The sequence below is a fragment of the Telopea speciosissima genome, chromosome 2 (assembly GCF_018873765.1).
Source record: "Telopea speciosissima isolate NSW1024214 ecotype Mountain lineage chromosome 2, Tspe_v1, whole genome shotgun sequence".
Taxonomy (NCBI): domain Eukaryota; kingdom Viridiplantae; phylum Streptophyta; class Magnoliopsida; order Proteales; family Proteaceae; genus Telopea; species Telopea speciosissima.
In genome coordinates this window covers 49,068,662-49,124,526 of record NC_057917.1, presented here as the reverse complement: position 1 = coordinate 49,124,526, position 55,865 = coordinate 49,068,662, and the positions used below count along the sequence as shown (strand labels likewise).

Sequence of the window (55,865 nt, the reverse complement as noted above, 5' to 3'; positions counted from 1 at the left end):
GGGTTTGGGTTTTAGGGATTAAACTTAGACCATTCTTGTACTGTTTTCTTTCTCTTAGTGAAGAACAAGATATCTGTCCGTGGATGTAGGCAGATTTTTGCCGAACCATGTAAATCTTGCGTGTTGTTTTTCCTTTATGTCATTTTTCTTTTCATTAGATTGTGGAGGTGTGCATCATTGTAATCGAATCAATATATCCATACGTTTCTGTTCGTGTGTTAACCCCAACAAGTGGTATCTGAGCTCGGGGTTCATGGTGGATATTATTTTTTTATTTGATTTATTTTTCCGCATCATGGCAAGTTCGACCATCTCTCAGTTCAAGGTGGAGCAATTTGATGGAAATGAAAGTTTCACTCGTTGACAGTGAAGGGTGAAGGACATCCTTATTCAACAAGACTTGGCTAAAGCATTGAAGGGAAAGGATGAGAAGCCAAAGAAGATGGAAGATGACCAGTAGGAAGAGTTAGAATCGAGGTGTGTGAGCACGATTCGACTCTGTATCTCTGATAACATTATTAACAATGTTATGGAGAAAGATTCGGTGCCTGAAATTTGGGAAAAATTGGAAAAGCCAAAAGCTTGACCAATAAATTGCATCTGAAGTGGTAACTCTATCAACTCAAGATGGAGGAAGGCGGAAATCTGATGGAACACATGAATGTGTTCAATGAGATCTTGGATCAACTACGCAAAGTTGATGTCAGAATTGAGGAAGAAGACAAAGCCCTGTTGCTTCTTACTTCGCTTCCTGATTCGTATGATAGTCTGGTAACTACTCTACTATATGGTAAGGATATAGTGAATATGGAGCAAGTGCAGGCAACCCTTTTGTCCCATGATACTCAGAAAAAGAAAACTTAAAATAATGGGCATGATTATGCTTTGTTTACTCAGGTTGAGAACCGAAAAGGAAGGTCGTCTGATCATGAATCAAAGAGAAGCAGATCAAAATCCAGGACAGGGAATCAGGGTGTCAAGTGATATAGTTGCAAGGAAATTGGCCATATCAAGCGGAGTTGTCCTAATCGAAAAAAGAAGAATCACACTGGTAGTTCTGATAAATCCATTGTTTTATTGGGTGATGGAGATGTTCCCACAGTTTCCAAAGGTATTGATATTTTTCACAATGATTGGATTTTAGATTCTGGTTCTGTTGTTCATGTTTGCTTTAAGAAATATTTTTTTGATACGTTTTATGAAAAGAAGGCTGGTATATTGTCTTTGGGTGACAAAACTACTTGTGAAGTCATGGGATTTGGAACGGCAAAAATCAAAATGTTTGATGGAGTGGTGCATACTTTGGGTGGTGTGGCATATGTCCCAAATATGCGCAGGAATCTAATATCTCTTAGCCAGTTAGACTCTGAGGGCTACAAATATTCTGCTGTAGGAGGAGTTTTGAAAATCACACGTGGTTGTATGATCCTGATGAAAAGTGAAAAGTAGGACTGCAATAGGGTCGGGTTGGGCCGGGCTTTATAGAACCCTAGCCCAACCCTAAGTCCCCTTAGCTGGGCCCAGACCCGACCAGACCCTTACTCAGGGCCAGAAAAATCCAACCCTGGCCCGCCCTCAGGGTCGAGCCAGGGTGACCCTGATTGGCCCTGATCCTGGGGAGGGAAAGGAAATGCATGGGCTGGAATGGGCTAGGGATAAAATATCAATTTTACGTAAAATAACATTGTAATAAAATATATTATATCATTTATTGTCTTCATATATAATATATTATATAACAAAATGTGAGTGACGTTTAAAGTTTATAATATATATATTATATCAATATATATTTTATAGTATAACTTAAAGCAGGGTCGGGCCCGGTCGGGCCCGGCCAGGCCAAGCTTAGCTCGAGGCCTCAACCCTAACCTGACCCGACCCTAACTTAGGGCCAAAAATTTCCAACCCTAACCCGCCCTCAGGGCCAAATATCTCAGCCCAAGCCTTGTTTGGGCTTAGGGCAGCCAGGGCGGATTCGAGCCGACAGGGCCAAACATGCACCCCTAGTGAAAAGCATCAAGGGTTGTATCGTTTGTTAGGAAACACTATTGTTAAGATCTCGATGAATGACTGACATGGCACGCGCGAAAGGATAGTTGTGTCTCATTTGTAATTAATGGGAAGACACAAGCTACAAATTTTCAGGTTGCAGATGAATATAAGAGAAAAGGTCCTGGTGAGGAGAAGATTGGATCGAGGTTCTTCTCCGGAGTCAAGTAACAAGATGACTCGGTCAGCTACACATGTTCATTGGCCATTGTTATCGAATCAGGTGATATCAGGAAAGTGCTAATTCGGGTTGGTTGTATAGCTGATTTTTTTTTTTTTTTTAAGGCCAAATGGTTTTTTCTGTTTGGGGTAATTACAAGTAGGTGGAGTTGCAACATTTTTCCAAAGTGGCAGAATGCTCGCCAGGTGGAGAATTGTTGGGTTTTGTCTCGCATTTATTGCATTGGGACTCACATGAGTTGTTAGTTTTTTTACTTGTATTGGAACTCTCTTTGTCACATGGGTAGCTTGAAGGTCAAGCTAGGAGGAGTGGAGTGCAAGAAAAGAAATCTTGTACTTCAAGTGCTCTTTGTTCTCTATACATCTTGAGGGGGCTCAAGTGGATAGAGAGAGTGACAAAAGTGACTTGTAAGTGGGTCAAGAACTGTACATGCAAGTGGGTGGAGTTGTGAGAAAGTTGATTGTTCTTGAGTTTTTTGAGAGAGGGTGTACAAGGGATTTGGGTTTGGATTTTGGGGATTAAACTTAGACCATTCTTGTATTGTTTTCTTTCTCTTAGTGAAGAACAAGATATCTCTCCATGAATGTAGGTAGGTTTTTACTGAACCACGTAAATCTTGCGTGTTATTTTTCCTTTATGTCATTTTTCTATCATTTTTTTTTTCATTAGATTGTGGAGGTGTGCGTCGTTGTAATCGAATCAATATATCCATACGCTTCTATTTGTGTGTTAACCCCAACATCCTTGTCATCTTCTTTTGGATTTAGCTTCACTGGATTTCTTCTCTGTGAATGTTTGGGATTTCTTAGCTTCACTGGATTTCTTCTCCAACTGCAACTTGTCTGGGCTTTGGATTTAGCCTCACTGGATTTCTTCTCTGTGAGCGTTTGGGATTTCTTGGTGACAATGAGTTGGGAAGTTTCGTTCTTGGGCATAGTGGGTTTGAGCAGATCTGAACCTTTCTTGTGGGAAGCTAAATTGGGTTTGGTGGAATTTTATCTGCCTGAGGTGGAATTGAGCTTCTTGCGTTGGGTCTTGGTGAGGGTAATGGCTTCTGTGCATGTTCTGCTGTCTTTTTTGTTGAATTCGTGGCAAGCTTGGGTTTGATGAGTTTGGTTTGGCTTTGGTGGATAGGTTGGCATTTATCATTGTTTGTAATTCTATATGTTTTCCATTGAGAAAAGAGAAACTCTGTCTCTATATATGTTAATAGGATTGATCTTCTTCTTAGGCTTGCTTGTCTTCTTCATCCTCCTCCACCATCTCTAACATTTGCCTCCTACCCAGAAACCTTTTGCTCTGGGAATCAGTTTCTTGTAAGGCACAAACTAGAACGCTGGAGAAGAGGAAGGAAACAAGGTAAAGAAGAAACAACTTTCTGAAGCTGAAGTATCGAAGTGAAGCCATTTGGGAAATTGGGTTTTTTGTCTTGTAGATCTAATGAGATTCCCAGAACTAATGCTACCTATGCAGATAGAATTGGATATGGGTTTTCAAGGGAGGGGGAGAGATAGTTGAACAAAGTAGAGCATACAGCATAGCAGGGAAGTAAGAATGCTAGAGAAGGTTTTATATATAAATCCGAAGTGAAGTCTGTAGGTGAGGGAGCGAGACAGGCTCTTACCATCGCTGTTGGAACACTCCGGCAGCTGAGAGAGAGAGAGAGAGGAGAGGAGAGGAGAGGAGAGGGTGCCTCTACTAGAGAGTCGGAGAGAGGCGTGAGAGACAATCGGGTTTGATCGGGTTGGATCGGGTTAAGGCTTGGGAGGGGTAAATTATTTTGAACCATTAGATTCTAATTAGTCCACATGTCATCGTCCCATATATGTAATGGAGTGCAATGGTGGATCGTGCAATGGAGACGATAAAAATCCCATTGGTATGGTTTCTCTCCTGAATCTACGGACCACATTCTCATTAACTGTCCGTTTGCAAGGGTGGTTTGGTTTGGATCCCAGCTAACTGTCAAATTCGAGAAGGACGGGATGAGTCTAGCTTCCTGGCTATCCCAATGGGTAGAGCTAAAGGTTAAAGATAAGAAAGAAGCTAGCCCTGTTATAAGTTTATGCTCCTTCATCTACTGGGCTATTTGGAAGGTCAGGAATGACTCATTGTTTAACCAGGAGAAGATGCATCCTATGGACGTGTATAGATCTACAGTTCTAGTGTTTGAGGAATTTTGGAGTGTTGCCATTAAAGTTTCTTCGACTTCTGGTACTGGTACTTCTTCCCCTTCTACCGATGCGTAGTGGTATCCCCCCCCTCCTGGTAACATAAAGATTAACTGTGATGCTTCTTTGAATGTCAAGGATCAACTATAGGGTGTTGGATTTATTATCAGGGGAGAACATGGTAATATTCTCCAGGCAGTTTCGGCTCCTATCAAGTTCTCCACTGTTCTTTAGGGAGAAGCCATTGCTGTTCGCAAAGGAATGATGCTTGCCATTGGAGAATGTTTTGACTATATTATAGTCGAGTCTGATAACGAGTACCTGGTGAAGCTCCTATTTGACCAGAAGAGGCCCCCACCAGTGGAAATTTTATCAGTCTACCACGATATCCAAGAACTCAAAACTGGATTTGTTGAATGCAGTTTTGCTTATGTCCCCCCATGGAATTAATCAGGTTGCTGATAACCTGGTCCTTAAGGCAGTGTCGCTTGGTTCTGTAGTGCACTGGCCTTGCTCTTCACCTTGGTTAGTCCAGGCATGTAATAGGGATTTTAAGCCTTTTGGGTCCTATTCAATAAATTACTTCCTACCAAAAAATAAATTTGTGAAGTTAGTAGTCTACGTGTCTAGTAGTTGTATGTGCGTGAGAATAGTAATAATTGATGGGATTGGTGAATGTTGTGTAATAGTTATCTAACTGTAATACTTCTTTTAAATATCATAATATGTAATAGAATCGGGACAAACCTCCTAATTTTGTCACGATGTCAATCTGTAAAGTCCCCATGTTGTCTCTCCTATTTCTTCTCTCTCCATCCTTAATTTCTCTTTTTCTTATTCTCTCTCTCTCTCTCTCTCTCTCTCTCTCTCTCTCTCTCTCTGTTATTTCTCTCTTTTTCTTATTTTATTTTTCAGATTATCTTTGCACGTAACAATAAACAAAGACGAAAGATTATTTTTACATTTTTAAAGGTAAATGCATCTGAGATACCTAATGTTTATAGAAACTATGCAATGATACTTTACGTTTGATATATTATGTTTGGGTTATTCTTTTTCATCAAATAGAAGCAAAGCAGCCTATCAGCCTATGGAATGAATTTCAATACCATCTCCTTATCGTTTGGTGAAGAGTCATATTTTCAACTTTGTCAATATAAATAAAAGTGATGCTAACTTGGTTTGTGATAAAAATAAAGGTGGCCTTGGTTTCATTATTTGCGATTATCATGGTCATCTCTTATTTGCACTATCATCCCCATCAACATATCAAGAATTGATCTTATAGTCAAAACATCAAGAATGGATCTTATAGTCAAAACATCATTATTTGTAGCTCTATAAAAAATAAAAATAAAAAAAACTATCATCAGTAAATAACAAATGTAAAATTTCAAGACCCCTTTATAGTCACTTTAATACCCCTTAAACATGTTAGGATCACTATAAATTTACAAGAATCGAGAAAGTACCTCCATAGCCATTATAAAAAAGTAAGGGCTCAATGGACGATGTCTAATATGTCAAGTAGGATTATTATTTTCAAAACAACTATCTTCAAGTTTAATGGAATAGATCACAAAAGATAAAAGATAACCAACCAAATGACACCACTTAGTGTCAAAACCCAAATAATAAAAAATTACCTTAATAAAACTCAATTCAAGCATGTCATAGGCCTGGGACATGTCCAAATTAATTAATATAAACCCCTTCTACCTCTTTTTATGGGCTAAATAATGAAATATTTCTTTGACAATAACAATATTAATAATTATCTGTCTACTCGAGAAAATTTTTTGAGAAAAAATTTTAGCTAATCTATTAAAAGTTCAACAATAATCTTATGAGACACATTACATAAACTAACGAGTCTATAATCTTCAATAGTCTTCGGATTAATATTTGTTGGATGTAGAGTAATAAGCGTATGGTTATTAAGAAAAAAAAGAGATTGATTAAGAAATAAATCCTTAATAAAACCACACAAGTCAGGCTCTTAATCAAATCTAAGCATTGTTGATAAAAGATAGCTTGAAAATCATCATAACCAGATGTTTTATATGCACTAAGATTGAAAAATAATAGATCTTATTTCTTCTTCATCACGAGAAGTAGTAAGTGAGAAATTATCATCAGCCAAAATTATTAGATTAAAAAAAGATTCAATAAAACTAGGATCTACTGGTTTGGATGTATTTTAAATTACCCTCAAATGCTTAACAAAGACATAAGCAATATCATTTGTAAAATCAAATATATTACCTTAGCATCATAAATATACAAAATCTTTTTTTTTTCTACTATTTTATCCAGTCGTGGCATGATAGAATCGAGTGTTTCTATATTTAAAAAGATAATTATTATTGCCATGAGTTATATATTGCATATGTTCTTTTTTTCTTTTTTTTTTTGTGAACATATATTGCATATGTTCACATGGTAGTACAATATAACATTAAAAATATATGATACTTATAATAGTGAGACAGCTCTAATACTATGTGAAAGTATGAATATATTTCTTATATTTTATAATAATTTAATAATTTTATTGAAAATACGTTTTCTTACGTATAATTATGTCATGTGGAAGGGTGATACAGTAATTCTGATTATTAGGTATCTCAGAAATTATCTAGATTGCAATGACTATATATATCTCTGATACCATGTGAAAATATAAATATTTTTTTCTATCTTAAAATAATTTGATAATTATTTATCATATTTTGATTATTAGATATTTACGAAGTGATTTAGATTGTCCATGTGTCAAATTTGCATTCTCTCATTCATATACCCTCCTCAATATTGGCATGCACCCCTCAATACTCTTGCACCTATCATAGCCCATGATTTTGTGAATGGTTTATTTTACAATTTGGCCAACTGCGCAAACTTGATATGTGAGTAGGAATGCGAACAAATTAGAAAACAAACTTGATATGTGAGTAGGGGATGCAAGCAAAGTAGAAAACACTTCCCCTGCTTTTATCATTAGCAATTGATGCTTTGCCCAGTGCAACTAAAAAAGGTTAATCCTATGAATAAATGGTTGTGACTCAATACGTTGAAAATAGTAAAATGTAACTTAAAACTTCGTCAAATAAAAGTTTTATCTCCTTTCTCCTCTGACAACTTCATGATTCCGTCCACTGTTTCCTCTCCTTTTATCTCTTCTTATTAAAGCTTTATCTCTTACTCTCATTTTTGCATTGTTACTTCTTGTCATTTTTTCCATTTTTTGAAGATATGGGAATCTTTTGTGTTGAGTGACTCCTCTGATGGCTTGCATATCACGGTTACCAAGGCTTACCCCTTCCTTCCTTTTCACTCTTTTATCTCTACACCATTTCTTTCCTTCGTCCCCACTTCTTTACCTCCTTCTACGAATTTATTATCATTGACGCTTCTATGACTCAACCCATCCATCAACCCCTACACAAGTACCCTGGAAGAAAACCCTCAATAAAGAAAACTCGTTAGCTTTAGTCCCAACCTCAACCTCTGGGGATCCTTTCCAGCTCTTCTTCAACTCGACAATCTTCTTTGCCACTGACACATGCAGATCAACCTTCTTCTTTTGGGTTTGGACGCTTCCAAAAATGACATTTGGGAGGTGTTTCTTCATCTTCTTCCAACCCTAATGCCCCTCGACCACTCCCTTTTTCTTCCTCTGGTGCTCATCTCGGTAAGTCAAATCCCAATTTGCACTTGTCTTCTGGTCCCTTCTTTGAGGGAGATGAAGATCTTCTACTTGCTGTTTCGTCTACCCTTTTTGGTATGGTACTTGGCTGGGCTAACCCACCAATTGTCTCCCTCAAAAATCATCTTGCTTTATCATGGAATACACTGGGAGCCAGATAGATTTTGGTATGTGATGGAGGTTTCTTTTTTGTTGAATTTTTCTCTCCTAATGAAAGAAAATTTATTCTCGATGAAGCACCTTGGTGGTTTTCAGAACACCCACTTCATCTGTTTTTGGGGTCTCCTTTTTAGCCCCACTGTAACTTTTTGGAATTTCATAAAATCCCTATTTGGTTCCAATTGCTTAATGTTCCAGAATGCTGTTTCAATGAAATTTCTATTTCTAAGGTTGTCTCCTCTTTTGGGAAACCTTTGGCCATTCATTTTAATTGGAACTTTTAGGGCTTACCCCCATGGACAATCAAGGTTAAAATTTTATTTAACTTTCATCAGCCATGATGTGCTTCTGTTAAATTTGAACTGGACACTGGTGCTAGTTTAATGGTTTTTCTCCATTTTGAATATTTCTTTGCTTGCTTTTCTTGTGGACTTCTTTCCTATCATACTGCTACTTGCCTGCTCCGTGATAAACCACTTAATAGGATTGATTTTTACCTTGCACCTCCACTTTTAGTTGGTCTTCTTAAGAATAAGACCAGCCCTGAAGATGTGATCATGATCAGTGTCAATAAAGTTAGTTCGGCAAAAGGTAACAACGATGGTGAAGGAGTAACAACAAAAGGGAATTCTGAGTCTCTAGTTCCCTCACAAGCTACTTCTTTGGTGGATACAATTTGTCTTCCTCCACCTATGCATTTTGGACAGCCAATACCCTTGAGCCATACTGATCCAGCGTTTCAGAATACTGTTACTGAGCATCTGGAACCTTCTTTTAATTTTACTAGTCAATTGGACACTGCAACGGATTTCCATTCTCAAGTTCAGCAGATTGAGGCACTAATTTTCTTGGCAAATGCAAATTTACAACCTGATTTTACTTTTCCCTCTGTAGACCATATCTCTAGGCATCTCCAAGCTGAATGCTCTATGGGTTTTTCTAAACTTCCTGTGAATTCAGACCATACACCTGTATCTCCAACTACTGCTCCTCTAAATGGGTCGTTTAACACACACTTTGAACCTTTGCGTGGCAAAGCTGATTCTGCTGGTGACAATATCTATACCTCTTATAACAGGACTCGTATGGATTCCCAATCTCATACCCCCACAAACATTATCATCCCTTCTCCTACTTTACCAAATCCTAATCCCATTATAGTCAACACATTTATCTTCCCACTTTCTGACCCAAACCATGTCCTTTCTTTTCAACATTATCAACCATTTACATTGATGGAGCCCAATCAACCCTCAAACTTTGTTTCTGTCCACCCATCTGGAACACTTTTTTAGGGCCAAGAATCCTTCGAATGTAGAAAATGTAAACTGGGGGAACACAGCTTTGATGTCTCTGAGGATTCTACTGATTGTGAACTACTCAGGAATTGTGCTTCCCACTTGGCCCGATCTAAATCCTGCTCCACTCTTGGGGCCCGCCTTCAAGCCTTAGTATGCGAGATTCTGTCAGAGGAGGAACTCAAACCTCCCCCCTAAGAAACAAGTCATTCATACAACTGGGGAGGACACTAGTTCATACGCAACACAGAGGATTCCCATCTCTTCTTCACTCCAGGTACTTCGTTCCTTAGCATTACCTTTATCTTTTATGTCTTCTGATACTTTCTTTATGGTTTTCTGGAGCATCTGCATTTGTATTTTTCATCTCTGCCGTCGTAATATCATCCTTTGCATCAGGTCTTTTTCCTTTTCCCTTGTTATTGCTTTACCTTTAGTCTTCTACTTATTTTTTCTGTGATCATTATTTTCGAGAATTGCATCATCCATCTTTATTTGCATACACTAGCCTTTTTCTTTTGCATCATGATAATTATTTGCAGGAATGTTAGAGGTTTTCACTCTCGGGGAACCATTTAGGCTCTAAGGAAACATATACCTACCCACAACCCTGACATCATCTTCCTTCTTGACACTAAAATAAAAAACCTTACTGATTTTAGGCTACCACGGTTCCTCCACCATTATGATGTTATTGGCTTTGTCCCTAGTAGTGGTTCTAAAGGTCTCTGTGGAGGCCTACTTTGCTTGGAAAAAAATTCCTTACACTTAGGACCCCTAACTTTGCATCCCCGATTTATTGCTATTTTTGTTCCTGCTATTACAAACTCTGAATCTTGGTGCCTTATTGGGCTTTATGCCCCCCACCAACTCCCAATGATCGTAATGGGTTCTGGTTAGAACTACAATCGTATCTTTCCAACATCTCATTGCCTTTTGTTTTATTGGTGATTTTAACCAAATTCTCAATCCGGATGGTAAGTTCGGTGGTAATGTGCCTTCTTTCAATTCTTCTTCCTTTCTAAATCTTCATAATATTATTTCCTCTTGATTTAATAAATATTTCTTTAAGAGAATCATGGTATACATGGTCAAACAAGAAGTGCATTCCCAATCTGATCAAAGAGAAAATTAATCATTGTCTTGCACATCCCAAATGGATTTCGTTGTGGCAGCACATTTCTCTTTCCACTCCCGCCTCTTCTGGATCTGATCATCATCCTCTCCTTCTCAATATTGGCTTCTCATCTCCTAATCACAAAAAATTGTTCCACTTCCAAGCAGCTTGGTTTTGCCACCCTGCTTTCCATGATTTTTGCATGACCAAGTGACATTCTCTTTGTGATGGGGATTTATCCACTAAACTTTGTTGTTTGAAGAATAGCTTAGTTTCTTGGAACCGGAACATCTTTGGCAATATCACTCAATTTCGGGACTCTCTTTTCTCTAAGCTACATGGCCTAAAAATGCAAGAACCTTAACCTAAAATTTTTAAAGAAATCCAAGAAGTGTCCACCACCATTCACTGGGTCCTCGAAGCGGAGGAAATTTTTTAGTTTCAAAAATTCAGACACAAGTATGTTACCTAGGGTGATAGAAACACCAGGTTCTACCACTCGATTTCCTCTTTCAACAATCATGTCCGTCGAATTGAATGTATAAAAAATTCTGATGGCCACCTTATCATTGACATCAAGTCCATTGCTGTCACTTTCTCCAATCTTTTCTCCTCTATTCTCACAACTTCCAACCCTCTTGATTCTTCATTCATTGAACTACTCTTGTCCTCTATCATCCACACTACTGATTCTAATACTCTCATTTCCCTTCCTATTGTTAATGAAGTTAAAGTGGCGGTTTTCAATATTGGACCCTATAAGGCTCCAGGACATGATGGTTTCCCTGCAATCTTTTGCCAAAAACATTGGGACATCTTGTAGCATGACTTTTAAGGACTCTGGTCAATAATTTTTTCACCAGAGGATCTCTCCCACCTAAATTAAATCATACTTTGCTCACCCTTATCCCCAAAAAAGACAATGCCTTGCACCCAATTGATTTTCGTCCAATTGGCTTGTGTACTGTGGCATATAAGATCCTTGCAAAGATTCTTGCACTAAGACTTCGTGGTTTTCTAGACAAATTCATTTCTCCCTTTCAATCGGCCTTTATGAAAGGAAGACAAATTTCTGATAATATCATCATTGCCCATGAAATCATCCACTATATGAAACATTGCAAAGGAAAACAGGGTTGGGTTGCGATCAAACTTGACATATCCAAAGCGTATGATCGTGTTGAATGGTCTTATATCGTAGCCCTTTTCTCTTTTCTTGGGTTTCCCCCACATTGGTGTAATTTATTATCCAACCTCATGGCATCTGTCTCATATTCCATTAAATTGAGAGGGGGTGCCTTTGATTTCTTTGAACCATCTCGTGGCATTAGACAAGGATGCCCGCTCAGCCCTTACCTTTTCATTATTGCCATGGAAGGCCTGCCTCAACTATTTGCTACATATCGAGACCTCAACCTTTTCAAAGGTATTCATATTGCAAGACAAGCACCGGAACTATCCCACCTCCTCTTTGTGGACGACACTATGATTTTTTGTAGGACTACCCTTGAGGATATTGACACTATTCAAGACATTCTACAACTCTTTGAGGACTTCTCTGGTCTTTCCATAAACTGGACCAAGAGCAAAGTCTTTTTAGCAAAAATACTTCGTTTGAACTGCGATCCCAAATCTGTTGTCGGCTCAAATTACAAGAAATGTCTTCTGCTTCCACCTATCTTGGTACTCCTCTTATAGCATCTAGGAAAAAAAACTACCCACTGTTACAAGCTCATGTCCAAGATCCAAAGAAAATTATCTTCATGGAAAGCTGGCATGCTCTCTCAAGCTAGTCGTTCTGTTCTTCTTAAATCTGTCATTTGCTCGATGCCCACCTTTCTAATGTCCTACCTTTTACTTCCTTAGTCCATTCACTCCACTCTTGACTCCACCAATACTCGGTTCTGGAGGGGATTGAATTCTGGTGGAAAAAACAACCAACCCTCATCTTCTGGAAATCAGCTTGTCAACATAAAAACTCTGGTGGGTTGGGTTTCCGTTCTTCCTCTGTCCACAATGAGGCTACTCATTAGGTTGGGCTGGCGTCTGCTAAAACAAAATAACTCACTTTGGAGCCAGATGCTTGAAGGGAAATATTTTTCAAGATCTTCCCCTCCTTCCCCTCTGAGTATCAACTTTAAACCTAAAAAGGGGTCTTGGGTTTGGAATAGTATTGACCATATTCTTCCTTCTTTAAGGAAAATGATACAACGGAAAGTAGGGAATGGCTCTCTCATTCCTATTTAGGACAACAATTAGATACCTGGATTCCCACCTCACCACTTAAATAATCCACATAATTTTCAGCACTCTCATACTAGGGTTACCGATCTCTTGGTGGGAGGTAATTGAAATCTACCCCTCCTTCAATATCTTTTTCCAGCCCCAATTGTAACCAGCATTACAAAAATTCCCTTGCCAAACTGTCCACATGAGGATTTCATTTTCTGCCCTTTTACCAAAACAGAGGAACTCACAACTAAAGTGGCAGCCCGTCTTTTGGCTAAGATATCCCCTGTGAATCACTGCAAATCAATCTGGAAACTAATTTGGACACTCAAGAACCATCCAAAATTTAAACTTTTCTTATGGAAAATTCTCTGAAACGGATTAGGAATGATCAACTTAACAAACAATTTGTATGTGTGCTCTGGTTTTGGTCATGCAGGTCAACTCAGGAAGCAAAAGCAAAAGGATTTCTAATCGGTCTTCAACAATTAGGAGCAGACAGTGGTATCGCTCTCAACGTCTGGACTGATTGAGTGGATTTGGTCCAATGGCTTACTCAAACTTCAAAGCAATGGCCGTGGGAGATCTTTACTATTTTGTGGGACATTAAAAACTTTTTGACTTCATTTACTGGTTTATGTATATCAAAACAACATAGAGATTTTATTAAGCTTGCTGATGATCTGGCTATCCAAGCCAGAACAACCAAGAAGACTATGTACTTGATAGACACTTCCCCTTAACTCTCTCTCTCTCTCTCTCTCTCTCTCTCTCTCTCTCTCTCTCTCAATACAATGACAATTGCATTTAAAAAATGGGGAATCCTCTAGTACTTCATGTGAAAAATATTTGATGAAAATCAAACAAAAAAAAAAAAAAAAAAAAAAACCAAAGATTAAAGACTCGTTGTCAAGAAAAAAAAAAGGGCGTAGTCAATGCACAAGACTCCCGTCACTGCGGGGTCTAGGGAGGGTCATAATGTACACAGCCTTACCCCTGCTTTCACAGAGAGGCTATTTCCATTCTCGAACTCGTAAACACTTAATCACGATGGATCAACCTTAACCGTTGCACCAAGGCCCGCCCTTACTCGTGGTCAAGAAAAAGAAAGAAAAATAGTCATTGTAGGCCTTAAATATCATACCTAGGGAGAATAACACATGATGTTTTTCATTGCCTTTTTGTTCCCTTTTATATAGGGGATCCATATGGTTTGAAATAAAGTGAAAGAATATAGAATTTAAAAAAAAATTTCAAACCATTACCAACAATACTTGTGTAACTAACTCTGCTTAGACACAAAAACACCTTGCCACAATAAAAAATACCGCCCTGCCCTATAGAAAAGGGGAAATACCATCCAGATCGATGCTTGCACATACACTCCCATTGACTATTGCACAAGGCCCACGCAGTGTTTTCTTGCCCTTAAATTTAACTTCACTTTTTAACCAAATACTTCGGAAATAAGTAGAAAAATATGACATGACTAAAGAATCCATTAGAAAATATGATTACCATGTTTGGTAACGTCACTTACATAATCATGATGGTAAAAGTTTACATTTTTCTAAGAGATTAATTTTACTTCCCTTCATTTCCCTTTACTTAAACTAGATAGAGCTCTAGAGGTAGCTTTATAAAAACTCTGCTTGTAGCTTATACCTAGTATACAAGCTAATTCTACAACTAACGCCTCCCTATGTCTTCTCTCTCTCCTCCCACAACAGTGGAGGTATATGACATTTCAGTATGTATGCATTATCAACCTACGATGCATTCCAAGAATACATACCAAACACAGCCTTAGTTTATTTCACCTTTGAACAAATGAAACCTTAGTTGCAGACGTCTCAACGAATCGAACTGGACAATGAAATCAGTTGATTTAACTATTATTATTATAGAGAGAAGTTATGGGAGAGTGCGCCATGCACCTAGACACGGGGGCATAATGACCACCCCACCCCCCCCCCCGCCCAACCCCCCATGAAAGGTGGTAATGACAGCCCTATTGATTCCGCCGTGCACTCTCCCACTGTCCCCTGCGTGCACACAAAGGCCACTCTTCCCCACAAAAAACTCTTGCTCTATTACTATTATTAGATGTAATGCTCTGATAAGAATCCAATCAACATGTGCATGCATGTGAGGCCCAAACCTACCAATACTGTGGCGCGCCATCATTGACAATACACAGGTGTCATTAACCAACTTTTTCAAGCCACGTGGATTGAGGTAGCGGCTAATCAAGATCATACAGTCAGCCAAACAGCAGATATCTCAACGCCTCGACCCACCCAAAAGACATGCAGTTCAGTAGTGTCTAGCTACTACTTCAGGCTGGCTTTGGGGTGGGTGGGTAGTGCAGAAAGATATCGTTGAATTGATCCTCATGAAGATGGTCTTTTGCCAAAGAACTCCTGGCTAGGCTTTTGTTGAACACAGTAAACGTTACATCCAAAATACCAAGCAAAAAATATTTATAGATCAATGGTTACAAGCTCAGCTGGTAACACTAGGAAAAAGGGGTGATAAAGCTTTAAAAAGGAAACTGCTTACTTACATCGGTTGGGTATGAACAATCCAAAATTTAGGAACGTCTGTGTTGAGCACACTGCACAATACAGAGAACATACCAGTCCGTCTGTCCGTCCTTTCATCTCTTCCTCTTTGCACTGGTTCCTGAACTTTGTCCCCTTTTCTGCTCTGTAGGTTTGGAGCCTCCTTTTGATTTGCTTGCCGGTGTCTTCTTTGCATCAGAACCTCCCTTGTTTCTCAAGTCCAGTTGTACTTGAATCCCTACCAAAAGTATTACATACAGATTACACCAGACCCTCCAACCACATGTGTGGATAAGATTCCAACAAGGGAGCAGGTCTAACTGCAACAGCAAGAATGTAAATAGTAGACTTGGAAACAGAAAGAATGTGAATGGTACAGACCTTTGCTATTGCTACTCTGGAGATCCAACTGTAGCTTCTTCTCGACATTAATAGTATCATCTGACACAATAAATAAAGCGACTGTGAAGTAAGGTTTCTGTGCAACTGGTTCACTCATCCATTTGTAATGTAGAAAACATGTTAATTAAACATCACACAAGTAGCCATTATAGCAAAAACAGGATATTGTAAGTTCTATTTGGGTAGCCCAAATGCAGTGTAATCATACAAGCCTTAGTTGTCATGGCGTTTGTGCGACCCAAGGTGTTGGAGAGGATCCAAAATCAAGGCGACACCAACTAGGCGACCAAGCTGACCAAGGCGCCTGGACGCCTAGGCGACGCCTTGAAAACTATTACAATCACAAAAAGATCTTGCCCACTGAATACAATAAGATGAATAAAGTCTTTTCTGCCTGAATGGAAGACTCCTAATTATGCAGAGACTAACAGTGGCAAATTTGAAATGCCTGATGAACAAATCATCCAGAGAAATGCTTACCCGCCTCTTCTGCATCTGAAGAATTCTCTTCTTCACTTTCTGCCAGTGCATCTCTAGTCTCTTCTGTTAAACCAACTTCCACTGGCTCTAAAATAGCTGCTATCCGTTTCTTTGGAGCCTTTTTTATTCCAGGAAGTGTGATTAAGTCTGCTGCACGTACCACACGTGAACTGCTGCCTCCTCTGTATGCCTTTGTCAGTGCAGCTTTCACAGCTGGTTGTATGCCCTCCAGAGGATTTGGATGTCCCTGAGTAGCACAGGACCCAGAATCATTTACAGGGTGAAATAACAGCTTCTGAGATTCATAATTTTAAGGAGATAACCATACCTGGAACTTTGACAATTCCACTATTGTATCAAAATCCTCCTGACTTAAAGAGTAAGTATCCATGAACTCAACAACCTTCTGCACTGCCTCATCCTGGAACCATTTAACATTAGAAATATGCATACCAATCATTGCCTCTGCTTACAAGTGGATGATTCAACTTTATATAATTATATGATGAGATCAGAGGCACTTTAAACCTTAGAAAGTATGCGAAGTGGGTCAGTTAATCGTTTCATCAGGAGGTTGAAGTAATCAAGTCGCAAAGTCTCCCTGTAACATTTAGTGCAAGAGGAAGTTTAACATCGTATAGAGAGAAAAAACACTGCCAGGTCATGGACAAACATCTGCCATGTTGCAGCTTAATCGACAACAACCATTTATGATGATAATGCTCCAATAGGCAATTGACCTAACTATGACCATGATTATGTTATGGGTTTTTGTTGACCATGTTTTCCTTGTCCGCACCACAGGACCTAAGCATCTACCAGGTGGTAGCTTATTGGCACTCAAATTTTGAGGACATGTTGTCCATGTCATCCTTGATTCATGGGATAACTTTCAGATACAAAAGCATTACACTATATGACAAAATAAAGAGGTCAATTTTGGTCAATATTTGGACAGCTAGGAAAGGTTCCATAAAAGGTCGGCCATATGATCAAATTCGACTTTGAAATTTGACAAATAACCAATCAACCAGATTCCTAATCTATCCAACGGTTAGAATTGCCACATTAACACACCACTGATGTGACGGCTGAATATTCATGGAAGAAAATCCACTATATGGCAAGCCATATGTTTGAGATCTGCCATGAAATTCAACATGTAGATAACTCCATGAGTGCTCTATGTATCCAACGGTCAGATTAATCATATTTGCTCTCAATGTGGCTCAAAGAAGGCTTGCCGGATTAGGAATGGCTCTATGCATATTTGATAGGTAACTCTTTCGTTTCTTCCTCAAGAGAGGGGGGGGGGGATTTTTGGACATGATGCATGGGCACAGCTAAAAAGCTTGAAAAGAGGTGCCTTCTTGCCACACAACCTGCATACCTATCTGAACTAGATTCACGAGAAGCAAGGAAATGAACATGCACATCCTCTAAAAGCCTCAAATTTTTCCCCATTGTTGAGTTCTTTCCCAGCCAGCCACCGAATCTATTGAAATTCCTCTCTCCCTGCATAAGTCAAGCCAGCTAAGGACATTAAGGATTCATCAAACTATACACAATCAATTCAGCAAACATCTATATCAAAATAGTAGACTTAATAAATTACCTGTTCAAGTATCTCCCTTTGCCCATGCAACAAAGCAGCACTGTCAAAAACAAGAGCAATGAGTTACATTCTATTGTACAGTGAGATGAAAACCGCATCAGAAAGCATGATTTTGGTGAGGTAAATCCAGAGAGCATACGGAATTATGCAAGATGCAACAGAACCAGTTTGGGAGAGTTGCCACTGTCGATATCTTCGAATCTGCACATTGATTATATCCCCATCTCCAATAGACTCAGCAGCACGGGCCAGCAAATTCATTCGTTTGACACCATTGTCATCCTTACCAACAGAACTTGGTCGGTAATTGAGATAATTTTCCTGCCATAAAATACAAAGAAAAATCTGCATTATAATAAACAAAATATAAACTTGCTAAAGGTCAAAATTTCTTTTCTTTGTTATATTCAGTGGAATGTTGTAATTTCTTTCTTTCCTTCTTGGTTTTTTTTGTGTGTGTGTGGGGGGGGGGGGGGGGTTAAGAGGTATCATAACTGCAAATTTGTCTGTGTAAATATCGGTCAAATAAAAAAAACACATTGATTTCTTGTTAATGTAGGTCTTTAGTGCTTTCTATAAGAAAAGATCTCAGGGCTTTCAACTTTTTTTTTTTTTTTGGTGAATAAAAAGCCTATTACCAAAGCGAAGGAAAAGAGGGGGGGGGGGGAAAAGATACAGACCCCAGACCAAACTAAGAGGGGGAATGGGGCCTTAAAAGAGCACTATCTAAACCCCAGGAATCAACAATATGACTGTTCCTTGGGGAGTCACAAAAGGGCTTTTGGGGGAGGAAACTCAACTTTGAGGACACATCTGATGAGATGGCTTTCCAAATCAAGTCGAAAGACCGAAAATTGGAGGTCCATCTTCTAAGGTTCCTCTCCATCCAAATGTGCTAAAAAGCGGCGCCAAACACAAGCTTGCTAACAGTGTCGCAAATAGAACAGCCAGGGAAAGTCATGACCAGCCAGAGCCACTCTCTAGCAAAGGGGAGGGGCCAACCGTTCCAACAAAAGATGCAAGAAGGAGAAACAGGGATTCTTCGGTGAAGAAGGAAGGCTTGGGTGCGAAGGCAAAGGTTGAGGGTTCTCCAGGCCAAGAAGCTATGGCGAGGGATGTGTCCTTTGAACCAGACTAGCTTGTGCCAAAGGACAGTAGGGGCATGAGTCCTAACAAAATTCCAGGCAGGTCTAAAGCTAAAAAGGCCGTTGGAGGAGGGAAGCCAAATAATCTTGTCCGCATGAGATGGGGGGGGAGGAGGGAAAGGAATGCCAGATCAGGGAGAGGGTGAGGGGAAGGGGGTGGGGGTACCAAGAACCTTGAGAGATAATGGAGGAGAGGGGGGCAGACTTGGGAATGCCTGAGGAGTAAATTGATCTAGCCCCAAAAAAATTATAGAGGACCCCATTAGGGTGACAGGGGTCAAGCCAAAGGGAGATGGAGGAACCATCAACAATAGAGGAAGTGGCTCTAAGCGCCAAAGGGTAGAGGTGGAGGATCTAAATTTTTCCAATGGGTTTTCAATTTTAGAGTGTGAAAACTTTCAACCAAGGATCTAAAGTTTTCCAATGGGGTTAATTCCCGAGGAGTTGAATATTAAGCCCAAATATGCAACATGAGTGGGAAGTCTGGTAAAAGAGTTGCACAAATGTTGGGAAATTTGTGGAGTAATCTTCATATTTTTCAATAGAACTTTAGGGGATGTTAGCTAAGCATAACTCTACAAGTATTAGTAATTAGATGCCCAAGACCATTTCAATTTCAAAGCAACAAAAATACTCCAATACCTGAGATGTCTATGTGAAGCACCACAAAAAACGACAGTTAAGGAAGATAGCACAAAGTTCCATAGGGAATCATATACCCCTCCAAAAGCGCCTTGTAATGGAGGAAACACAAAAGAGGGTCCACCTAATAGAGGCCCCTAAACTTGGGAAAGAGAACAAGCATTCAAAAGGATAGAGCAAGGAAGCATATTAACTAAACTTCATGCATTTTTATTTTTTTTTTCCATTTTCACTCTGTTCTTCACATTACAAAATCAAATTGGTTTGCATGGTGATAAACATTTCCAATGACTACTTTATAGACCAAACCAGTAACTTCACGTCTAATTTTAGAGTCAATGATCATTAATAATGTGGACCCCAGTAGTACCTCGACAACCCTTCATAAAACCATGAAAGTACGAAAAAAAAAATCATTTCTAAAGCTTCTTTCAACCTATATGCCAGGATCTTCGCAATAATTTTACATTAGCTACTCACCAAGCTTATGAGTCTATAATTCATATCTTCAAACCCTGCAAGAATTTTATATTAGCTACTTACCAAGCTTATGGGTCTATAGTTCAAACCTTCAAACCCCTCAATCTGAGGCAGGAAACCAAAAGTAAGGTTCCTACTGAATACAAATACTCATCCTGTCATCCCCATGAAATTCCTGAAAAGTGGCTAGTAAATTACCCAACATCATCTTCCAATGGTGTTGAAAACCCACCAGCCTTGGAAATCTGTCTCCACCTATTTCAAAGATCATTTTTCTTTTCTTCTTTCAGTTTCTCCTTCAGAAAGTATTTCTAACCAATCCCTCTTCTCGTCTGAGATTGTATCATTCAAACCAATCAGCATTTGCGAAGTTCTAGATGGAGTAGTATAAATAATTAAACAGATTTGGTAAATTCTTCTTTCTCCACCAGAATTCTCCTACCCTCAAATGTTGAATAGTTTAATTCGTGTGCAAAAGAAACTACTTGTGGACAGAAAAAGGGAAAAAAGGAGAGCAGGCCCACTGAAGCTGTAGAAAGCCAGACCCATTTGAATAAAAAGATCAAAAGTACAGGAACAACTAAAAAGCTGCATAAAGGATTCCACTGACTTCAATGAGATACAAAAATCCATACGGCAAATTTGAGACACAATTTTACTGTAACTCACTGAATTACTAGAAAACTAGATATGAAACTTTGAAAATAATTTGATTTTTTTGAGGGAACTGATATGGGAATTTTGAGAGACAAATATATACATATATATATATATATATATATATATATACTGTAGCAATATCAGATTAAATAAGCAAACAATAGAAGAAGAAAAGAAGTTGATGTGGAGGACAAGAGAATCATGGTCAGGTTAGAATTCGCCCTACTGTAGCAAGTTTATTTATATTAATGAGGTTACTACATGAGTACTAATATACCCCTTATTAGTATAAACCATGACAAGCATACCCTTATATAAGATAATAACCCCCAAACTACCCTACCGATAGGAGTAGATACAATACCCTACCAGTAGGAGTAAAAATACACAATAATCTCAACACTTTCCCTCAAGCTGGAGCATATACCTCACCCATGCTCAGCTTGAAACAACCATCAAGAAAGGATGGACAACACAAGGCTTTAGTGAACATATCACTAAGCTGATTTCCAGAAGTAACAAACTGAGTTGTGATTAGCTTTCTCATCACAGCATCCTGATCAAAATAACAGTCCACCTCAATGTGTTTTATCGGCTCATGAAAAACTGGGTTACTGCCTTACTGGCAATAGATGGCAGCCTGATTGTCACAAAACATATTTATAGGTTTAGTAGCAGGAAAATCAAACTCCTAAAGAAGTTATTTCAGCCACATCACCTCGGCTGCAGTATAAGACATAGCCCTATACTCAGCCTCAGCAATAAACTTTGTCACAAAAGTATACTTTTTGCTCTTCCACGTGGCATGGTTACAACCAACAAACGTGCAATACCCAATGGTAGACCTCCTATCACCTTCAGCACAAACCCAATTTGCATCTGAAAGCACCCTTAAGATACCTCAGAATCCAACAAGTGAACTTCGATGGATCTGTGTGCACTTAGAGAGGGATACAGGGAAGCCTCTCACTAAGGCAGGTGCCTTGGGACCCTGGGCGTCGCCTAGGGTGCCTTGGGAGACCTAAGCACATTGTGTAGATTTTTTTTTAACTTATATAAATTTGATGCTTTTTAAAAAAAAATTATTGGACAGTGTATAAAATTTCAATACACTGCAATGTATAGAATCGTTACTAACTTAATATGTGCATTAATAAAAATCAAATTGATACCCTTTTTAATATTTTGATTGGTTGTGTACACTATTAAGTTACACTGCATATCACTTTATCATACATAATTATTAACACACCATGGGCACTGAAGACTACACACAAAAAAAAAAGGCATCTAAGACGAAGTCAATGAGAAAGAACTTGAAGAGGAACTCAATGGATCTTGACGCCGACGCAGATGGCCAATACATGATACGGCCATACTTGATCCGTCTAATTATGTGATTATACTTTAACATACGTATCGTAAGTATCGGGCCGATACAATACGATACCAATCGAGACATACTATTTTTAAAAAAAAATTGTGTAATGGTATTTATCATATCGGTACCGACCGATACCGATACGTATCGGCCAATACAATACAATACAGACCGATACTTTAAACCACGCAATCAACATAATCACTCTGGAGTCCCAGTGATGAGAAAAACACTGCGTGAACCTACACCGAATAACAATGGGATGAATTTGTCAAATCAGGCTCTAGGTGACTGTTTCAACCCATAAATCACCATCTGAAGTCGGCAAATTTTACCAGCATTCTCCCCCTAAGCAACATACGTAGGAGGTTGCTCCATGTACAACTCCTCATGCAAATCACCATATAAAAAGGAATTTTTTATATCCAACTGATACAATGGCCATTCAAAATTGACAGACAAAGAGATAAGCACACAAACTGAATTGAGATGAGAAACAGGCAAAAAAGTCTCAAAATAGTCCCCACCATAGGTCTAAGTATCTTTTGGCAACCAAACGAGTTTTAAGCCGTTCAACCGAGTCATCAAAGTTATACTTAATAGTATATACCCAATGACACTTTACCAGGTCCTTACCTTAAGGTAAATCTACCAAGGTCCACTTGATAGATGCATAGAAATAGAAACTTAAAATTCCAAAGCTAGTAACTATTCATAATCCAGCAATCTACTCAACAGATCAGAACCAAACTTGGAGAAATAGGAGAACCTTGTCCATAGAAATAAAGCACAAAATATCTCAAGCACTTGATGGCTAGAGCGGAAGATATCCTTAATCGATAGTTGCAGAAATAAAAGAGAAAAAACCGGGCATCTGCAAGTTGTAGAAGACAGCATCAATGAAGAGGCTTCTTGCGCATGGAAGAGGCAACAGTGTAATAGTCTTCATCAGCATAAGAAATCCTAGTTGTCAGGTTTCATAAACTAGGGTTTCACATGAAACTAAAACAGCATAGGTTGCTGTGAAGCATAGGGAAGAAGGCCTTAATAAGACCCTGAAAACAAAGGTATGAATCGAAACTATTGATTGGTTATTGCTCCGATAAAAATGTAGCAATATCAGAGCAAATAAACAAACAATAGAAGAAGAAAGAAGAAAAAAAGAGAAGAGAAGTCGATATGGAGGAAGAAGAGACTCACAGTCTGGTTAGAATTCTCCCTACCATGCACAAGTTTATTTATATTAATGAGATTAATAAACAAGTACTAATATACCCCCATGTGGGTGAAAACAGGTCGCACCCAAGGAGGAGAATAAGAAAGAATAGAAGAAGAATATCCTGGAAATGGAAGGATTGATATCTGAGAGACAGAAACATTACATAAAACCAGAGAATTGCAAGAGACCATAGAACCAGCAACCACCAATTGTCAATATGATTCTAGGCAGCCATGCAAGTTAAACTGTATTACCATCAAAACTGAAGAATTGATAGAGGGTATACATGCATTTATGTACTTAAAAAAAAAAAGACTCAAACTAGGACTCTCAAAGCCGCTACTAAGCCTAAAATTGGAACATAAACTTTAAAGGCATTTGCCTTAACAACACTAGCAATGGACCCTACCTACTTATTCTCGTATAATAACATAAAACCCCAATTTTGGGCTTATAAATTAGGCCCATACAATGAATCCCATAAAAATGGCCCAATTTATATATTAATTAACCCTACACCTGTCATTAACAGCTGCACAGGTTTGACCCAGTTTGGCAACCTAAAAGCAAAAGAGGGTTTAGAAGGCTAAAAAAGGCCTTGGGATCACTAACATATGAGTTGGGTTTATTATTTTAAGGTATTTCATTGCAATGGGCCTAATCTATAAGTCTGAAATCGGAGATTAAAGTTAGCATACAGGATTAGTAGTGGGCTCCATGTTAGGAGTCGATTAGGTTAGTTTGGGTTCTAGAAGCAATGTTTTTCAGTTTTGGATTATTATTAGGATGAGTAGCAAAATTAGGAAGGATAAAGTAAGTTATGATCATATTAGAACTGATTTGGGAGTAGCTCCAATACATGATAAGCTGCAAGAAAATCGTTTGAGGCGGCATGCCCACATTCAACGGTGGCCTTTCGATGCTCCAGTACAGAGGAGTAATTTGATTCAGAATGAAGGAACTAAAAGAGCAAGGGGGAGACCTAAAATGACCTTAGAAGAAGTGGTGAGGATAGACATGCATAGCATAAGCCTTGTATCAAGCATGGCCTCAAATAGAGCTGATTGGAGGATAAGAATCCATGTAGCCGACCCCATTTAGTTGGGACAAGGCTTAGTTGTTGTTGTTGTATTGTTATTAGGAATGTTGAGTCCTAGTCTGAGTCAGCTTTACTTATTTTTAAGTCCACAAACAAGGTTGTAAGAACCTATCAATTTGCAGGTTTTGGAGATATTTAAGTTTCAGATTGCCTGGTCGTTAGCTTCATAATAAATAGTTGCTGGTTTTCTTCTCTCTTTCTAATATTGATTCCTGTTCCTCTCCAATTCAGAAACTCCAGGTTCAGGTCAGTATTTCTCCTCTTCTTTTCTTCCCTACACAATTATATGTTCTCCACAAGGTTCTAAATCTCGGGTTTCGACCTGGTTTCGATCAGCCAAAAACCGAGATATGGCAAAACTGGTCGAAACCTGGTACTTTTTCCCAACCAACTACAGACTGTGGTTTCAAACCCCAGAAATGGTTTATTAGGTCTTACTTTTTTAACACAGCCTATTTTTGACATTCTAAACACAAAGCATGAACTATTTTCACAAGAAAAAAAAAACACTCAAAATGATACTTGTGGTTATTGACCCAAGTTTACAAGTATACGTTAATACACTAAATCGGGTACTATAAATATTTAGTTCACATAAAGTTAAAGTACAAGAACACTAAATAATACATGTTATCCAAATAAAACATTAAAGTGCTCAACACTCGCTCAATTCCATGAGGAGTTTCTTGGTGGGTCCAATCCACGAGCTGCGTACCACTGAATATTTGGAAGTCGTTCCTCTGAATGTACCACATGTATCTCATGACATGCTTTGGGCCCAATTCTTCTGATAGTCCATAACTGTCCATCTATAAGCCCCATCATCAACTTGTATAAGATATCCAAACCTAGGGAAGGGCTCACCGTGACTGTAAGAAGTAGGAGCCGACACACATGGCTGGAATGGATACCAAAGATATTGTCGACAAAGGATGACCCAGCACCTGGCCCATCCCCATATCCATATGTAGCAACAGATGTATCATGACCACTCCTATATCCAAATGAACCGGTGCTCTCATAGATCAGGCCATTGGTGCTAACATATATAAATTTCAACAATTTCTATCATGTATTCATATGTGTTGTACAAAAAAATTGTTTTTTGGGAAGAAAACACTATTACCTTTGAGAAGAGAGGTTAAAACACTAGATGTAGCTTGTAGACGCACCAAACGAAGAAATCCACACTTTTGAGCCAAAACGTCACTCCCTGTGTCAAAACCACCAAGGCAGAATGAGTTTCGATCGAAACTTGCGAGAAATGGCAAGTTTTGATCGAAACTTATCACTTTATATAAGCCGGTTTGGGTTGGTTCAGCTGGTTTCGACCAATTTCGACCGAAACCGAGATATCTCGGTTGAAACTGGTTGAAACCAGGAACTTTTAAAACTCCCTACTTAACTCGTCTCGATTTCTTGCGAAACCGAGATCTCTTTCCATGGTTTTCCACACACTTTTTGACTCATGGATTCCTATTGTATCTAATGTTATACTTCAAATTTGAACTGATAATTTATACCAATCTTTGCTATTATTTTCTATCAGATCAGATGATGTAGTTTGGACAACTCGAACCAGCATGAAACAAGACCCTCAAGTGGAGCAGGTTCATGGAGATCGAGCAGTCCCTTTAGATGGACCAGTCAGCTCACAAGAGCCCAGCCCTTCTAGAGTTCTAGTTTTATTTTCTTTATTATAGACTTAGTTCCAGAAGCAGTGTATTTATTTAAGTTGTAATTAGTTGCCAATTAAGTAGTTAGATTAGGATTTATATTTCCTATTCAGAATAGGAATATATAATTTTGCTTTCTATTTAAGTCAGTGTAAAGCCAAGAGCTCAGCACGATTGTGAATTTGGAATGAAAATTGAGTTGCCTTAGCGCAAGAGCTGTGTGATTCAGTCATGGGGTGGGAAACCTTGGTGAGAAGCCATTAGCAGCGAGAAGCTGATCCGCAGGTGGGAAGCCTTAGTTCATCTACTCTTCTGATCCTTTATTCTATATTCTGTTTACAGTTCAAGTACTGGTTTCTACCTTCTGTCGATTCATCTCTGTTCCTCAATTTAATCACTGTTATAGACTTATAGTTGCTGTTATTAGTTATTTGTTCTGGTATATTTAATCCCTTCAATCTGTGTTTTAATAATACCAGCAGATCCCCTGTTCAGCCCTTATTTCAGTCCCATAGCCCTGGTCAGATCAGCCCCAAACTTCGGGGATTTCAAAGGCATCCCAGGGGGTCAACTCGACTTGGTTTGGGTTGTTTCTGTTGTTATTTGATAGCTATTTAAAATCTCCTGAATCTGCAGAATTGCTATTTCAGAATCTGAATTTTTTAAATTAGTTTTGATCCCACCATCTGATTTCTATAATTCCTTGAGGGTTTGGATTAGATTGCTGAAATAGAGAATCAACCCAAGATTCATTCAATTTTGATGGTTGGATTGGATTTAATTTCAGTTTCACTGTTTCTGGGGTCTCCGCCCATGGGATCACTGTTTCCTAAATTACTCCCAAACCTCCTCGGATCATTCCCATCTTTTTAAAGGTTCTTTCTTTCCTATTAACTATTGTTTGCTATAGTTTGGGGTTAATCTGAGGGGTTAGAGTTTTCAATCAATTTTCTGGTTTCTGAGTGGATTTTTGACTTGGGATCCTATTCGGGAGGGTTTAAGAGTTGTTCCTACCTAGCCCCCCCCCCCCCCCAACCATCAGACCATTAAATTCAAGTTTCTTCCCCTGCTATCATTTTCCCTCTCTCCTGCCCGGTCTTTCCTATTTCTGCATATTAGACCCTATCACCCCCTATTTTCTTCAAGAGAACATTGATATTTCTGTTTTATTTGATAGAATAGACCTAGAGGGGAACTTGCCTCAGATTTTAGGCTGATCTGACCCTTAATTTATGACATTGAATTTCTCCTCTACCCTAAATTTCTCCCTCTTCTGGTTTATCAATTTTACCAACAATCTCTATTTTTTCCCTATATTTTCTATTGGTTTCTTGTAAAAATTTCTTATCTCAATTCTGTTAATCTATGTTATCAGTTTCTGAATTGTTTTATTAAATCTCCATATCAGTTCCATATAGAGATGGCTATGTTTCTTTCAAAGTTTCACATCTGTCCCTATATTATTTCAGTAGACTCCAGCAGGCTTAGCTCCAATCTCTTAAACTTGGGTTTAGCATTTGATGCTGCATCGGACCTTCATACTTCTCTAAGAGTGCAAAAAAAGTATAAAAGTATAAAAAGCAGAAATGTTTCAGCAGCTTAAGAAATAGAAAGCAAACATTCGGAAGGACATGACCCCTTGAAATTAGATGAACACTGCTCTATTAGACTACTACTATCATCAAAGCTAGTCCACATAAAACACTGAACCTTGGTTGAGTAGTTTTTCTACTGTCGAAGGTCTAGACAGTATCTACAGACTTGTGCAAATATCTGTCACATGGCAGATTAGATAATGCTGAAATTTTGTGGACAAGACCCCAAGGTCCACTTTCACATGTCAAGCTTCATACAAAACAAAGTAGGTAATGGAGAGCAATCACAAGTGACAACCAGTCCACAAGAGGATCGCAAACTTCAGGTCTAGCAACAGTAAATACTTTGATAGGTTCTCAGATTTGCAGGAAATTTCAGAACAATAAAATGAAAAAATAAGAAATCGAAGGAGGGAAAAAGAAGATAGGGTAGTTTCTCTCAGGCTCAGGTCGCTCACCCATTGCCATTCACCGTATTTTGGTCTCTTACTAATGCCATTTCACCATACTCTCTCACAGAGCAAAGCACAAAGCTATGTTTCTTTTCTCAATCTCATTAATCAAATTAGTGTACAAGGCTGTACTGCTGTAGCCCCTTACAAACTTATATAGAAGACTGAAAAACTAACTCAAACGCTAAAAAGGAAAGGCCTAACCCAATCCTTAACTAATAAGGTAATATAAACTGACCAGGAAACTAAAATAATGAAAGAAACTGACTCAAAAAAGACTCTAACTAAACTAATGAAGTAAATCCCGTTTTCCTACTTTCTATCCATATTTTAGGCCCATTAAAGTGGCACATTACAAAGAAAACCCATGGGATCAAAGGCCCAACACCTACATAACCCAACCCAAAGCTTATTTTCATTAAAATAAACCCTTTAGGTGACTTATCTACATCAGTAGGTCAAGTGGAAAAATAATACTTTAAAACTCCAGTGAAAAATTAAACTTCTCTAAACAGAAATGAACGGCTAAAAATACAAGGGAATCCACCAATACATGGGAGGGTATATGGATAAATTTGTGTCTTAAATTTCACACTTGGCCAATCCAGACCATTTTCTAGATATCCATAGGGTCAAATTGCCACATCACCCTTCCATGTGGCAAAACATGTTGTCAGACTAGAAATATCCTTTAGTTTTGCCAGACTACAAAAACTTTTACCTCCCTAGTTATAGATTGAAGTTGAAATTTCAAAATGAAGGATCTAGATTCTTCTGTCTGTTTCAGCCCTATGCATTCAACAGTCTCAAGAAATCCCCCCAGGTACTGATTTACTTCCCAACCATTAATATTTTGTCTAAGCTCTGGGGCCAACAGGACAGTAATCGCCACCTTAGCCTGTGCTTCCAGCTCAAGGTGAGTTGGGGACACATCAAGAGCCTGATCACCACACCAATAGTCCTCTGAAAATTCAGTTCTATCACCATTACATACTTTGAACCTGATCATTTGCATGGAGTCTCTATGATTCCGACCACAAGCCACATCCATATGTGGATCTCACTGGACAGGCTTGCCATGGATTTGCGGCCCATATCCATTAAATAGCCTCTCCTTCCAAACCACCAAAGACATTTTGAGGGAAGTGATGTATACCTATATCAAGACTTGGAGCAGATCCACTGCCACTTTCTCCTTGGGCTTGCAAAGAAAATGTGTGAAGCTCCTGTGTCTTTCCAAAGAAATTAGTCTGAAGTTGCCATATTTTCTTGGAACTGAGAAAGGTATTGCAAAATATATAATATGCTGAAATGTGTGCTAAAGAAGATCAAAAAAGGTGACCTCTCATGGAAAATTAGCCTACTAAGGAAAATTTCCCTTCAAGTTCTTCAATAACTGGGTTCTACCAATTTCCTGCTTATAAGAACAGATGTATTTCTACGAACCTCTGCCTTTTATTTCAAATGTTCAATTCCAACAACTATTTGCCAGAGTACATCTTTCCTGGACATTCTTCTACCCTTTTCCCTCAAAGAGATAATCTTCCACCCATTTCCTGTACCCCTATGAGGCATCATTTGACAACAAAAAAATCCTCTTTTTCATCTCAATAATGAAATTTTTTTTCTTGTATAGACTTCACATGGTCAAACAGATAATATGCCTCAAACTCCAAATAGACATATCCTGTGACAGATTGATACAGTGCCAGTGTTCAGCAGAAACTCTCCCAAATCACAATTTCATCAAACAGTGAGATCTTGGGTTCATTCCAGAAGTTTTAGACACCCATTTATTGATACGATAATCAAGAATAATATGCATATGAAGAATCCACCCCCCCTCCTACCTTTCACACATACGTTGATACGCATATGAAAGGTCCAGAGGAAAGTGAAGAACAATTGGCTCAACTCAAACTACAAGAAGAAAATCAAGACAACTCAAAACTGGAATACAACTAAAACTCATGATATAAAACCAGTCAGATTAACATCAAAATTAACTAAATCAAACTCTTACAGAAAACAACTATATTAAACTTAAAGCAACAAAATACTCCTCCAATCTCAGAAAAGACGATATTTTTAGTATCTTGGAAGATGTAAATCCAACGAAACCTAAGCCTACATGTTTTCCATACCTTAGAGAATGTTGGGATCAATTGGATCCAACGGAGACTAAGTGAGAACATAAGAAATTTTGAATCATTTTTGCCAGGTCTGCTCAATTGGAGCTTTTACAGTGGCTCCAAATCCACATCAAATATACAGATCAAATCTTCAAAAGCATCTAATCATACCGAACTTTAACAGGGAAAACTATGTCGTGGCTCATGTCTCATTGTACATGTGTCAAGGTTCCATGCTCAATGATTGTCCATTTGTGCTTAACCGCCCAAATACTTAATGTCCACATATTCTGTGTATATTAGATAATTAGATAATTGCTTCATACACTTTCTTTTTTTTTTTGGTGAATAAAAAATTCATTACCAAAATCCCAAAGGTAGGGGAGGAAGAAAGAGGGGGGGTGGAATAAACAGGGGAAGGAGAAGGGGGAGGGGAGCTATACAAAACACAAGCCACAGACTTAGGGAGCCTGGCTAGATGAACTAAAGAGAGAAGAATCTAGGCCCTAGGTAACAACAATGTGCCTGTTCCTGGGGGATCTATGGGGAGCATATGAAGTCTAGAGCTAACATCAAAAAAGATGGCTTTCCAAATCATGTCAATAAACCAGGAGTTGGAAGTCCATCTACGAAGATTCCGCTCCATCCAGATGTGAGAGATAGCAGCCCAAAACACAAGCTTGCCTACAGTGTCATAAATACAGCAACTAGAGGACATATCGAGCCAAAGCCACGCCTAGGCGAAGGGAAGGGACCGTCTACTACGGGGCCAAATGGATTGAAGGGCCTTTTTCCAGATAGAGTAGGCTAGGGGGGCAAGAAAAGAAGAGGTGGTCACCATCCTCGAGGCCGTTCCAGCAAAGGATACAGGAAGGGGAGACAAAGATGTGGCAGTGTATGAGGAAAGCTTGGGTGGGGAGGCAAAGGTTTAGGGTTCTCCAGACATTGAAAGAGTGTCTAGGAATGTGGCCTTTGAACCAAACAAGATTGCGCCATAGGACGAATGGGCCATGGGGTCTAACAAAATCCCAAGCAGAGCGGAAGCTAAAAATACCATTGTGGGAGGGGAGCCAGGTTACTTTGTCCGCGAGAGAGGGGTGGGGGAGGGGGGAGGGAGAGAGGCCCAGACCTGAGAGAGACCAGGGGAAGGGGGAGGGGGGTTAGGAGCCATTAGAGATAATTAATGAGAGAGGGACTGATTTGGGGATACCAGAAGAGTAGATTCCTCAGGCACCTAAGAGGTTGACAAGGACTCCAAAAGGGTGCCAAGGATCAAGCCAAAGGGATATGGAAATACCATTAGCAATCATTGATGATGAGGCACTAAGGGCAAGGGGACGAAGGAGAAGGATTTTGCGCTAGACGCAGGAGGGGTCCGCAGGCTGGGGAACAGTCCAAATGGAGTTAGTTTTGAGGAGGTAAGAGTATACCCAATTGATCCAAATTGAGTCTTGTTTGGAGGAATTTTTCAAGATCAGCTTGAGCAGGCCAGCAATATTGTAATCACGAATGCGACGGATGCCAAGGCCTCCTTCAAATTTGGGACGGCAAATTTCTGCCCAGCTAATCGAGTGGAGGAATTTAGAGGACTCTTGGCCTTTCCAAAGGAAAGCACAGAAGAGAGCTTCCATAGCTTTGATTGTGGATTGCGGAAGCCCATAGATACCGCACCAATAGATGTAAGAGGATTGGAGAATGGATTTGATCAGTACAATCCTACCCGCATAGGAAAGGAGTTTGCCCTTCCAAAGTTAGAGCCTCTTGCGGATAAGATCTAACATAGGGGTGCAGTGATGACTAGTCAGCATGACAGGAATAAGAGGGAGGCCAAGGTATTTCACGAGGAGGGACCCAAGGGAAACCCCAATCAGATTGAGGAGGGTGGCTTTGTCATGTTCAAAGACCCCGGAAAGAAATATTTGAGATTCTAAGAGGTTAATGCGCAGACCCGAGAGAGATTCAAAGAGTTGAAGAGAAGACATGATGGAAGAGACAGAGGATGGGGAAGCCTTGGAGAAGATCATAAGATCATCTGCAAAGGCAAGGTGAGTGAGATTGAGGGTTTTGCATTTGGGAATGGGGGAGATGAGATGTTGGTCCGTTTTAGCCTCCATGCTTCTAGATAGGACCTCAAGAGCAAGGGAAAAGAGGAAAGGAAAGAGAGGGCATCCTTGGTGGATACCAACTTTCGAAGGGAAAAACCCGACAGGGGAGCCATTAACAATGACCGAGAAGAAGGGGAGAAAATGCAAGAGTGAATCCAGCGGACAAAGACTGGGGGGAAAGGACATCTGAGTCATGACATCACAAATGAAGTCCCACCTGAAGGAGTCGAAGGTTTATGGATGTCAATTTTCAGGAGGGCAGCAGGGGAGCGAGATGCGATCAAAGCCCCGGACAATCTCCACACAAAGCAGAATATTGTCGACAATGCTCCTACTAGAGATGAAGGCCGATTGGTTCCAGCTAACTAAAGAAGGAATCACCAGCTGAAGCCGGTTAGCCAGAATTTTGGCAATGAACTTATAGAGGAGATTGCAAAGGGAGATAGGCCTAAAGTCTGACAGGGAAGAGGCTCCTTTTGTTTGGGGATGAGGCAAAGGAAAGTTTGGTTAATGCAAGGGAGCTGGCTGGGATTATAGAAGAAGCTGCAGATGGCTTTTATGAGCTCATCTTTGATGATGTCCCAACAAGCCGAAAAGAAACACATACTAAATCCATCAGGACCAGGAGGCCGATTGGATTTATGCGAGAGAACCGCTTTAAGGATTTCATCATTTGAGGGAATGGATTAGAGGAGATCCAAAGAGGAGGAGGGGACAAATTTATTGATGAGGTTAGGGGGGGGGGGGGGGGAGGGGGCAGAAGAGAGGAGAAAAAGGAGATGGCATGATTTTTAATGCTGAGGGCATTAATAATAGGGCATTAGTCATACATTAATGACTTGCATTAATCATTAAGTGCCTGCATAACTGTTAAATTTTGAAAAATAACAAGAATGAAATGATAAGCATAGAAATTACAAGTTACTTGAAAAAAAAACCTGAATGAGAAGAGGGACTAGGTCTGGATCGCTCATGCTCAGGTCAACCCTCTCATCCATTCTCAACTTCCCCGCATTGAACCCAAATAGCCTACAAGCATTTAAAAGAAAGGGTTGGGGGGGCACAAAGTTAACAAGAGTATAACAGTTTAGATGGACTCAAATTTTACAAATCATCCAGTTACAAAGTTCTACAAAAAGGAGAACTTTCCATTGAAATATATGAACAATTCAGATACAGAACCCTTGCACAAATACATAATGACAAAATTAGCACGTGAATTCCTGCATGAACATATGCTCTTCATGACAAATTGATCCTTGCATGGCAATAAATCATAGATAAACTCATAAACCAGATGTAAGGAACCAATGCATCAATGCTAATCAATGGGATAAAGACCCAACATCCAAGAAATGGTTTCATACTCCTATATGGTGACAAGAATGGCTTGCAAAGAAAAAAATATAGCAAAATTCAAATGAGATGAAACATTGTCAACTATGACGGAAAAGATTTCAACAAAGCCATGAACCATGCAATATGATCAGTTCATCATTAACCTTTCAACGGGGTATTGACAGCACAAATTAAGCAGTTGAAGAAAATTAGTAACAAAATACTAAAAGTAAGCAACAATAGATTCTAGCTTAGAGTTGCAAGAATCATCTATTTCAGTTTCACTTCAGCTTTGGTATATCCAACTATCCAAGTATTATGATCAAACAAGAACATTACTATACAGGTTTTTGTAAAATAGACATAGCTGAGCATGTCATGACAGGTCCCAGGAAGGTGATGAAAAATCAATAGTTTGAGTAGGCAAGAATTGACCACCTTGGAGGCTTCATCCTAGGAAAAATTTCCGGTAGCAATTCATTATTAGTACATAATCCAGAACTACAATGGTCAGGAATAATAGCAATCATCCTTATTTTCTTCCCCCCCAAAGTTCCTATGTTTACTAAAATAGGTAAAGTGGTGTCAAGTACCGCGTAGTCCATCTTTGAGTGAGAGTTATGACAACAAGTAAGACCAACCAATCGCTTTTAATTTAACATATGAAAGAAGAAAAAAAAAGGATATGACTTTGGAATCACCACCAAAGCCTACCGGAATGGAAACTTAATCAAATCAAATATTATCAAATCTTCAGCCAAAGGAATATTCCAACAACCAAAACTTCTAGATATTCTCCTCTCCACGTGAGTCACATGAGGCCCACACTCTTCATTTGATTTCTAGATGGCAGGCCATATTATGGGCAGAATATGGTCCTTAAAGTGAACCATAATATGGCCATGTGGGCCTGGTTTTAAATTGAATCGTGGGGCTAAATAGGGGAATGGTTGGATTGGGCCTTCTCCCTTCTACGCTGGACTTGTACTGCATCAGCTCTCCTCTACTTTAAAAAAAAAAAAAAAAAAAAAACACTCGTCCACATGGACGAGTTTTGGAGCGACGATGGATCAAATCTGCATGTTCACCTCTCAATCGAAAGTAGGATTTAGCAACCGTCAATTTCCATTTGTCGTCCCTGCAAAGCTCTAATACCAAATAATGTAGAATCGATCTCCAACCAGTAAACACAGGGGGAGATAAATTGAAACTAGGACCACATAAAGGGACAAAACCAATATTGATAACAGAATTTATAACAGCCTCTTTTCTGTTTTGTTTTTTTTTTTTTTATACGAAAGAAGAAATAAAAAAGATTTGACTTTGGAATCACCACCAATCCCTACCTGTTGATTCACCACAACAGGGTTGTCTCTGCATCACCACAGTGACAAGTTCTGAATCACCACAAAACACTCAAAGGCATAAACCCATAGTTGTCAAAGCATTGGCAACGCCTTGGTCACCTCAGTCGCCTTATTGGTGTCGCCCTGCATCTAGGCCCCCTAGTCGCCTTGACAACCATGCATAAGCCAATAACTCATTCATTCCATCCCATCCTCCATTACAGCAGTACAATGCTTAAATAAAAGAACAAAAACAGAGAAACAGAAACTTAATAACTTGGCTATTACAAAAAATAGAAACTTATTCAAATCTAGTCAAATCAAATCTTCAACAAAGGAATATTCCAGCAACCAAATCTTCTAGATATTCTTCTCTTCAACACAAATCACATGGGCCCCACACTCTTCATTCAATTTCTAGATGTGCAGGCCATATTATGGGGAAAACATGGGCCTTAAGGTGAACCATAATATAGGCCTGGTTTTAACAAACAGTGGGGCTAAATAGGGGCATGCTTGGTTTTAACAAACCGTACTGCAGCAAATAGTTAGTGAACTTATAACATACACGCACACACAGAGACACACAAAAAGAGAGAGAGAGAGAGAGAGTGGAAGGAAACCATAGCCCAATGAAGTCATAAAGCACAAAGAAAGCCAAAACTGGAAACAGTATTACAGAGGAAGAGGTAAAGATAAATATAACATATCTGTTACAGGGGAAGAGATGGATACAATAGCATACTTATCAACAGCAGTAAAAGGTGATATATCTTCATCCTTCATACTACTCAGAAGGCGTTGTCTTATGTCATCATATTTGATGACTGTCATTGAAAGGCTCATATACTGCAACTGATTTAGTGCCATACGCATATCTCCATTAACTCTCTCTGCAAGTTCCTCAAGTGCAATCTATACATTTTGCAAAACAAAGTAACTCATTAGAATTAGTTACAAAGAATAACCAAAAGCAACTGGAAAATGATGTTGATGATCTGTCTCCTTGATAGCATACAAACGGGATTGCTATGTTAGTCATCTAGCTAGGAATTCTAGGTCACAACAGAATTTTCCACAGGGGACTTTGTTTAATACATAGTGTCCCTTACAGCGGGAGGTGGACTGTAGGACTAGATGCATGGCAAGTCCAAACAGTCCACCAGATGCCATAGATCCTCCCACATGATAAAAATAGCACAGCAGAAAAGACAATTATTTATTGCACTTCTTAAAATGCGCTTCTGAAATTAGAACATCAGTACGACATTCAAGTATTCAGAAGCTTATCTAATTTCTTGTGAGAGGAAAAAAAGTCAGTCACATTCCTACAAAACAATCACTCAGAGTTTCCCATTCTTTTTCTAGTATGCAACCAGAAAGTGCTTGGTAGGTTAATGGACAGGTTTGAACTACAGGCTTTCGTATCAATGGTCATAAATCCGATAGATTCCATTATGCGTGCATGTGCATTACGTGTAAGAAAGATTGGTCAAATGTCTACCTCATTAACTTGAAGCCCTTCCTGATTTGCGACTTGTAGTAATCTCTTTGCCATCTATCATGTGTAAACCTACTTTGTCAGCCATTCCAGGTTTACAAAGAATCCAATGGCAATGAAACAGGACATTAATTTGAGTCGAAGTGTAGCATATTAAACCATTCCTTAAAGTATGTTCAGGATACATATAACGAAACAAAAGCTACAGAATGCACAAGTGATGATATTATACCAATAGAATGCATCAATTTCCCAAAATGCTACTCTATGTATTACAGCACCACAGAGCAGATCCCAAGCAAAGTTTCAACTCAATTGGATAATTATAATTAGGATTCTCAGAACCTACAATCAGACTAATCTCCAACGTCCTAATCTACCCTACCCAATTATCTTATTAAATTTTCCTTTTGAGTTTTAATGGATGCATCGATCACACAACACTCCTGAAGCACCTCTCCGTCCATCTTGCTCTAATTATATGTGCAATATCATCTTCTAGTTCTCATTCATTTACGATTGAACATAGATACCTAAAATTATCACTTTGAGGTACCTCCCTATCATAAATTTTCATCAGCCCACTTTCAATCCTATTTTTATTAAAGTTACACTCCATGTACTCTATTTTGGTTTGGTTTATCATAAAACCTTTTGATTCTAAATTTTCACCAGCCCACTTTCAATTCTTTAGCCTTTAACACTTGTCTAAGGGTTTTAAAGACCCCCTGTTTTTTTTGGTTTTTTCGATTCAATAACACACCCCATTGGGCTTCTGCGATTCAGTGTTGACAACTATGCCTTCAAAGTTACAAGACCTCCCAATGAAAGTAAACCAGCAGCAAGTAAATCCTCAAGGCCAACACTACACCCAAAGACAAAAGGCCCCCGCCTTACCAAAATAGCAACTTCAGTGAGATTCAATCGAACAACTTTGATAGGTGTCCATTAAGAAAAGTAGTTCAAAACAGTTCACCTTTTGTCTCCCATTTTCTCAAGTGATTCAAACATGCAAAGCCATTTAAGGTTCTTACATTGAAACTTAGCTTCCATGTATAACCTTGTTGAGAATTAGGGGTAGTTTAGTCATAGTTATTTTGGGTTTGGGGGTTCTATGTTATTTACTTTCTTTTCTGTCTTTCTTTCTTAAGTTGTAATAGGTAAGGGCTTAGGGGTAATTTCAGAATAAACCCCTAACCAACTTACCTAACATTGATCTGCCTTTTGTTATTAACAGAACCCAGGTCCTGCGATAGGAATTGTATTCCTATCGCAGGCTGCCTTCTCTTCTCTCTTGGCAGTGTGCTTCTCCTCCTCTTTTCTCTTCTTATTCTTCTCTTCTTCTCCATTCTTCTGCTGATTAGTTAGTTTCTGATTTGTAACAAACCTGATGGACTACAAGCAGGGGGGTTGGAACAAAAACAAAAAGACTGTAACCTATCATTATGTAAGCAAGCCAAAACTGAGGTGAATGGAAGAAATAATGCAATGCAACAGGAGTATGAGTATATATATACAGTTAAATCATAGAAATGAACCTGTTGTTTTGTAGGTTTTCGGAAGCTCAGAAGCAAACAGTAGTTAACAAGACTTTTCAGTTTTTGACTGTATCTGTCATTACAGATACAGATGATTGGAATTTTGGAACTTTTGATGCTAGCAATGAGATCAGCCACTCCTCCTCTATCACCAGCAGACATTCCATCAACTTCATCCATTATCAGGACAGTTTTAGCATGTTTTGACCTGCAATGAAAATAACAAGGAATGATAAAGAAAAAGATCCTATAAATTGTCTTATGTATCCATTTAAGAATTCTTATCAAGTAAGACCAACCAATCGCTTTTAACACTCAAAGCTTCATTGCTGACAAGTTCCTTCACAGAATTTGCAGTGCTCCCACCAACTCCTTTAAATATTTTGGAATCAGCTTTTCCACGATTATCACTAGCATTAACCTAAATGACAGAAATGGGAAACAAAATGAGAGATCAAGTTATGTATGTAATCATAGTAATGAATGAAGTTTGGCATTCAACGACAGAATAGTATTAAACCTTCCACAGTGAAAATGAGCAATTCAGAAAAATTACACAACCTCAATGGCCTGGAAGCCAAGCATTTGGCTAACCAACTTTGCTGATGTTGTCTTTCCTATACCAGGTGTTCCACTTAGAAGAACAGCCTTTTTTGATCCACTATCGTTTTGCTTTTTTCCCTTTCCCTTTTGACCGCCATGAGAAAAATTTTGACTCCAATTTGTCAGCCAGTCATGGAGCTGCTTAACCTATAATCACCATAACATGAATTTATAAAACTCCTCTAACAAATGATGAGGAACAACAGGAAAAGGAATGTGCAATGAAATACAACAAATTATAGCACATACAAGGGATTGATTGCCAATAATGTCATTCGGAGTCTTGGGTCTGTATTTCTCTGTCCATGGTAATGAACATTGTGCAGTACGTAGATCCTTCTGCTTAGCAGAAGAATAACCAGTGGCTGGTACTTTTGGAGCAACTTTTTTTGCTGGAGAGTTGGTAACTTTATCTGGAGCAACCACATGGACACATCATAAAAGGTTGGAATTTGGGAAAATCCTCAAGTGCAACATCAGCATGTGACTATGTAAACCACTGAATGTTGAAGACAAGAGTAAAAATTTCCTGTTACGTCATTAGGGTTACCATCAACTGTAGCAAGAAAATAACAAGGCAAAAAGATTAAATAGATATTAATCCAATAAAGAAAGCATTTGTTAGGAGGAAAACTTTTGAAAGTCCTACCAACAAACCCTTGAAGTAAGTCCGTCCAATATAACTTTTCAAAATGATAGAAGCAGATGCAGCATTTGCAAGTCAAAATTTACAGTTCTATCATTCAGTACTGTGAGCCTGAACAGATTTCTAGATGAGATCATCTATTTTTCTGCTCTAGTTCTATCGGAGCCATATCCCAAATGTATAACTTCAGTTTTCCATTGCACTCTTAGCTCATTAATTTATGTTTGATGAAAAGGAACTTAATAACTCAGAAATCATGTAAAATGAAGTCAGTACCAAACAAGCCCCTTGAACAGTAGAATTCCACTCACAAAGCATGCTGGAAAGCTCCATGTGGAGAAGAAGCCAAACAAAGCAACAATTTCAGTGTTATTTTGAGCTTACTCTTTACTTCTTTTTGAGGACTTTCCTTTGCTTGTGATCCAACATTCTTATCTGCAGTTCTCTTCTTGATTTCTTCTTGTACGGGAATCTTTGCAGGTTTTGTTGAACGGATCATATCAAATAACCCATCTTCAGTCAAAATGGGAGTACTATACAAGAAACAAGCAAGAATAAGAAAAGCAAATAGTGAGAAACTGTAAAAAACCAGACAGGTAAATCTGAGATGACAAACCCCAGTTCTTTGGCTTTCAAAGATTTTCTCCCTCCAATATCTTCATCAACTAAAAGATAATTCTGCAAAACAGAAGATGTCATCACATGTCAACACAATAAACCAAGACCAAAGCAAAGACAAGATTGAAGTGTGAAAAGACCGTTTTCTTGCTGACAGATCCAGTAACACGACCACCATGGCGTTTAATTAAATCTTCTGCTTCTTCCCTTTCCAAGCTGGCATTACAACCAATCTTTCAATAGTATATAACAAAAACAAAAAAAAAATATGCAATACAGACCAATGGTAAAACAAAAACATGCAAGACAGACCAGTAATGGATAAGGATAACTACTGAAAACACCTAATTATTGTATTTTGCTCCCAAAAATTTCATGTACCCCACTCCTAGTAGGAACAGCTTATTAAACATCCAGATACAATACCTGTCAAGAGTACCACTAATCACAAAGGTTAGACCAGCCAAACAGCCAGGAGCACCCTCAGGGACTTCCTGAATGACGAGAAAAGAAAAGCTTCAGAACCAAATTATCCCATCAAAAAGTTTCAGATGTTCCAGAAATGTTACCACCTTTTCCCCTTTGTGTGGAGGTTCTTTCCTTTCACCAAAATTCATGAATCCACCTCTCCCACCACCTCTTCCTCTTCCCCTAGCCGGAGCTGCTGCTGCTCCTCTTCCACCGCCACCCCTTCCACTAGTTTTAAGAGAAGATTCAATATCTTCGTCATCCATGGCATTTTCATCAGTATCTACAGGCTTCCGAACAATTCCTCCAGCACCTCTTCCTCTTCCTCTTCCCCTAGCCGTAGCCGTTGCTGCTCCTCTTCCACCGCCACCCCTTCCACCAGTTTTAAGAGAAGATTCAATATCTTCGTCATCCATGGTATTTTCATCATTTTCATCAGTATCTACAGGCTTCTGAACAATTCCCCTCCCTGACCCACTCTTCAATTTTTTGGTAGGAGTGACCTCAGCAGAGCTTTTCCTTGTATCTATCATTATGAAGTCATCATCATCATCATCTTCTACCCTGTGAAGCTTCTTTGTAGCTGGGGGTTTAGTGTGCAGCTCATCCCTAATCTTTTGGCTCTTCCTTTTGGCTGGGGTAGTTTCCATCTCTTTCTCATCTCTTGGTTCCTCAGTATCAGTGGCAAAAAATTTGCTAGTTTTCCTTCTTCCTGAGCCATCTTGACTTCCCTGTACCTGATCCTTCTCAACAAAAAACAATTAAAATGCTTATACATCATATTTATATTCAAGAAAAAAGGATTGTGCATCATCTTGAGGCCTTTAAAACAAGGAAAAAATTAGGAAAATGGAAGATAATTGATAAGATAATCATTGTTTTCTTAAATTGTTAAGAAACAGAAAGCTATAAAAAACTTTCTACCAAGAGAGCTTTCAAGAAAAATTAATCAGTTCCCTGGATTTCTGATTTGCAGAATAAAAGCACACCTTCTTTTCAGTATGTCTAGAGATAAATAAATACAATATACAAAATTTTAAGGATAATTGACCAGAAAAGGAAAAGTGGAAGTCTCTTCAGGATGAAAGGGAAATGTATATATACAGATTTCTTCTCTGGTTGAGAGGTCGCTGGAGAAAGCTTTTCCATAGTGGGTTTCCCAGGCTTCGATGCATTCCCATTGCCCTTGTCATGTTGTTTCATAAACCACTTCCGAATATCTGACTGTGCCTGATAAGATTTTCAAAATGTGAAGATTGACAACTCACAATGCCAGAAAATGAAAGGCAATAACTCTAGAAAACCTAACTCACCATGTCTGAATTCAAGTTCTCGTTCCAAATACCACTATCAAAGACAAACAGCTAGCTGAATAGAGAAATTCATCAAAATAAGGAAAACTCTTCAAGTTCCCCCATCTTCCTTTCAACAGCACTATCAAACACCAGACCTAGATGGAAAATAAGAAATAAGAAAAACAAAATGAAAGGAAGGATACAGTGAGAGAAGTTATTGAAACCAAAGGAACTGGAGAGAAAGTATAGAAATTCAAAATGTTCTCTGATGTAAAGAAAATTGCAAAGTTGCATCAAGGAAAAAATAATCAACACACATACAAACAAAAAAAAAAAAAAAGAAATTGAGACAAAGAACTCTTATCAACCATGAGATGGGTAGTAGATAGGCTTCCTTCTCCAAGAAGAGAGAGAAAAAGGAGACTCTAAACTAAAAAGGGTGACTACGGGAAAAAGGCTTCAAAGGTTTGACACTGAAGAACTACACACGTGTTTCTATTTTCTACTACATGAATTAAAAAGAGTAATGCCGGCATGGAATCGTATTCGGCCTCTCACCACATTAATATGAATGACTTGGTTGGAGCTCCTTCAGACTTTATTTTTTTCTTTTTCCAACTATGAATAATGAATTCATTAGGGTCAAAAGAGAAAGGAATGTACAAAGAAAGGAGTATATCTGTAAATGCTTCCCTTAAAACAAACGGCGAACACAGAGAGAAGCAAAATTACACCATCACAGAGTAAAATTATCCCCAATACATAATCTTGCCCATATGACACCCTAGAATTCGGCTGATCGATCCCTAATGGGAAACCACTCATCCTATGGTTCAACAAGCCAAAATGTGTTTGTATGAAAATGAAGAAAATGAGCAAAAGGTCTCCTTCAACATTGAATTGAACCTTGGGGCTGTCGACCAGTCTTCTCAAGTGAAAACCAGTGCGCAAAGCGACCACGCATAAAGAAGTCTACAGTATTCTCACAGGAATAAAATTCTTAAGTAAAGGCCCTAAATGCAGAATATTCAAGTCTAAATTTGTAATCAATCAATCAGAAAGGAGAAAAAGTAAAGCAAAAGACTAGAGTTTTGCACGTTATTAAGAACAATTGATAGAAAAAAAAAAAGGGAAAATGATAGAGAGAAAAAGAGGTAGGTCACTAGAACTCACCACCTTTGCCTGCTTGATTCGCTGCACAACATCAGTTTGTCTAACACGAAGGGGAGGTTTCAAATAATGTAAAGGAAAAAAAAGAGAACCGCACAGCAATCGCTGGTCAATCACTCGTTTAGGTTGGCGAAACACGACGAGAATGAGATACTCAGAGAGAAGGAAACAAAGACGTAAACAGAAGAAGGCGGGAACCTAGCTTGCAACAGACTCCTGTATTCTCTATCTCGTTTCTTCTACTTCTTCTTCACTCTCTCTCTCTCTCCCTCTCATATTAAGGGAAAAGGCTACCTGGGCCTAAGGCGTATCCTACATTCTTACGTCTATACACATTCTCAATTTTTATTTTTCTTATTTTTTTGTTTCTCTCTTTTTTTCCCATAAAAGGCAATCGATCGTTGCTTGGTCGCATGGTCTCTATGCCAGCGTTCGGACCAATAGGGGAGCATGCCTGGGTATCCATCCTAAAAAAGGCATCATTTTCAAGGTGTCTTGTGAGTGGGCGCCATCAAACAAGGATCTTTTTTCATAATAAATAAAAGGGAGAATGTTCTTTGTGCCGCAAGGCAGGCTGCACCCAGGCACATGGGCCTACCACTCAGGGGGTAGGGTAGTCATTGCGCCCACCCCCATGTGCTTGGACGCAGCCTGCTCTGTGGCACAGAGAACAGCACCCCTAAATAAAAATTGAGAATATACATGAGGTAGGATTCAAAGAACCTTTTTCCCATTTGTTTTTTGGTTTTCTAACAAAAACATAACATATTAAGCAAGAAGAAAAAAGCCCTATACATAGAGAATTTATTTGTTAACTTAAGACCAATAACCTTACCTGCCACCCCAGTAGCCACGGGTACAACTTTACAAGACTCTTAACAGATTCCATGACAACCTTTCCAATTGTCTTGCTTCAGCCAAGTTACTATTTCAATACTAGTAGTACACACCTCTACTCTCTCTTTCCAACACCTTCGACAATTCCAGCATGGTGCTTTTGGTTCTTTGTAAAGTGGTTCTTTGCAATTCATAATTCAAATCCACCAATAGCATAAGAAATGGAGTCACATAAGCACCTATCTGGATGTTGTCGATCAATATTTGGATATCAAATGGACCTCCCATAAGGTAATTTTAATGTAGCCGATTTACCTTTTTTTTTCATCAGTTTCGTTATAGCACCCGCTGCTCTAACTAACTGTCCATTCTTTTCGAGTGTGATTTCTATGTTATATATGATCATGCCTAAGGGCATACAGTTGAAGTAGATTCTTCTTTTCCACAAATGGCAAAGCCCGATAGTCCTTAGCTGATAAGTAAGCGAGATTACAAGGATTAGTAAGAAGAGAAAATTTAAAAAAGTAAGACCTCTCCTGAACTTTGCCCTAATTCCAATCACCTCTTCTGTATTTCAACAATTACTCTTCAAGGGAGGTTACTAGAATTAGAGCAAAGTCTAGACATGGTCGAAGTAATTTAATCTCCATAGAAATAGAATGATTGTAATTATTGAAAATATAGGGTGGTGATTGGAATAAGGCAAAGTCCAAGGGGATCTATATAATTTACTCTAACCTTAATTAAAGAAGGGACAATTACTATCACTACCCTATACTTAGCCTATATTTACTAAAACTACCCTACTGTAAACTTCTTTTCTAATACTACCTTGCTTCTAAACTTTTACATCTCCTTCTACCCTCATGTTTTTAAATACCCAGATTGCCCTTCCTTTTAACTTACTAACATGTTAATCTTTTTAACCTACCATTCTTCTTCTATTTTTTACTATTTTTGTCATTAAAATAGTAAAAAATGAAAGCACTCACCCATTTCTTCTCTCTCCCGTTTTTTACTCCATTGGTTTTTTTTTTTGTTTTTTCTTCAATTTTTCTATTTAATTAATTTTTATTCAACATTTCATCTTCATCGTTCTTCTTCAAACAGATCATGGTTCTAAGTATCGGTATCGCATCGCCCATATCGGGCGATAGGTATCAGGTTTTCTAGTCATCGTTACCGATACCATGCCAATACCGTATTTGTAGTATGGTACGGACAAGGGGTAAAATGCTCAGAAAACTCATTTTTAAGGAAATTCAGGGGTAATTTTGTCCGATACAGTCGATCCAGGTCGATACCGTATCGATATCGTATCTGTTTTGCAGGTTACTAATACCCGTTTCGATACCGTGCACTAAAACCAATGAACAGATCGACTTTATTCAAAGCACCCCACTCATTTGTTTGCTCAGAGAGATCTAACTTAGGCATCGGAAAGCCCTAAGCCAGAACCACACCAGTTCTCCTTTGCCACCTAGGGTCTTTTTTCGGTTACGACACTCGAAGGACCGCTGAGCGATTTCTCGATGCAATAGCTGCTACTGGCTGTGAGATGAGAGAACTAATGTTAGCAGCCAAGAATGCCTTTTTGGGTACATTGGTGGTCCGCTTTTTGGTGCATAAGTCTTTAAGGACTTTAGCATAAGCGGGGATCTGGGCAATGACATCCAACAATGGGATATTCACCTAAACCTGTTTGAACACATCCAATATCTTCTCCACAGAAGGAGACTTCTTGCTAACCAACCTATTTAGGAAAGGGACAGGTGGGGTATAAATTCTTTCAGGGTTGGTCTTTTTAACTTTCTCAACAGAATCATCTTTGGTTTCCTCAACCAAATCATCTAAAATATCTTCATGTTCATCAGACAAACCTGAAACAGTAGGCACTACAACGGCCTCTTCAGAAGGGAGAGAGTCAACAAGAGTATGAGATGGTAAAGACTGAGGTATACTAGCCTATTGATACTCACGGCCACTCCTTAAAGCATAGACAGCATTAACCTGGCTGGAGGGCCCTTGAAGCTGTTGGCCTTGTACCGAATTGAGTGGAGGAGCTTGGGTAACCTTGCTGAATATGAACCTGATGCCTAGGATTTGGCTCAAGTTGGCTAGGTAACTTTAATGTTTTCTTCTCATGCAAAATTGTGACAAGTTGGGTGAGTTGCTTCTCCATAAGGGTCATTCTTTTCTCAATCTCACCTATGTTTGGTGCTTCTCCTGTATTGGTAAACCCTAGGGGTTGCTGATAAGGTGCAAGGAGAGAAGGCCTAACAAAGTTTATAGAAGGTCCTAGATGAGGACGAGGGGGAAAAGGGTAAGGAGACATTCTTTGTCTTTGTGGTGCATAGTTGGGTCTTTGGATACCAAGCTGGCCTTGATGGTTAAAGTTTGAAGGGTCTGCTTGTTTCCCTTGATTCCAGGAGAAATTGGGATGATTTCTCCATCCTGGGTTGTAAGTATTGCTATATGGGTTATTTTGGTAGAGAACACTTACATTCTCAGTGTTTGAATTGCCTACCAAGGGGCATTCCTCCAAAATATGTCTAGGTGTTTGGCACCAACTACAAATTGACACATGATTTACCTGATTGACCTGATTAACCGGTATAGACTCTTTAAGAACTATAGACTCCAACCTTTTTATGAGGCTGTCAAGTTTGGCCTCCTTAGCTGGCATACCCTCAATGAGATACCCCTTAGTGATCCTTTCAGCTTCTTGGAAAGATTCCCATTCCCTAGTCTTATCAGCCAAGTTGGTTAAGAATATCTATGCATCATTTTTCTCAGAAAAAGAAGTAAAGCCTGCAAGACACATGGACTCTACAAGTTGCTTGGTCTGATAATCAATACCCTCATAAATAATTTGGCATAGCTGCCACAAGTTGAAACCATGGTGAGGGCATTCTAAGAGGAGGTCCTTGAATCTTTCCATGAATTTAGAGGACTCATGTGGTTTCTGCCTGAACTGGAGGATGTCACTCTTAAGCTTATTGGTTTTGTGAAGAGGGAAGAATTTTCTCAAAAAGACAATGGTGAACTCATCCCATGTATTAATGAAGTTTGTTGGCAATCCATAGAGCCACTTCTTGGCCTGGTCTTTCAGGGCAAAGGGTATAAACCTAAGCCTAACTGCATCATCAGTTAAATTCTGGACCTTAATTAGAACACAGACTTCCTAAAATTCCTTAAGAAAAAAATATGCATCTTCATTGGTCATCCCATGGAAGTGGGGTAGCATGCTAATGAAGTTGGTCTTGAGTTCATAATTGTTTCCTGTAACAGGTGGTAAGTTGATGCAAGAAGGCTGTGCAGCCCTAGTAGGGTAAAACCTGTCCTTAAGAGTCTTGGGTTATTAGTCACCCATGGTCAACGACGGGGTTAAGGGTAGTGGAGAAGATGGTATTCTAATAAGATGATTAGATGAATCACAAGTCCACACCATAGCCACCTAAACAGATATGAGGTCTCCTTTAGAAAAATTAAAGAAAAAAGTACTAACAATAAGAGGGAGCCTAAGGTAGACAGTGCATCTATCCCTTAAGAATCGAAACAATGGTTCCAAAGTTGTAAGGATGCCATATAGGTTGACAGCAAGGAAACCCATATAGTCTTCTATAGCCACCTACGTGTGACTCCAAGTGGATTCTAATGTAGGGTGGAGGACTACTATACGTTTATGTTTCCAACGCTCTCACTATATCGCTTTCCTGTTATCAAGAGTGGTCACCTCCAAAGATAAGTCACATGCCAATCCACCCAACCAAGTCAAGATGTAGCGTCATAGGTAACTTAATCCTATGAGGGACACCAAAAGATGGAGGGTTGAAGCATATGAAGGACTTTAGATTGGGCGCACACTATTTGAAATAGAAGAGAAACAATAAGAGGTTTTCAAAAACTGATTTTTTTTTTTTCAGGAAAAAAAAAAGAAACAATAATAAACTAAAACACTTTGAACTACTTAAAAATCAAATAAATAAAATGGACAATAATCTCCCCGGCAACGGCGCCAAAAACTTGTTTGAGTTAAAATAAAACCGCAAACGTACGGGTCAATCATAGCTACAGGTCGAACACGAGGAGATATACACCATTCTATTTAACTAACTTAAAAGTAATGCAAAGTGAACCGAATCAATTAAAGTACTAAATTAAACTAACGGATCCTACTCACAAGCATCTAACCTATTGAACTAAAGCGAATTGAGAGGAATAGAGGAATAAATGAAACCCATCAAACTAATGCAAATTGGAAGTAATAAAAATACAGCCACATATCCACATCCACATAAACAAAATAAAAGAAATAGAGGGAGAAGAAGAAGAAGAAAGAGAGAATGAGTTAGAGGAGAGGGAGAATGAGATTGAGAGTTTAGAGAATGCGAACCTAGATGTGCTTGAATCGGATTAATTAAAGAAGCTTGAATGAATACTTGCATGAACTTACCATGGCTTCCTCTTCTAAATCTCCAAGTCTTATCATCAACATAGGAGCTTAGACTAGGAGACTTTAAACTAGAACTATCACAACCATTAAACTAGGCTTAAGAAATTAAAACTAAGAACTTGAAAGAAACTAATCTTATGAAATTCAAACTAAAAACTAGAAAGCCAAAAATCACAATTTAGAAAGCAAAGAAGAGAAATTGCACTAAGTGAATGAATAATTTTACAAGAGAGGTAGGGGTATTTATAGGGGAAAGGGGACAAGAAGAAAGAAAGGAAAGAGGGGGAGGAGCTCCACGATTTTGGGCTGCTCTCCCTCTAAAAATCGTGGAGAGGAGAGAGAGTGTGATGAGAGAATCCAAAAATTGGAGAAGATTCTCTTCTCCTTCCTCCTTTACAATGCCTTAGTTCCTAAGAACAAGAAAAAAAAAAAAATAGAAAGAGGGAGAGAATAGAATATTGTTTACATAAGCCTTCTATTTCTACAAAAGTAAATTTCTAATTCTAACTTGTGCTTCCTTTTCTTTGTAGATATCTTCTCCAAGCAATAAAATCAAAGCATCTTCAACCTTCCATAGATGAGAAAATATCTTTCAAAATAAATCTGTCCCAAGTAGACTTTCAAAAGTGCCCTTGAAAAGTTGGAGAAGAGAGAGAGCAAGGGTGATGACTAGGATTTCCACTCAATCAAATAACAAAATCCCCAATGTGTCCTCTAAAAATCGTGGGACATTAAATGTAGCCCAATAAAAATCGTGAACACCTTATGGGCCTTCAAAACTATGAAATCTAGTGGCAGTGTGGGTCCCTCCATGTGGGTAGCAGTCCTCTCTCTTCAAGAATGCAAAATTGCCAAAATGGCCCTGTACTTGCAGTAGATCTCCACCATTGCTTAGAAATATCTTCTACAATGTCAAAAATGTCCTTGGGCAGTTGTAGACTGACTATGGGCTTGCACTACGGCTCCTTTCTGACCCATTATCCTTTCTTGGGATGAAAAGAATAATCAACTGTACGGTGGGCTAGACGAATGCGTACTTACGTTCTGTTACATCCAACTTGCTCCAACTTTAGTCCTCTTTACAACCATGGAAAGAAAAATGACAACTTTACATGTAACTTGGGACATGCAGCTCCTGATAGTCCAGAACAGCCCAAAATAGCTCAAAACCTGAAAAACACAAGAAAACACCAAAGTAACTCTGTCCAATGTGGTAAAATGTATGTTTTATGTCCTAAGATTTCACACATAAATGTGCTCATCAGTTAGTTTATGAATGTAATTACTAAATAGCAAATACTAATGCCTCTAACAATGTTTGAAATTTAAAATAAAAATAGATCAAATACTTCAAAGAGGCCTCAGCAAGTTTCGGTCGACAAGCTGCAGTGGAGGATAGACAAAAGTTTAACCCTTGTAGGTGGCATGATATTATATTTATGAATTATAATTTTATCCCTTTAGAATGTACATATTCTTAATATTCTATATTTGTAATGCAGCTGACTGTTGGGTGCTTTATGGTACAAGTTCACCAACCTGAGGAAGGTAGCAGTGAGAGTGCTCTCACAAACTTGTTCATCCTCCAGATGCGAGCGCAACTGAAGTATATTCTCATTGATACATTTAAACAGGCGGAATAGGTTGGGTAGCGAATGACTGGAGCAGCTTGTGTATGTGCACTATAATATGAGATTAAGGATGAGGTACATACGTAAAGGAATTGAAGCCAATGACAAAGAACCCATTGAACTGTCCAATATTTTCCAGGAGGACTCTGATGATGATGAGGATCCCCTATTCTAGTGGGTGAGGGATCATGGTACACCCGATATGGATCAGCTTGGGGGTAGGCCTGACCCCACCATTGTGTCTGTAATCGGTACTGATGTTGAGGACTATATGTCGCAAGAGGGGCGTGCACATTCAGAGTCACCGAGACATTTTGAGTCTGCTATAGGAAGTCCTGCTGATGATGATGATGGTGGTGATGATGACAGTGGTGATGGTGATGGTGATGGTGGTGGTGGCATTCAAAGTGGTGGTTATTACGATGATCGTCATGAGGGGATGCGTGAGTAGTACCAGTGTGAAGTGGGAACGCAGGAGGACCCTATGCATTTCACAGGTGAATCTCAGTTTACGCATGCCACTCAAGATCAAGACCATGGTGGCCACACTAAAACATACAACAGAAAGAAGGATCGCAAACACTCACATGCTCAGGATGATGACAACAATATGAACACCATGCTTGCAAGTTTCGAAAGCATGAGTATAGTTACTACTAGTGAGCATCAGTCATGGCATTCATCTCAGCATCATCATGGCTATGACTATGGTCAGAAGAGCACCGATTCTGAATATAGTGACTATGGTCAGTTGGAATAGTAAGCAGTTGAGTTTGACAATCAAAGCACTGGATCAGGTTTTGGGTACATATTTTCAGTCCCAAACCAACCATACTCGCCTCAAACTCAATATGACAGTAGTAGTGGATTCCACACCTCATACCAACAACCTCCCATGTACCCTAGGATAGGGAGTTTGGTATATGTTGATGACAACACTTATATGGAGGCTGTGTCATACTATGCGCAACACTTTAGCAATTCCATGACATGGGAATTCTTTATGGATCAATATGGGGAAGAATTCATTACTCGATCACATTTTATGTAACAAATTTAAAGAAGTTTGATGTAATGTGCTTTTTATTTGAATGTTTTGATTGATATGTAATAAATTGAATGTTTTGATTGCTAATTTACTATGTATTACTAAATTATGTGTAGAGTAGGTTGTTTTAGTATGACTCGTCGCCTACCAACCTATGGTCCAAAGTGAAACTCATATTTGGACTTATTTTTTGGGAAATCTGGGTATGCCATTATGTTTAAATGGCCTGAAATAGGCTGAATACCAAGTTTCAAACCCAAAATATGTGTAAAACCACCGATTTGGGGGTTCGAGTAAAAAAAAAATGCAGTAACTCGCTGAGATCTTGACTTGTCTCGGTTTTTGGCTGGGCCGAGATGCCTCCGAGACCCGAGTTTTAGAACCTTGACTGCAGGTACTTCCTTTTATCTTTGTGTTTTTCTTTTTTTTTACTCTGCCATGCATTTAGAATTACCCTTTCTTCCATTTGTATAGTAGGTTTGGCTTTGTGAGAGGTTGCAGATTGTAAAATCGATAAGAGGAGACTTCAAAATTAGGCATTATCGTCTCTGTTTGGTGGTGATGGAGTATCATCATTGGGAATCTTGGGAGCATGCTCTTTCCTGTATCTCTTCTGACGACATTTGCTAGCGCTGTTCATGGTGGCCTGTTTATGCACCAGTGCCGAATTCTTCTGGATGTAACTATGTGCGCCTGATGGGGCTAGGTCACACCTCCTTCTATATACCCAATCGGTTGTGTCAATAGTTCGGACTGACTCAAGATGTACCTGAGGACTTGGTGAATTTTTATCCACTAGAACAGTTAGACAAGGAGCTAGAGACAAGGAGTTGGTGGGAAGGATTACGAGTTTATGGCAATCCAAGACACTATTGTAGATCGTGGGAGCTGTTGATGATGGCGGGATGACTGCTGAGTACTAAGACCATAGAAAGAAGAAAGAGAAGACTGTAAGGAGGAGATTGACGTGGGAGTGGAAGGAGACTTCAAGCTCTTCAAGTTCCAAGCGTTCTAGGAAGGTGGAAGAAGATGATGGTGAAGACACAGATGATCCAATTGTTCTAAAGGCAAGGATCACAAAGTTGCAGAAGAAAGTGGAAGACTTGAGCTATTAGGATGTTCTGATTGCCAAGAGTAGCTTTCTTTTGTTTTTTAAAGTTAGCTTTTTTACATTATTTGGTTGGGCTTTTGAACTTTAAATTTGTGATTGAACTTTGACCATAATTGAATGATGATTTTTCTATTTTTTTTATATGATAGATACTGATGTTGTTTCATCAAGATGCCTACGTACCCTTAGGTTTTTCAGGGATCAGGTCGAACGTAGTTCTGTTATTTAAGAATCTTCAGACATAGTACTTCTTGAGTTGATCCATGTTTGTTAAGTAAAGGAGTACGATCCCATCTAGATCCACTACTCGAATTGCTTGGCCAGGTAGTATTTCTTTGATCATGTAAGGGCCACTCCAATTGGGCTTAAATTTTCCTCGTGGATCGCATATGGATGCCCGCTGCTCCTTAAGTACTAGATCATCAACAAATAGTTGGTGTGGCATAACTTTCTTGTTGAATATTTGTATCTTCCTTTGTTGGTATTTCTTCACCTTATCGATGACACACATCTTTTTCTCGTCAATGAGGTTTAGTTCCTAGAATCTTGTCTTAATCCATTCTACTTCTGGAATTTCGCTATCCATCATGACCCGAAGAGAGGATATCTCTAATTCGACCAGGAGGACTACTTTCATTCCATAGACTAGAGAGTAGGGTGTTGCCCTAGTCGAAGTTCGGATGGATGTTTTGTATTCCCAAAGTGCATAGGGCAGCTTGTCGGCCCAGTCATTATGCTTGTCGGCCATTTTCTGTATTATCTTCTTGATGTTCTTGTTGGCGGCTTCCACTACGTCATTGGCTTGAGGTCTAGAAGGTGATGATGTATGCCTTTGAATGTTCATCTTATCGCACAATTTCTTCACTTCTCCCGTGAAGTGGGATCCTTGATCTTGAGCTCATGAGGGACCCCATACTGGCACAATATGTTGTTGCTTATGAATTTGGCCACCTTAGCTGCTGTTAGTTTGGCATAAGACTGTGCTTCCACCTACTTGGTGAAGTAATCAATGGCTACTAGGATGTACTCTTGACCATTAGAAGATTTAGGGATCACATGGTCGATGACATCAATGCCTCAAGTGGCGAATGACCAGGGTGAACTTAAAGTGTGCGATTTCGATGGCGGTGTATGTATAAAATTGTTGAATATCTGGCACTTGTGACATTTTCTCACATACTACGCACAATCAGCTTTTATGGTGTTCCAATAATACCCTAATCTGAGGATATTTTTGGCCATCATCCTTGCATTCATGTGAGGCCCACATATGCCTTAGTGAATCTGATCCATGACTAGTTTTGACTGTTCTTCATCAACGCATAGTAGTTGCACCCCGTCATATGATCTCTTGTATAGAATATCTTTTAGTAGGACGAATTGCTTAGCGTATCTCCTAAAGATTTTTTTTTTTTTTTTTGTTGTAGCATCTTTAGGGTGCCATCCTTCTCTGATGAAATCCACTACGTTTGCGTACCATGGACTTCCATCAACCGTTAGGGCATGAATGTGAGTGATGTATGCAAGTTGATGTCTTTGATTGCTCAAGAATGGGTGTACCTTTGTTTTAGATTCCATCTCAACCATGGATGCCAAAATTGCTAATACATTGGCAAACCGATTGTTGTCTCTTGGCAAGTAGGAGAAGGTAATCTCTTTGAATTCCCTAGATAGTATCTCCTAATGTTCATGATAGGGAACTAACTTCTCATCTTTAGTTTTCCATTTTGCATTTGGCATATGACCAAGGAAGAATCCCCATAGACTTCTAGTCTCTTGAGTCCTACTGATAGGGCAGCCTCAAGTCCTATGGCGCAAGCTTTGTATTCAGCCATATTATTGGTGCATTCATAATTTAGCTTAAACACCCAAGGCATATGGGTTCCATCGGGAGTGATTAGTAGTATGCTAACTCCGCAACCCTTGTGATTAGCTGCTCTATCAAATAGTAGTTGCCAGATCACGTTGGTGTCTTCCGGCTTCAATTGTACAATATTGTTTGAGTTAAAATAAAATCGCAAGCGTACGGGTTAATCGTAGCTACGGGTCGAACACGAGGAGATATATGCCACTCTATTTAACTAACTTAAAAGTAATGCAAAGTGAACCAAATTAAAGTGTTAAATTAAACTAATTAAACTAATGAAAATCAATGCATCCTAACTCATAAGCATCTAACAAAATTAAAGGATTAAATCGGCGTCCTAACACATGAGCATCTAACCTATCAAACTAAAGCGAATTGAAAGGAATAAAAATGCAGTCACACATACTAATCACATAAAAAGAAATAAGGAAATAAAAATGCATCAATAAACCACAACCATATAAAATTAAAATAAAAGAAATAGAGGGGGAAGAAGAAGAAGATAGAGAGAGATAGAGGAGATGGAGAATGAGATTGAGAGTTTGGATAGTAAAACCTGGATGTGCTTGCATGAATGTAATTGAAAAGCTTGAATACTTGCATAAACTTACCATGGCCTCCTCTTCTAAATCTTCAAGTCTTGTCATCAACTTAAGAACTTAGACTAGAAGGCTTAAAACCTAAACTAGAATTAAGAAATTACAACCCAATTGAAGACTTAAATTGAAATTAAAGCATAAACTAAACCTATTATAACCATTAACTAAAAATCATAAAAGCAAACTAGAACTTAGAAAAGCAAAAAATCACAAATTAGAAGGAGAAGAAGAAAAGAAATTTTACTAAGTGAATGAGCTAAAAATTACATTAAAAACTGAATTAAAATTGAATTAGAAACTAACTAAAAACTGAACTAAAAAAGTAACTTCTTACAACCCAAATGGCAAGGGGTATTTATAGGGGAAGAGAGGAGAAGAGAGAAGGGGGAAGTGTAGGAGAAATATTCCCTAAGAAAAGAGAATATTCTCTTCTCCTTCCTCTTTTACAATGCCTTGAATCTTAAGAAAAAAGAAAAAAATAGAAAGAAGAAGAAGATTATTTACATAGACCTTCTATTTTTAGAAAAGTAAATTTCTAATTCTAACTTGTGCTTCATTTTCTTTGTAGATATCTTCTCCAAGCCATAAAATCAAAGCATCTTTGATTTTTCAACCTTCCATAGATGAGAAAATATCTTTCAAAATAAATCTATCCCAAGTAGAATTCTAGAAGTGCTCTTGAGAAGTTGGAGGAGAGAGAGAGTAAGGGCGATGACTAGGATTCCTTTAAGAATAAATAAAATACCCATTCTATCCTTCAAAAAACGTGGAGCATGAGGTACTTATATAGGCCTCACCATTGTGTTCCTTACGAAAAATCACCCAAAATAGACCCAAATTTCGTCCAATTTGGAGTTCGGGAGCCCAAGATATCTCAAGTTGAAGTTGGACTGTCCAGAGCCCTCCAAATGGAATCTTTCGGGTACAGGAAATATAACTTCTGGTTATTCATTAAGGCCCCTGGAATCCGAACTTCCGTTTTACTTTGTCCCCGACCGACTGTCAATAATTATAAATAAACCCTTCTAGACCATTTTCGTGCTTCGTTACTAAAACGGCCGTAACTTCTTCGTTTCAACTCGGAATCAAGTGCCGTTTGAACCGTTACGAAGCTGACTCGATGGGCTACGCATCCAAGCCATTAACATCTCTAAACTGCTTAAAAACATTTCCTTAACATCATCTCCTCCATTTTTACAAGAATTCACCTAAAACCTGAAAAGCACAAGA

At 38.8% G+C, this 55,865-nt stretch overlaps 1 protein-coding gene across 5 annotated transcripts; it reads right to left on the bottom strand.

Annotated features, from left to right (window-relative positions):
• Positions 1-15,429: 15,429 nt before the first annotated feature.
• LOC122652371 (replication factor C subunit 1-like) lies at positions 15,430-43,169 on the bottom strand. 5 transcript variants are annotated; one of them, XM_043846084.1, is made up of 24 exons: positions 43,093-43,169; positions 41,935-42,071; positions 41,726-41,851; positions 40,978-41,367; positions 40,726-40,842; positions 40,580-40,647; positions 40,294-40,369; positions 40,152-40,213; positions 39,920-40,068; positions 39,139-39,302; positions 38,848-39,036; positions 38,586-38,707; positions 38,287-38,494; positions 36,752-36,805; positions 35,993-36,162; positions 33,502-33,592; positions 18,117-18,298; positions 17,978-18,017; positions 17,753-17,877; positions 16,891-16,963; positions 16,691-16,783; positions 16,363-16,609; positions 15,862-15,921; positions 15,430-15,718 (listed from the first exon to the last, which is right to left on the bottom strand). In XM_043846084.1, exons 2-24 carry the CDS (start codon positions 41,935-41,937, stop codon positions 15,576-15,578), a joined length of 2,952 nt encoding a protein of 983 aa, XP_043702019.1. In that variant the 5' UTR covers positions 41,938-42,071; positions 43,093-43,169; the 3' UTR covers positions 15,430-15,575. The 5 variants fall into 5 exon arrangements, with proteins under 5 accessions (XP_043702019.1, XP_043702023.1, XP_043702021.1 ...); XM_043846088.1 differs by having other exon boundaries at positions 40,726-40,892; positions 41,043-41,367; XM_043846086.1 differs by having other exon boundaries at positions 40,978-41,364.
• Positions 43,170-55,865: the final 12,696 nt, after the last annotated feature.

Excerpts from the sequence above, each read along its gene's own strand:
- LOC122652371 (XM_043846084.1), bottom strand. Across the intron at positions 38,708-38,847 it reads TTGGCTTCCAGGCCATTGAG|GTTAATGCTAGTGATAATCG; the intron begins GTTGTGTAATTT and ends TCTGTCATTTAG. Across the intron at positions 15,719-15,861 it reads CCAGAGTAGCAATAGCAAAG|GGATTCAAGTACAACTGGAC; the intron begins GTCTGTACCATT and ends TACTTTTGGTAG.